We start from the raw sequence: 69,948 nt of genomic DNA, 5'->3' as shown, positions 1-69,948 counted from the left end.
AAATCAGGCAGCGTTCATACTGTTGAACAAGATGCTGCCTCTCTGCAGTCCAAGCCATGCTTCACTCCAGCTTCATGCAGATTTTGGCAAGTTTGTTTTCCCCAAACACAACTATTATTAGAAAGATTATTAGAGCTATGACTAAAGATAGAAAGTGTTCGCTCTGCAGATTTCCACTGCGATGACTCTAATACACACAACAAAAGAATCAATGCACCAGCAGCTCAAGGCTCTTTAGATAAGAGCACCCACCTAATGGTACTCCTGCATGTGCTGTTACTCATATCTAGCACACAGTCAGGAGGTGAAACCAGTGAATGAGGTTACTATGATCTGCATGTCCGCTCCGAGACGTTAATAAAGCCAAATGCTGGATCCATCAGCGCAAGAATGTGCATGATTTCTATTCACTCTCTTTATATCAGCACAGTGACACGATCCTGCTGCGGCTCGAAGCTCCTTGCACCATGACTCGTTATAAATACCCGATTTTAGAAATCAATAACTCGAATAATACACAGAAGACAGAAGGAGAGGTAAGATAAGAGATAGACCAAGATGCGCAGCTCTGTACGACACCGCAACTTGGGTGTGGTGGAGCTGCTCACAACTCGTAGACGTACGCAGCATGCAGAACAGAGTTTGTACGTCGCTTCATTTTCAAGGAATTTGGGATTTCAGTTTCCGGCACAGAGCTAGAAAGATTGATAGCACGCTCTCGTATGTGTGTCTTATCTACAGCCAGCAGCTTATTAGCTTAGCACAAAGGGCTGGGCACACAAGTGTCAATGGAACAATTAGGCTAGACTATTTCTTGCCTCTAAACAGTTGCCAGGCAACCGTCGGAGACTTCAGGAAGTTACTGCTTCCAGCTGAGAAACACCTCAGCATACAACCTTCTGAAAAACAGTGATTTGTTTTTTGATGATTACAAACAAGATATGACGTCTGATTTGAGGTGAAGAAAGTGTCAGAGAGAGCCAGGCTAGCTGTTTCCCCTGGTTTCCAGTCTTTATGCTAAGCTAAGTAGCTGCATTTACCCATACAGACACGAGAGCTATGAATCCAACTCTATGTGTCTCAAATAATGATACAAATACATTGGGATGCTCATATATATATATATATATATATATATATATAGTAAACTTGATGGAAACGTCATTTTACTGAATGTGCTGCTTCCACCATGACTACAAATTCTCCCGATAAAGCAAATGCAACTGTTGCCCTGCGTTCTGCCCCCTGTCCAGTAGCCCCTGTGCGGCCTGTGATGACCTGAAAGTGATGGACGACAGAGGCAGGTTGACACCGGTCACGTGACACCATCCTGCCTCAGCACCACGTCTGCACACCATCCACCAGCCTGGAAACTGACCCTCACTGCTGTCACCAATCCCATCACATGCATGATCCGCTCTGCTTGTGAGCGCTCATGACAAACGTCCCTGTGTTTTTTCCTCTTCTTTTTTTTTTTAACATGCATTATAGCTCATCGCCGGCCGCCTCGCACGCAGCCGCGGCGGCTCAAGGGCAAGCAGAGCCCGGGATCAACCTGCGGTACTCCGAGGGAAGGCAGCGGTTACCAGCACGGGAGGGGGGGGGGGGGGGGGGGGGGCGCATATACAATTCCTCCTAATGATTCCCAGTGACGCATGTCGGGGCTACGGGACTGCAGCATCATGGGAAATAAACCATATATTCTGCTGTGGCGGTGACATTCAAGGCAATCACAATGTGAAGGGATAAAACGCTCACATTTGACGCCATGTTTCCCCTCATCTCCCCCCCGCCACACACAAACACGAGGACTCCGCATGACGCTGCTCGCATAAATAACGCGGATACCGCATATGTGTCGAAATCTTACCCGGGCCGCCATCTTCACGGTTGCGGTAGATCGGGGATGAAGCTGGGGGAGTCAATGATTCACAGGACGGCAGGGACGGCGAACGGAGAGGCTCGGCAGCAGATGGGGTTTATAAGCCGCAGCGCACCTCGCTCTGATTGGCCGATCCGAGCGGAAGCGCTCCGATTAGCTCGCGTGCGGTTGAGGAGGATTCACTCCTCCGCGTCTCTGTGATGCAAAACCCCTCACGTGGCAGACCGACGGGGAAAAGAGAAAAACATTACAGTAGGTCTAAATCATCGACATGGTGCACGTGCACACATATTTGACTGGACGGTTAATGTGTAAAATAGATGGTGTTCATAAATATCAGCTGGAAAGCCAAATATAATACTATGTGTATTATACTGGCCATTTCCGCATTGTGTTTTTGTCATGTATTTCTTTTATTTGGGTAAACGTCAGGCCGCTCTCCGCTTCAGCACCATGGACAGCGCCCCCTGTCTCTCCACAGCAGGGGCTCCGCGATCCAATCCTGCAGCTGAAAGCAGGAATAAGGCTAGAAACACCACGTGGCATGTCAAGTCGTAACGGGAGCAGTGAGCAAAACACGCACAGGACGATAGACATGGACACAATGAGAAGGATGAGCTCAGCGCCGCCCACCAGGTCTGACCTTGAACACATCCAGCACCGTGACCCCAGCGCTGCCTCCCCATCACCATTCTACCTCACAATCAGTTTCTGATTAAAACAAAGAATTCAAAATGTTATTCGGTTATTGTCACTGTGGTCATATATCGCATGTGTTTGATGCACATATTTGAAATATTTCTTAAAAGTCTCATTCCTTATTCTCTTATTTCTATTATTACCTCTAGTCTCTCTCTATATTATAGCATTATGTAAACAATTTACATTCTACATAGTTCTTTATTTTCCTTATTTGTCTTTGTGCTTAAAAACAATCAAATAGACTAATTTCACATATGCTGGACTCCATTTATCAAGATGATCCACCTAATATTATCATATTCATTATTATTATATTATTGTTATTGCTGTTTTTGTTATTATCATCATCATTATTGTTACTATTATTAGAACGGATGACAAAGGTAGTATGAATATTGTCAATTCTATTGTATTAATAATGATATATATTCAAAACATGTATCATGTTATTATTATTATGATTGTTATTACTTTCATTGTTGTTATTATTAGATGAATTGATAATTATGGTAATCATAATAATATTATGTCATATAGAGCACATCTTTGATCCTGCTTTCCACTTGTCCTAGCGTCCGTAACCCAGTAAACATGAGCCTTCTCTCCCTTACTTCCTGCATGAACTCAGGACATGCTCCACTGTCTCCTTCTCTTCACACTGACTGCAGTGCCCAGTTGCATGTTTTCCTATCATAAAAAGTCTACTGTTTAGTTTGCTGTGACCAATTCTTAATCTACTAAAAATGACTTTGCTCCACTGTTTCTCACTCCTCCTGCTTTATTTTGTATTGCATGTAAGTGTCTCCCTTTTGTTGCATCATCCTAGTAATGTTGCCACTCACAGTTTAATATTAATTTCTGCATATCTGTACTGATTGCCTCCTTTGCTAGCTTATCCACTTTTTCATTTCCTGGAAATCCTGTGTGTAACATCACTTCATTTTACAGTGTTCTTATATTCTATTCACCAACCCTGTGTTTTTTAAAGATTGTAAAAGTGCCTTTCTGGTGATTCTGATCTCCCCTCCTTCTCCTTCTGTTCCCAGTGTCCCCATCAGATTCCACTCCCACACTACCTTCTCTGGGATTAGCCGTCTTTCCACCTCATACATGCAGTGCAATATGACATGTTCAGCATGTTCTTTAACCCCACAGTTTTCACACTGTTCACTGTTCCTTTTCCAGATTAAAAACAGAGTACCATCCACCAAGTGGCAGGCCGTAACATTTCCATCTATTTAATGGTCTTTTAAGTTCCAAACAACACCAACAATGGTGATTGATCATATGAACCACTAATGAAAGTCCTTGTACTTGCTGCTTTGCCCAGAAATAGTATCCCCATGTCTGTGGCGACATAGCTGATGATTTGATGACACCTTATTGAACAAATCCTACCCTGTATGATATCTGTTGGACATGGAATGTGTTCAGAGATCAGACAGCAGCCTCGCCCTATACCTGTTGTCTATTTGACTCTAAATGGAACCTTCATTTACCAAATGAACATCATGCTGTATTGAAGACTATTATTTATGAAGCACATTTAAACAACAAATGTATACATTAAAGAAGCCATTGGTCGCACTAAAGTGTTGCCATTTACTGATCTTAACAGTTTACATCAAAGCTTCAAATGCAACAGGTTGCCCTCTGTGCACTAATACTGCCATCTAGTGGGCTATATGGCGAACATATCACATCAAATTAAACGGCTAATGATAGTTCAACTTCAACAGGCCATCTGAGCACCAATACCGCCATCTAGTGGGCTATTCGGCAAACAAACCACATTACATTTGATCACAGACTTAGGCTTTGAAAGACCTTGCATATTCAAAAACTGACTCCGGCTGCTGTGTTAGACACACGATACACACATAGTTGTGTACAGTAATCCTAATTCATCCACACATATCTCCACTGGTATGTGTGCTGGTCTGGCTTTACTAGGCTTGCCTGGTTCTAGTTTATATACGATCACTCTTTTGACAGACCATCACTTTTTAAATGTTTTGTAGAAACAACACTGTGGCTTCTTTGGACTGTTTTTATACCAACTCTTCCATTTTTATTTGACTATTTTTTTTACCAACTCTACTCTGACTTTTTAACCTACTTTACCATGAATTATTTGACAGAGAACGTGTATGACCTTTTTTTTTTATATATTATGATGTGACTATAATATTCTTCATGAATTATTTCAAAATTCTATACTTTAACTTTCTTTAGACACAATACGATGACTTTATGAATTTATTTGACATACCTTAATATCACTTTTTAATGGAATAATATGTCGTGACTCTTATAAGACTTGTTTCAACATACTATATCACGACTTTGTTGTCCTGCAATAAAATTACTTTTTCACATTTCCTTCTTCATTTCTGAGCACAGATGCAAAGAGTTTGTTCAATTAAATTAAAAAAGTTTTATTTGTCCCCGACGGCAATAACAGGCACACAGAGTAGATGTACAAAAATATATGTTGACACAAAACAAAGCAATACTGAACAGATTGACATGATATACAGATTTACACAGACAGATATCTACTAGAAAGTAAATAATAATTCTATAAAATAGAAATAATCTTAAATAGCTTCCTGTGTGTGTGTGTGTGCGTGCGTGTGTGTGTGTGTGTGTGTGTGTGTGTGTGTGTGTGCGTGCGTGCGTGCGTGCGTGCGTGCGTGCGTGCGTGCGTGTGTGCGTGTGTGTGTGTGTGTGTGCGTGCGTGCGTGCGTGCGTGTGTGTGTGTGTGTGTGTGTGTGTGTGTGTGTGTGTGTGTGTGTGTGTGTGTGCGTGTGTGTGTGTGTGTGCGTGCGTGCGTGTGTGTGTGTGTGTGTGTGTGTGTGTGTGTGAGAAGAGCTTCACAAAAACAACAAAAACAACAAAAACAACAAAAACGTCCTCTGTGCTGCTCGGGAGCCGTCTCACCCTTTGGCTGGTGGGTGAGGCGGGTGGTGTCGGGGGATGGGTGGAGGGGCAGGGAGGTTGGAATGGCACACACTGGGTCTCGGGCTCACTAAGGTAGGGGAGCAGTTCAGGGTCTGCTGTGGTGCTGGGTCTTCATCGGTTGATGTGTTGGTTGACGTCCATTCTCAGCTGCCCAGGAGAGCCAAAACCATAGAGGAGTCCTGACCTATGAACCAGAACCACCAGAGATGAAAACCCATGAACTCAACTAGACAACATTTACATGGTTGCTAGCTAGAGTTGAATATGGCCACTAATTATGAAATTATATTATGAACAATGGAATACTATTCTAGAAGGCTCCTATAATAAATATAATCCACTGATGTAAAGTTAACTTCATGTCATTACTGGTACTGTAGTTTTAGGGGATTACATTAGTCTCTGTAGGAGATTACTCACTCAGCCCACTGGTCCTGTAGTCCCCCATCCTTCTCATCTGGTCCTGTAGTCCTCCATCCTTCTCATCTGGTCCTGTAGTCCTCCATCCTTCTCATCTGGTCCTGTAGTCCTCCATCCTTCTCATCTGGTCCTGTAGTCCTCCATCCTTCTCATCTGGTCCTGTAGTCCTCCATCCTTCTCATCTGGTCCTGTGGTCCTCCATCCTTCTCATCTGGTCCTGTAGTCCTCCATCCTTCTCATCTGGTCCTGTAGTCCTCCATCCTTCTCATCTGGTCCTGGGGTCGTCCATCCTTCTCATCTGGTCCTGTAGTCCTCCATCCTTCTCATCTGGTCCAGTAGTCCTCCATCCTTCCCATCTGGTCCTGGAAGCTGAGTCTAGGTCTTCCACATGGTCTCTTCTTGTTGGGAGGCTGGTGCAGTGTGTGTAATCCTGAAGGTCTGCTGCTGCCATCAATACCTAATTAAAGAGACTGGGAGACCTCTGTCAGGAACAGCCACCAACACCTAACTTCAAAGAATAAAAAGACACAGAGTGAGTAAAACAAACAATATTTGAATCACTTGTAAATTACACTTTCAGGAGACTCGTGTTACTGCTGTAATTAAATGTTAACTTACCTTTATCTTATCGCCATCTACAATTTAAACACATACAATAATAACACAATACATAAACAAACGACCACTGGGATTTAGATCAGGGAGGCTGTTCCTCCCAATCACGCTGCTGGAGCTATCAGAACTACCTCCTCTTCATCAGAATCAACATAAAGAAACATGAAGTTGTAGCCTACACCCTGACCGTCCTCCTGCTCGCTGTTCCTATCTTCAGAGAAGTCTCCAGAAACAACCCCAACCTGACCTACCTCATCCACAAGTTCATACTCACCACCACCTCGTGCAGGACGGCCGAGGTCCTGCTGAGGTCTGAAGTCGGCATCTTCCTCTTCTGGTCTCTGAGGAACCAAGGATGGATCTTCTTCAGGACGGCTCACACCAGAAGGGAGGGAGACGGAAGGACAAGAGGGAAGGTGACTGGGAAACATCTCTTCATAAAATCCCTGCCAGAAGCTGAGAGGAGGGAACTGCTGAGGTCTGAAGTCGTCATCTTCCTCTTCATCGCTGTCCTCGGAGATCCTCTGCCTCTTCACACTTACCTCTCCGTCATCTTCCCTGCTTCTCTTTGTGGACGAGCTGCAGCCTGAGGTTGAGGGAGCGGACTCTTCTGGTCTCTGAGGAACCAAGGATGGATCTTCTTCTGGACGGCTCACACCAGAAGGGAGGGAGGAAGGACAAGAGGGAAGGCGAAATCCCTGCCAGAAGCCAAGAGGAGTGAACTGCTGAGGTCTGAAGTCATCTTCTTCCTCTTCATCCTCTTCATAAGAATCCTCAAACATGAAGCCGTAGCCAGAATCTTCGCTCGTCCATCCTTCATCCTGAACGTCCGCCTGCTCGCTGTCCTCATCTTCAGAGAAGTCTCCAAAAACACCCCCAGCCTGACCTACCTCATCCACAAGTCCATACTCACCACCACCTCGTGCAGGACGGCCGATGACGTCGTTGGCACCAACTGAGGGGGAAGAAAATTCAGAGTATGAGTATGATTTTTCATTGATTTAAACAAAGCAATAATCCTGTTTAATTACCAAGAAGACAGCATATCTATATCCCAACTATGGCTGTCTCGTGTTCAACCCGGAGTGAATGTGGTGAAGAAGAGCAGATGTTTGGAGAAGAAGTGCAGCTTCAACATCCCAACAAAGACACTCCGGGTCGGATCGAGCCCGGCTCCACTGCACCTGTACGCCGCGTCCTGACGTCGTGACGTTCGGCCCCCGTTTCCATGGCGCTCAACTAATAATAATACTTTATGGGCATTTTATGAAATATGACCCCGGCGGCATCTTTTTTCACGAATCTCTATGTAAGATGTGGAAGTGTTGACGCCCTCAAACCAAAACAGTGTTTTGGAAACACCACACTTCAACTAAACCCTCCACGGTTCTCCCACCATATTTAAGACATTCTGTCCCACAAAGAATCATTTTACACGGAGAACCGTCCAGTGAGTGTCTGCTTTCACCAAATGAACTGTTCGCCTTCAAACTCCGATAGTTTCACTGATTTCTGGACTTGGGGCGATGTTTAAGGTTCTTAGGCTATGAATCAACAAGTATAACACTAAAATAAATAGAAACGTTGTCTTACCATCAAGGTCCAGGTCCAAAACAAGGCCCAGGGGATCCTCCAGGATCCATGGATCCCACTGGGCCATCGTCGTCGTCGCCGGTCTCTTCTTCCAAACAGTAGCTCGTTGACGATCCTCTACGACTGGTTTTCCGACAAGATGTGTTTTCGTTGGTTTTTCTCAAGCGCTTTGAATCTTCTCACAGTTTGGGTCAACTCTCTCAGTCTTTCCAATCCGTGTGTAGTCCAAGGGCAAAAAGAGAACTCCAGATGGTGGACAGCGCTTTTATACCTGCTCGGACGGGTCGTAGTTCGGTTTCCATGACGATTAGCCTTCTGACGCGCGTGCGTGCGTGCGTGCGTGTGCATGAGCATGTCCGAAAGAGACAGAGCATTTTTTTTTCATATTTATCAAATGTATGTTCATTTTCTTGTATTGTTTCGTCATTACTCGTTCAGGACACTGTGACAGGACATCAAGCATCTTCTGCCTCGTCATGAAATAACGTTTCTACTTCCTGTCCTCCATAACAACCATAAACTCCACGGAGTCGGTCCACAGAAACCCGAACCAGCTCAGGCTTCTGGACTCCCCTGTTAACCCCAGAAACATCTGGGTGTCCAAGAAAAGACCATAACAAGAATGTTGTTTTCTTCATGCTCAATACATTATTAGTGCTTTGAATGATGAATACTAATTCAAGCATTTGAACATTTTAAAGGCTTTTCCCCAAAGAAGGTATACTTTCACCTTTTTGACTATACTATGAATTTAATGACACACTGCACTATGGCTTCTAAATTACTTTTTTGACAGACGATATTAGACCTTCAACATAATTAAGTGTTCAACCAAGACTTTTTCATGACTTTATTTGACATCAGTTTTTATTCCTTTTTCAAGATACAATGCCGTGACCTGTTTTGTCTGGACCGTAGAGGGCCAGTCCTATAAGTGGCTCTGTGGCTGAGTAAGTAAGTGTAACCATGTAGATTATTATGTGTTTATTATTTTAATTATTTTATGTTGTTACCCTTTGCATTATTTTATTATATTAATGTGCAGTTATGATGTTGGTTCCGCGTGCTCTCGTTGTTGAACCTGACCTGTAAGTTAAGTAAAAAATAAAGTCTTCCTGTCCTGCCGTAACGATGCCTTTTCATTGGAAAAGTATTTAGCCCCTTGTAACCCCCAACACCCACGGTCCTGGCACGCTACCCATCCAGAAACATAAGTAACTGAGTGATCAAGTTGCACCATCGGTCAGTCGAGTCGAAAAATAACGTATCAGTGCCTCATTTGTGTCACTTGACATCTTTTAGTCCTAAACTGTGTCAAACATTCAAGAGCTGTTTGATGAAAATGTCTTCGAGACCAAAGTCCAGTTGTTGAAAGTTGTGTCACATGTTGTGTCTTTTTTATTGTTGTCATTCTGCTGTTTCTCCTTTATTCAGATGAACCAGCGTAAACATATATAAATAAAAAACTAAAGGAGGCCATGAAACTGAAACGGGGATCAAAATAGGAGCTAGAAACAAAACCTACAGGCAGATGAAGGAAAGGGAGGGCTAACGAGACTAATCACACACATGTGAAACCCAGGGAAACGAAAACAGGAAGTAAACAAACAACACATGATGTGTTGAAAGAGACTACAAAATAAAACAGGAAGTCAAAAACATCATCCTAACACATATACACATGAAGTATTACTCATTCTGCTCTCTCATATGCTCTTTCTAAACGAGTCTCAGTTATTGGATTTGGGGATAGCTTGTTAATCTTCTATCCTCGTTGCTGTCATAATCTGAGATGTTGTGTCGCTGTGACCATTTCAGCTCTAGCAGCCACATTTATGATTATAGTAAGGCATCTATGAAAGATCATTTCATACAGGCAGGTTTGTGAGGGCTGAAGTCGATGTCCCCACTTGGTAATAACAGGTAGACTTGCGTCGGCCCTTAATGCCTCCGTTGGGGCGTCATACCATCCGTCAACACTACACCCACTTGAGTGCTAGAGAGTCAGAAAGCAACACACCTATTATGGGTCATCTGCCCCGATGGGAACCTTCAAGAACCCCCACATACCTCTTCATCCTCTTCAGCCTCAATGCAGCTCGATGTATTCAACAACTCAGTGCTGCCTCGCAGTGGTCAGGCTAGGAACTGTCCCTGAACAACAAAAAACAACACCTTGGTTGTAAAGGTTTTTTTTATATAAAGTACCTGTAACAGTTGATCAAAGTATTCTTATTTCTCACATACATATTCATACATCCACATAGTAACAGACTGCAGCATCAGCACTCTAGTAACACTAGTAGCCTTGACGTTTGTTCAACAGATTCTTCTTTACACAACATGATTCACAAATGAAAAGGAAGGAAAACCATAATAACTTCATCATCATTATCATAAGCTTCATATGTTACACGATCGTTTTTTGTCTTGTACGTGTTGCAAGATAAAATATGGCACATAGTCGATGAGTTGATCGATGACGAGAGGCGTATAGGAGGGGTGATGTCTACCCTTACTCCTCTCTGTCATTCAAGAAAAAGCTTCATTCAGAGGACACGTCTCCTGTCCTCGCCTGCTCATTCGTCTCTTCTTCTTCTTTTTTTTTATTGTCCCCGCACAGCTGGAAGGACCGGAGCCAGCAAAAATAGTGAAAAATCTCAACGGGATGTTTTTGCTCATCAATTCTTTTGTTTCACATAGAAATACATCGCCTCTCCTTTGTGTCAAAATCTGTCACCTGACATCCACATGACATAGATTAATAAAAAAAACTATATATATACTCTGAGTGTGAGTGGGGGTGTGTGTTTTGCACGTATGGGTGTCCAATTTGAATAGAAGTGGTGCAATTGACCGTTCGCTAAATCCCTTTTTAAGAGGAGATGGTGTCTTTGAGCTCCAAGAGAGAGTGAAGGTGTAGTTTACACTCCTTAAACGTGAAACAGAAAACAGTCCGATCCTACATTTTCCCTCAACAATGTTATAGTTTTGGGACAACCTACACTGCAACAATACCAATGCCTTTCATTTTCTTCTGCATGGATCCCGGGATCGGACAGCGTTATTTAAGAGCCCTTTTATGTCAAATTAAATAGAGTTGGTGGGAAACAATAAAGAGTGATCCGAAAACATAATTTTTAACCAAGTTATTGGTCTAACCTTAGCTTAGTTAGCGATCCACAGTGGATAAAGTCTGCCAGCGACAGTTGTCTTTTTAGGGTAGCAGCCGGCAAACACTTCTTTCTGTCTGAAATTGAGGAGCTACAGTTTAATTCCCCCACAAATCTGTCCCCTCTATTGTCGTAAACATTCTACACTGTGTGGCAGCAGTAAAGGTGGGAGGGTTTAGTGAACGGTCAATTCAACCTCAAGATTTAGCGCAAGGATCCAACATCACTTCTTTGAACCAACTTCCTTACAGAACTCCCAGCAAGCCTCCGACTTGCGGTTCGGATCTTTAAGTACAACAAGTTAAGAAATAAGATGATTCTTCAACAGTCGTCATAGGAATGCTACTTGTGAACTGTTGAGGAAGGACATGTAAACGAGCTTGTTCATTCTTCGTGTGCATATTTGTCTCATGAGGTCTGACTCTGCATTTAGGCTACATTATTTTTTACAGCGTGGTACCTGCTGCAGCCCAGTCGGTTATCATCTGCACACAGAACGCAACCGCAGTTCAAAGGTCAGCTGCACCCAGTCTGGAAACAGGCATTCTGTTTTGTTCACAAGCTTTGGAAATCTTTCTTTTCAGGGTTTCTATCCAATCAGAGTGCTGGCCAAATATAATTTGTCATCATTTATAAAGTCACTCACTGTGGATGACTCCAATTTTGCAAAGTGGCACATAAACTAAACAAGTCCTCCTTTTCTGGTCAAAGTTCTCTGATACATGACGTAGCAACACTGAGAAAAAAAACAAAGTATTCCTTCATAGTCTTTCTTGTTCAGCAGTCATAGACTTGGCGTTGGCTCGTATTTCGTTCTTTTTTGTGGGTTTTTCTTGAATGAAATAATAAGTCTTTAGAATGATATGGCACAAGATCTCTGCCCTGTTTGAGGAGGCAGAGCTTTTCCAAGGTCGAACACAGTTTATTGGCTTCCAGTAAGACTCAGTGATGTGACGCCAACAAGGCAAGGAATCTCTGGAGGCACGCGGTTACATGGAGTTCAGTTGTATGATTTCTCCAGTCGCTTCGGGAAAAAACGTCCAGACGACGCCAAGGTCATCTCAGTTTGGGCTTGAGGCTTAGATTAGGTTTACTGAAATCCTATGTTACAAACTCAAAGTGTTGGGTTTGGAAAAAGATGTATTATGGGAAATCCATATACTAGGCTGAAAGTGCTGCTGCTTTTTTGATCCCCCAACTTTATTAAGCTGCAAAACAGAATTGCTGTAGAAACCCCTAAAAGTTGAGCTGAGATGAAAAATGTCTTTTTAACCCTTTTAGATCACAACACAGGTCATACTGTGCACCTATTTGGCAATATATGCAGAATAAAATAAAATTCTTGACTCAATACTGTATTTCTCTTTCTGGAAAAAACAAATACGATGCCTGTGTACGTCAGCTAGTACCAACAATAACATGACGACCTCCATCATGATCAATCTGTAACTTTTAGCGGCACAGAGCGTAAGAAGGTCGTGAGCTAATCCTTTCAACGATTAAATCAAAATCCTCCCAACGTGATGTCCCGCCTCCTATCCTGTTTCACAGAAATACGTCACCGTACGGAAGATACACACTCTGGAAATGTAGATTCAGCTCGACTTTAAATTCTGACTCAATCTGAATGACACTTGGTTTTACCTTCCTATGCTATCATTTAATATCAACCACTTAATATGGGAGGGGCTCCTTTTAGGCCCTTGACCACCACGGACCCAAGAGCAGCTGAAGTCCTGACGGAGGGTCGATGCTTGGACTTGCCTTTAGCATGTGCAGCACAAGTAAAGACCCTCTCACACGTTTCCTTCATTACAGAGTCCTTGGCGGGTCTCCTGGTCGTCACATCACCGAGTCTACCTTCAGCAGTTCAGCGTGTGACCGCTCAGTCTCTTCTGGAACATGAGGTGCAATGTGCCAACACAAAGCAGCATGCTAGGAAACCTATAGAAGCACACATGCATGTCAAATAGCTCTGTGAATAACTAAGCCACCGAGCCAGCAGACCATAGAGTCTCTAAGTATAGGACAACATGGACTGGGCCGCACCGGACGGACCAATCAGGAACGATCAGGACCGATCAGGACGATCAGGACCAATCAGGACCGATCAAGACGATCAGGGCCAATCAGGACGATCAGGACTGATTAGAACCAATCGGGACCGATCAGGACCGATCAGGACTGGTTCAAACGGGACTGGAGAAGGTGGACAGAGAGAGAGAATCTGTGTTGTGTTGTCCGGGTTGCTGTGGAGGGTCCTGGGTGGAGGAGGAGGACTTCAAACAGCAGAGGGAGGCCCTCGAGCTGAGTGGCGACGGCAACATCAAAGCGTTGTTTTGGAAGAGAAGTCACGTCGACACTTGCAGCGTCTGCTCTCACACACACCTGGAATCAGAGTCTTTCAACGTGTGTGGCTATTGGTTGAGACAGATCACATGATCTACTCTCTGATTACGTTGTCCAGCTCCACCAATCTTTCACACAGTATGAAGCATACAAGATGAGCGCAGGGATTTAGAGACAGAAATCTTCCTTTCTTTCTTTCTTTCTTTCTTTCTTTCTTTCTTTCTTTCTTTCTTTCTTTCTTTCTTTCTTTCATTCAAATATTTCCCTGTGGTCACTCGGGACAGCACCAATATGGACTGCAGGAGAAAGTGCGAGGGGAGGAACAGGAATGAATGATATCACTCCACATGTAAAATATGCCATGGAGAGGTCAGTATTGCATTTTCCCCATATCTTTTTTTGCAAATGTAAACATCTACCAGAAGGGTTTGTTTCATGATTATTAATCTGGGCCGAATGTATTAGCATTTCACACCCTTCCAAATAAATAACTGATCCCTCCAATTCATAGCAGATTTGGTATTTTAGATAAGACGCAGATGAAATCATCCACTACAGTACAATTACGCCGAATAGCGACTTCAATTTCACAGTCTGGCAAGTTTGCGGAGTAGTTGGGTTGTGGTTGGCTCTAGATCATTATTGAATGCTGTTGGAGAGTGCAATAAGCGACGGCAGGACGATAGGAATAAGGTAAAGTGGAGTTGGCAATAAGCAGGCGGTCATGTGCAAGGACATATGAAGTGACCTCATGCAAGGTGGTTCTTGAATTTACCATCACTGGGACATTTCTCTATATATGCCTGGATGCTATCAAACAATATCACCGTATCAAGATACTGTATCTTTGTATTTATAGTATTCACCCTTAATTAGTGAAGCGGTGTTGTCTGGTGTTTCTACGCTCATTTGTTTTCATCAAAATACAGAAAAAATGTTATGTCAGATTGCATTTCTCATCTTGCGGAAACAAGGTTCAAGTCGGACTGATGCATGTCTCTGAGCCCGAGGCAAGACACGCAAATAATAGATATCTCTTTCTCTCAGCTTGTTAATGTCACGTCAGCGACCCTGATGGCCATGCATTTGAGAAAACGCCTGTCTAATGATCATATCTCTGCCTCTAAGCTTGTTATTGTCTCATCCTGAGCTGAGAGATAGATATCAACAAGTAGCCTGTCAGCCGATAGAATCTAATCCGATCCAATCGTGACCAATAATGTGGCGGACTGTGTTGTGGCCTCACCGAGCAGAAACCCTGATTTGATCTGCGTTTGTTGTGGTGAAAGTGGAGGGTTGGCTTCAGGCGAGACACAGATCAGTCGCTGCCATTGTCCGCTACTGTTCATTACCCAATGCAAATAATTTAAACGTGTTCAATCCCACAAGTTCTTTGTTCTGGTTTACAAACAGGAAATTTGGTTAATGATCAACTAGTAGAGACGCCAGACAACAGCTCCAAGGTGTCACTACGCTCCATTACATTAACGTCCTCAACCTATTAACTCCATCCATCTTTCTGCCTTCCCTTCCCTCTCCCAGCTCCGTCTTATCGGTCAAGGCCTATGAGGAGTTTGGTCTTCTCCTCCTCTTTCTTGCTCTCGTTCTTCAGGTCAGCAAACACCTGGGTGAAGTAGTGTGGGTCGGTGTTGATCTGGAGCATCTTGCCGCTCATGCGGTTGATGATCTCCAGGCAGCGGTCCCAGAAGGCTTCCTTCTCTGCCTCAACCAGGAAGGGCTTCAGCGGGTAGGAGATCTCGTTGCCCATGTAGGAGTAGGACAGGTAGAGGCAGGTGAGCAGCGAGGCCTGCAGCTCGCGCTCGGAGGCCACCTCGGAGGAGACCACATCACGGCACAACATGTAGAGGAAGACCACATTGGCCGGAGTGATGAAGCCCTGATCCTGCCAGCCCTGTAGGAGGAGGGAGCGGTCGACGCTGCGCAGCCACAGCACCGGATCGGTGGGGGATAGACGCTTCAGTCTGTAGCACCGACGACACAGGAACTCACCCAGGCTGCGCATCAGCTCGCTGGTGGAGGCCTGAGTTGGAGAGAGAGAAGAAAGGGAAGGTAAGAAAGGGGATTGGGGGAGGATTGGTGGAAGAGGCCAGATAAGAAACAGTTACCTGGACAATGACACGTTTTGGCGTGCCGGTTGCAGTCGACGGCTGGATCCCGGTGAGGGAATTCTTTTTGGCGGCAACGGTAGCTACGTTAGCCAAGGTCTTGGAGATGGGCAGGTGAGAGGAGGTAGTGGTGGTAGTGGCCGAGGGGTCCTGGCTTGAAGAATAAGATGCGAGGTTAGCACACGACTGAGACTTCTTCAGTTTCAGGCTGTTGGAGGCCGAGTTCGCCGTGGCCAAGGCATGGCCATCCGGAGAGCTCCCTTTCCCACCGTCCCCGCCTTCCGCCTGCAACTTCTTGGAGCCCTTCCTCTTCGCTGATACAGCCACAATGCGTTTCCATGGCAACACACTGATGATGGAGGGGCGTTTGAGGGACTTCCCGGCCGCTGCGGCTGCGTCCTTGGCATTCTTGCTGTTCTGGACGGCGGTGTAGTGGCCTACCGTGGCCGGGCCGTCCTCAAACAGCACTGCCTTGCGGTAGCTGGGAGACAGGGACAGCACCGTACCCATGATGGCTGCAGGGTTACCAGTGGGATGGAGAAAGGGTGGAGGGCTGAGCAGTGGGGGGAAAGCTCTTTGATTGGTCTGGACAAGGACGTTTGAGAAAGTGTCTCACTTCTGGAGGAAGTTTAACCTGCGAGGGAAGAACAGGAAGGAGCGGTGATGTTTTCCATTAGTGATGTTACATTTGGTAAACAATGCAAAAATGCAACATTCAACAAGAAGAACCCCATAAATAATAACCAGATTTTTAAGATTAAGTTAGCTCAGGGTAAATATTTTATTTGGTTTACTCAAGGTCCACTTACTCGCTTTCATGAGGTTTTTGGTGCATCTCATTGTCCTCCTCAACAGATTGAGTTTGCATGTTTCATGGACTGTGCCACAGCTACCATGGCAACTAAACGGGTTGTTGTTTTTTATGTCTCGCTACTATTTTGAAGGCCAAGAATGAACATTCACACTGTGAATGCACGGTCTTCCTCAGAAGATAAGGAATTTAATTGACAAGCTCCTCAAAAAGCAAGCGATTCAATTTCACAAAAATATTAGACCATGTCCCTGTGATCAAACGTTAAATCAACTGTTTTTTAAATCCATCTCCCAAATTGACTGACCAAATGTTTTGACAATAAATTGATGGCATTTCAGTAACACAGATGACAGCAGCATCATCAGGCTCAACAGTGGTCACATGTAGGAGTCTGCTGTTTATGTCCTCGTCAAAGAAAATCCGCACAGCAGAAAGGACCTGAGCGACCATGGATTTGATTTTCCAATCCAGCCTGAAATATGCGTTTCGACGCTGTTGCTGTTATCATGCATGAAGCGGATCCAGCCTGCAGCCGCTCTAGAGCCCATCAGGATTATATAAGTACCGAGACGGAGGCTGCACGAGAAAGAAATGTGCGCAAGCATCCATCTTAGCTCCAAAATGGAAGCCCTGCAAACAGCTCAACACATCAGCTGATGGCCTGCACCCCCATACATCCGCAATCTAAACGTATTGAATGTGATGGGTTACATGTGTGCATGATCCACTTTGGAGCCACACGAATCATCTAAACATGGAGAACCGAGCGGCCACACACCTGTGCGTTTAGTGGACATGTCTATATTGTTTTACATGGTTGTTATGTTTTATTCATTGCAAAGCTGAAATAAATAAATACAAATGTTGCCGTGTGCAAGCTTTTAGGTTTCCTACCTTGGCGTTAATCGTCTCTCCCGGTGAGGTCCATGGATCACACCTTGACCCCCCTTGCTGCTCAGCAAATGCGGTCAAAATGTGAGAACGGTTCCCATCCGTCGCGCTCGGTTTCCACACCGCCGACACGAGCTGTGCGGGGTCCAGGGCGTGAAAACGGTCCGGTCCCTGGTTATATAAATCCCCCCTGCCCCCCTTTAGAGCGACAGGTCGGACTCCCGCTGGGCTGCTGCCTTTTTTTGTTGTTTTGTTTTGTTTCTTCAAATCTTCTCTTCTAGAAAACCCTTCGCTCGTCGATGGGAAGCGAATGCGAAACGTGCTTCACGCCGTCGCTCGCAGCGAGCAGGAAGACGTCTTCCCATCGAGAAGCGACGCGGCTTCAACCAGCGTCCCGCTAAGATGCTCGCTGCCTGGACGGCAACATGTCCACCACGTCAACACAAAGACGGAGAAGAAGAAGCAAAAAAATGGCCACTACGTTTCCCCAAAATAGCCTGCGGATTAAACCCTCAGCGAGGTAAAGCTGCCAGATAGATAGAGGGAGAGATGCGGGCATCTGCAGTTATTCGGGTTGGATGTGGGAAAGAAACGGAGCCTTCTCATTGGCTGCCGCCGCCACCGCTCGGCCTCGGAGGGGGTTCAGCCTATCGGAGAGGCCGCTGTCCGAGGTGCTGAAGCTGCCGACAGATGTGTGAAGCAGCCGCTGCTGTGGATGCGGAGGAGAAGGAGGAGGAGGAGGATGCTGAAGATGACCATTTTATGAATCACTTGGAGTGGGCTGAGCCCCGCCCACGTGGGAGCTAAATGAGCAGCGAGGACGTAAATATCTGACTGTCTCCTTTTAAACTTATTTTACTAGTTTGGCACCTTCATACGTCACGATCATCATCTGTTAGTTTTATCAAGTTCATCCGAACTTGTTTGTCACTTTTACTGTCAGTAGTCCCCATAGCCTATACTTGAATTATGACACAGTATCTTTTTTTTTACATTATTATTATTAATTTGTTTTACTACTATGATTGTTCCTACTTTGTATTACTAATGTGTGTGTGTTTTTCCTCGCTCTGTGTTTTCTATTTAAATAACTGCGTTGCTGATTTATTTTTATTTTTTTTAGACGCTGTAATATTACGGCATCAAACTGGTATTTTTCAGTAAAATACCCATCAGATTATAATAGCAGTGAAGATTCACAGTATTGTAATCCCACAATGCTTAGCGACTCAGATTTCTTGTGTGATAGTCCCTCTGCGCAATTCTGAGTACAGTATTGTGATGATAGTGTAATTAAATGTTAACAATTACATTGTGAGTCTTGATTGATTTGAAGGTGATACAAAGAGAAAATACATCCACCATTAAAAGGATACCTGGACGCATTGATTTGGTCATTTAAAAATGTAAAAAGAAAAAAAAGGTTAAATTTGATTTCAGAGTGAAAGTCTTATTCATATTAGAACTGTTACAACAACATTTACATATTTAAATAACATGAATCATAACTGACATCTACTTAACCTTCACATTTCAACCACATTCAGCTCATTGACTGATTGAGGATTATCATGCTGAACCGAACATGTACGTTTCATAAAACATCTTATGATTATTCTCTGAAATGATAAAGAATCCAATAGAACACAATGTGCAAGTCTTCTGGAGTTGGTCTGAAGGTCTCTTCAGGGTATTACAGCGTTCCTGGCAAATAAAGTGGTAAATAATTGTCATAGCGTGACATTACAATACATTATTATGTTAATGAGTTGTGATGATTTGATTTTGTTCCAGATGCCCTGCAGCCCTCTTTCAGAAGGTAAGCCAAACCTATTTTTGATGCATTTTTGGAGGTTTTTCCAAACCTGGCAACTCAAAAGATATTCTCATTAATGGCTTTTAAATGATCCATGATTAGTAAATTAGTACGTGGTTTAGTAGTAGATTAGTACGTCATGTTTTTTGAGGGATTTGACTGTCTTGTCGCTCACTGCAAAACACAAATGCGACACTAGGTGCCTTTACAGTCAGCCTATAGGTTTGGGGTTTAGGACTAGTGGATGGAAAACATCCTACAATACACATTCAGGCATTCATTTCAGTACTTTGTCTATTTTGCATGTGTAGATATCTCCTAAATTAACCAAAAGTTACATAATGCCTCATTAGCATATATAAACATGACATTTCAGGAAAAAAAATGTTAATGTCAGTGATGAGCTGGGGATTTGTCCTGGTGGCATCTTTTAGTTGCAATCTTCACCTGGTGTCTCCCCTTCAAGCAGCTCTCACTGCGAGTGCTTTAAGTCTTTAGATCATTTAAAATGATATAACAAGTGATGATTGGAGTGAAAGTAGGACACTTACCAAGTGTCAAAGAACTGTGGTGACAACATGTTCATGTGCTCACAGCTGACCTCCACCCTGCACTGTGTGACAAGTCACGTTATTCTTTTCCCGTTTGTCCCTCCTGACGTTTTTAAATGTGCTATATAAATAAAGCTTCATTTTATTTGAGTGCATTAAAATGTTCCATCCGACACTCCATGAACTACCATGAGTCGGCCGCCATGTTGCAACAGGAGCCCAGAGTGAACAAACACTGGCTCCAGATAAATCTACAGGCTTGCCTCACAACAACATCAGTTACTTGCATTCTGCAACCTCACCGCTAGATGTCGCCAGATCCGACACGTTTCTGCATTTCTTTGCGAATTCAGTTCTCAAGGGAAAAATCGCCCAGAAGAAAACGGGACTATGCACCGAGAGCTTTCTTCCTTTCATATTAGTGACAATAAACTGGGCATGAACTCATTACCTGCACCTTCTAGGTCAAAGTGAACAGAGTGCACAAACAGGGTCCAGCTCAAAATGTTTATTCAGATTAGGCAGAGAGCAGAAACAGTCACAACCGTTGTTTTTAATGTCGTGGGGAGGAGGCTTACAGGGAATCCTTCCACGACATTAAAAACACCACCGGAACATACAAGAGCTCGTCAACTTTAGTTTTAGCAGATATGATATCCAATCATGTGCGGTGAATGAACAGCTGGAGCAGAAGGGTGATCAACAGGCTCGACTCAGACCCGTTTAGCTCTTGCCCCCCAGGGAGTGCTTGTCAAACAAGTACTCCGCCATCTTGTTGGTGTTGGCGTCCATGCGGGAGAGGTTAGAAATGTAGTCGCCCAGCTTCTTGATGGCCTCCACCTGCTCGTTCAGGTAGTGGGTCTCCAGGAAGTCACACAGCTGAGGACAGGAAGAGAGGAGGCTTACTACATGGACTAATGAATCTTGGAGCACATGAAGGACTCCTTTGAAAACCTCTCAACACTTACAGGTCATTCACACTTACATGAGGGTCGACGTGATCTGAGGCCAGTTTGTGCAAGTCCAGCAGAGCCTGGTTGACGTTCTTCTCCAGCTGCAGAGCACACTGCATGGCCTCCAGCCCGCTCCCCCACTCAGCACGCTCTGGTTTCTACAGACAGAAAACATTCAATTAGAGCAGCCGGACAGCAATTACATTAACACACACACACGGGACCAGTCTTCCAGCGTGTACAGACCTTGATGTCCTGGAGGAGGATGCGTCCTCCTCTCTTGTTCTGGAAGGACAGCAGCTTCTCAGCGTGCTCCCGCTCCTCCTCACTGTTCTCCTTGAAGAAATGTGCAAAGCCGTCCAGGGCCACGTCGTCACGGGAGAAGTAGAAGGCCTGGAGGGACAGAAACAGCCGTTAGCAGACGTCAGCCATTTAAACAGCAGTTACGCAGTAGTGGTCAGGCACGTGAGTCATGGCTGGTGGAGTTTGAAGATTACGAGGGTGAGGTAGAGAAAAGAAACACCACAAGCATGACACGGCAATTTTGAGGTGGGAGGGGCTAAACGCTCCTTGTGCGGCGCTCCTCAGATAAACAGAAAACACAAACCGCAGTTGAAAAGCTGTAATACTACACGGAAATACACAATTAGCTAGTGAATATAACACGAGCATTTCCCATTTCAACACGAATGCTCCAAGTCAGCCGCTGTAAGTGCAGAATAAACCACAGGACAGACGGAGACGTCTCATATGCTCCGAGATATCGAGCCATTAGAAATACAATGGAGGGCTTGTCTTTCCTCACCATGGAAGTGTAGGTGTAACCGGCGAACAGCTCCATGTTCACCATCCGGTTGATGGCGGCCTCGCAGTCGCGGTGGTAGTTCTGGCGGACCTGAGACTCCATTTTGGCTGGCGATTCTGAGTTTGTTTTTCTTAACAAAAGAACGGTACAAAAATAGAGCTTTGAGTCGTCGTTGTCGGGTGATAATTCGTGTCCGAGATGCAGACGAGTAGAAGGTAAGGCGGAGGAGGAAGGAGAAGTTCCGTTCAAACACTGTTGAAGCAAGAACTCCTTGTTGTGAGATGGCAGCAGCGCCGCTCCTTGTATTTATACACCAAGACGGAGCTCGTGACAGACGTGACGTCGCTTCACGCGTTTCCGCCAATCACTGAGCTCAGACGGCGCATGACAGTAGCGAAGTCATGAGACAAGGGATGACGGTGCATTTTTTTTACCACCTTCTCGCGAACTGAAATCCGTGTAGCAATGACGAAGCACTTTTTCTAGCTGAAAACACAATATAGACTACATTACATTCCAGTTGAAACTCGAATACAGAATAGGTTTAGTGTGTAAAGATTGGTTGAGAAGTAATTTACCTTTCATAAAATACTTTAAAAACTGCATTTTCTGGCCTTCTTTCTATAAACTTGACCTTGCACTTGATTGTTGGCCTCAAACGCATTTAGTTAATTTGTGGTCCTTATTGAGGTTAGTATTTTGTCCTTTGACCCTAAGCAGCTGGACTTGTTTTACCTGCAAGAAGCCAGAATGTCTAAACAGTTGATGATAGGGTTTACAACCAGGTAGTCTTTTTATTGCGTTACTCAATAACAGAGCAATGTTGCAGGACGCTCCAGAGTCTCATTGTTGCTTTAACAACATGGGGACCAAGAATATGCCGTATTGCATTTTGTTTGTGAACAACAAAAAATAAAATGTAAAAAAAGAATGAGTCTAAAAGAGCAAGATGAGTGACATTTAGTTAGGTTTGGATGATGGTGCTAATTGATCTGTAAATTGGAAATCAGTGTGTGGAACCGATTTAAGCCTCATGGACACTTGAACATAATGCTAGTACGAGTCGAGAGCGTCATTTTTCACCCTTATCTCTCAAATAAGGACTAATTAATAAACTGATAAATGGTAATAATAATAAACTGATACAGTGCTGTGAGCCAGCATTTTCCACCAGTGGAAGTCCACATGGGCTTGGCACCGTCCACGTGACACCATTCTCTGCACCCTGCCACTCCTTGTTACCTCATTTTGTTAATTTTCTCTCTTACTATGAAAATGTAGTAGTTATGTATTAGCTAAAGCTATAATTATTTATTATAGTATTTGCAGGTCTCAGGTCTTAAAGTGGTTTCCTTTAGGACTAAGTCTTTATTAAACTCAGGCAGCAGCCTCCGATTCTGAAAAGTGAGGACGTTTCTACCTAAAGTTACACCACGAGTCGTTTTTTTGGTCTTAATTTTCAGAATAATGTCATACTGATGAAATACATCGTATACATATAGATTTTGGAGTATAGCTTTAGAAAGAAGGATTTCTGTTACACCTACACTATATTGCCAAAATATTCACTCCCCCAAATAATTGAAATCAGGTGTTCCAATCACTTCCATGGCCACAGGTGTATAAAAGCAGCACCCATGCAGACTGTTTCTACAAACATGTGAAAGAATGGGTCGCTCTCAGGAGCTCAGTGAATTCCAGCGTGGTACTGTGATAGGATGTGTATATATATATATAGATATATAGATATATCCTGGTACTGTGATAGGATGTATATATATATATATAGATATATATATCTCCTGGTACTGTGATAGGATGTGTATATATATATATATATATATATATATATATATATATATATATATATATATATATATATATATATATCCTGGTACTGTGATAGGATGTGTGTATATATATATATATATATATATATATCCTGGTACTGTGATAGGATGTGTATATATATATATAGATATCTATATATATATATACACATCCTATCACAGTACCAGGATATATATATATATATATATATCTCCTGGTACTGTGATAGGATGTGTATATATATATATAGATATATATATATCCTGGTACTGTGATAGGATGTGTATATATATATATATATATATACACATCCTATCACAGTACCAGGATATATATATATAGATATATATATATCCTGGTACTGTGATAGGATGCCACCTGTGCAACAAGTCCAGTCGTGAAATGTCCTCACTCCTAAATATTCCAGTCAACTGTCAGTGGGATTAGAACAAAGTGGAAGAGATTGGGAACGACAGCAACTCAGCCAAGAAGTGGTCGACCACGTAAAATGACGGAGCGGGGTCAGTGGATGCTGAGGCACATAGGTCACAGAGGTCACCAACTTTCTGCAGAGTCAATCGCTACAGACCTCCTAACTTCATGTGGCCTTCAGATTAGCTCAAGAACAGCATAGAGAGCTTCATGGAATGGGTTTCCATGGCGATCAGCTGCATCTAAGCCATACATCAGCAAGTGCAATGCAAAGCGTTGGATGCAGTGGTATAAAGCACGCCGCCACTGGACTCTAGAGCAGTGGAGACGTTCTCTGGAGTGACCAATCACGCTTCTCTATCTGGCAATCTGATGGATGCGTCTGGGTTTGGCGGTTGCCAGGACAACAGTACTTGTCCCATTGCATTGTGCCAGCTGGCCTCAACCTCTGAAAGCTCGGGTACTCAACACCGTAGATTATTTGACTCGGGGCCCAAGGCTGATAAACATCATTATAAACTATTGGTACGGGATTGTGTCCCTTTATCTGCTCGGGATGCAATAAAGTAACAACACAGTAACACCGGTAGACCTACTCGTCTGCATGCTGGGTTGATACGGATGTTGGTTAAGTATGTAGTTTGGCATTAATGGTCAAATATTGACCCAATCGGTCTAACTTCTGGTCTTCATTGTGACTCTGCTGAAAGCTCCAGCAGGAGGAGGGAGGCCTCTGGTGCAGACATGCTGGGCTCGCTGCCTCTTAGCAGAGGCTTGTTGTCATGTGTTGTATTCCACGTTATTATATCCTGTGGATTTGATTGTTTTAAACAGTGTCTTTTTGGAATTGATTGGGGTCAGTGATGGAGTGTTGTCCAAGATTTATACAATAAAAGATTGATAGTTGATGTCGGTATTTCAATATAATATTGACAAATAGATTGCAATACTATGATGCATCGATATTTTCCCCTGCCGCAGTTTCACACAATTAAGATCCAAACCTTTAACAATTTCTTCCTGACATGTTTTGTCCTCAAACTTCTTCTGCAGACTTTCAACTCCATAAACAATTCAGTAATTAAATATTCTGCTTTTTAAGGACATCTCTCTGAACATATTTCCTTCTTTTTATACTTTAAAAAAATATTGGGCCTTTTCGCATTCTTTATAATGTAGCTCACTGGAGAGAATCTTCAAGTCGGCTTCAACCTACTCCACATAGAACTTCAACGCCTTCTGCATAATTACAGACACCATTTAACCCTTAAATATGTTACCAGACTTTGAACTATTAAACTTGACTTCTTCTTTTTAAATAGTTTTGACTGTTATGAATGATCAGGGTTTATGGTAAATGCCCTTTTCAGACCTTTTCTGAATTTATAATGGTTGTGTATTGCACTGCTTGAGTGGGTGACACTCAAAAAATGGAGACCTGTGATTTGATAGTTCTGTCATCTCATAGGTAAGAGTCTGGAAGACGTTGCAATCAGGCATAAGTCAAATAAAACCCCACAATTGTAGATAAAATGATAAGTCGTCATGAAGTACTGTCCCATTTGTATTTCTACCATTTCAAGCCATTGAAGCCTCTCTCACAGTCATGCAGGACGTCATTTCCCCAGATCAACGCCTACTCAAATGCACCACCTACTGGTGGAAAGAGTGCAACACACTCACAAAGGGAAAAATGCATGAAGGATAGGGGTGTGAATCTTTGGCTTCATAGCGATTCGATTCAATTAATGATACAGTTGGAGATTCGATTCAAGGACGTTTTTTTGTTGGAACGATTCGATTTGATTCTATAAACCACGATTCAAATCAGTAACTTGTAACAAAAATTCTATATCCATGAAATAAACATGCAATGATGCGAGACTATAGATAGTGAGACTATCGGTATTCTTCTGAAAGGTGAACAAATAAACAGACTACAGAATTACTTATTTAACATATTTATTCTATTAAAAAGTGGATATTGGAACAAACAATGGAAATGGAACATTTTTCAGTAGACTACATGCTGGCAGGGGAGAGAGTGTCTTAAAAGTCTTAAAACATTAATCATAAGTAAGAATCACGATTCATCCGATGAAACGCATTTATATCGATTATTGGCCAAAACAATTAATTCTATTTATTTATTTTAGCAGATCGATTTAGTAGAATCTATAGGACTGACAATCGATTCTTAGTTCTAATACAGTACTACAAAGATGCTTCTCCTGGGGGCTAAGCCCCCCGTCTATAAATCTGAGTGACGTCCCTGCTGCTACTTACTAATTACTGCTACTAGTTAACTGGCGGGTTGTCTAGTAGCAGTAACACAACACATTCCTGGCACTAGTTTTATCAGGGTGTCCATCTGGAAGACAATGCAGTGTGGTCGTTAGGAAGCAGACCAGACAGAAACAGTGTACACACCGGTTATGAAGAGAGGTTGCTGAAAAGAGGAAGACGTGCAGGGGTTAAAGGGATCTGATCCAAAGTCAGTACACTTGGTTCCCAAGCCTAATAAAAAGCACAATAAAACAGAAGTTGAGAAGATGACCACTTGTCATTACAGCAGGACGTCTGCGGTTCTTCTCTTTACATCCCACATTCAGCAGTTTAGACACCTATCCTTATTTTGTGCTGCGTCATGTAGCACGATGAGTCAGTCTTGTGCAATAGTGGCCTAAGGTTCAACTCTGTATTGTGTCATTGCTGACTCAGCATGTCGCAGGAGGAAGGAGACATGGGAGCATCGGAGTTTACCTCAATGCTCCGCTGACCGGAATCAGTGTGTGTGTGTGGGGGGGTGGGGACAAGACAGTGAAAACAGGAAGCAGGACTGGGCAGGACTTACTGAGGAATTCATGCATTAACAGACACGTCACTGGACTGGACTGGACCAGCCTCTGCTGGGTCTGACATTAAACTCAATAAACTATAGGTTGGGTAGATAACTCAGACAGACAGATGTACTTTGTTGATCTCAAATTATTTATTTAATATTGAATTTTCATTCTCTGGTCACACACATACAGCGTTGGAAAACGTTTTTTTTTTTTTTGGACAATGTGAAAGTGGCCATGGAAACAAACTAGATTTCACTGGGAATGTTTCATGGTGAGAAGGTTACAGTGTTATTATACAGTAATAAGACATATACAGTACAGCACATTTGCATATTTAGATGGTAAGATTGTCGGTGTTTGCCACTTTGGTCATCGGCAGAACTCGAAGGCAGATGAGGGTTCAGGTTGTCGACTAAAACTAAACAAGTTGTGGTAAAAAGTTAAAGCCACTTTTACGACAACTGGGATATTTTATTAATATGACAGTAGACTCTAATATTTAATGTCACTTCCTGATAAATCTGTATCGTCCTCTGAACGGCTCTGCTATCTATGGACGCTCTGATAGACAAGTGAGAATCTTTGCTTCTCAGCATGCATGTTTTCCCAAACGGTGGATTAGGGCTGATTAAAATACATTTGTCTTTTAGTCCAAGTGAGAAGACGGGGTATGTGTGCATGGTGCATGTCAGCTTCTTGTGGCCAAAATCGTTATTTATTTAACTTATTAAGGCACTGAAAAATTGGCAAAACATTTCATTTAATTCTCACTTGCCTCTCGAGTCTACCTGGATTAAACGAATGCTGATTTAAGAGGAACGATACTTGTAAGAACCAAAGCAGGGCTGTAATGAAAAAGAAATGGCAAAAATGAAAGTAGGAGGAAAGCAGAAGGAAGAGGTAGAGTCACGAGGTCCTGTGATTGCAGAAATAACATCTCTCTCTTTAAGAAGAGTCTATAGCTCGACTTAATTAATGTTTATTCATTTTGTTGTGGCGTTTCATCAGACCTGCACTTTAAGGAGAGTTGGCATGTTTGCCATTTAAAAAGGATAAGGCTCTCATTATCATTTAATTATCCATAAACAAGCTGCTTTCATCATCTTCATGTGCATTTAAGTAACGCTCTTTTAAGGACGCAGCAAGTTTTTTCTGTTGGATATATAGCTCATATCCAAAACTTGGATAATGACTATTTCACACAGATATAGGAGCTATATGGAAATTTAAATTATATGTAAATGATATGAGATAATTTAATGAAGGGGCAGGACATGACAAGCAAAGCTTCCTCCTGTCCCTCCTCTAGGCTGAAAGATTTCATTGATTTATTCTTTTTGTATGTTTCATAGTTGTACGATGCATTTCATGTACTTTGTATTCAAGGAAAACAAAGATCAAATCAAATGCAATTTATTATGAATCAAATGTAATATGAAACATTTCATAATAAATAACATTTGTTTCATAGGAAAATACAAGTCAAGTGTAATTTATTATGAAATATTTAATAAATTACAAATCAAATGTATTTTGTTATGAAACATTTCTGCTGCAGCGTCTCTAAATAGATGCGTTTACCGCCTCTAGTTTTATTATTATATATTTAGTCTTATTCTATATTAATACATCAGAAATGCTGCCAGCATGCGATGGTCAAGTATTGTTAAAAGTTTTTGATTAAGTATTTTCAAATCCTGTGTTTTTAAGTGCTTTATGTTTATTTCAAAACTGAATCTGTTAATATGTTGATATATTTAATGTGTGTATTTATGTTCCTAATCTGATAAATACATGTAATGGCATTTTGTTTAAATACATTTCAAACAAAGCGGTAGCAGCAAAGAGTTTTGTATTTCATATGATCTTGAGGCTGACGAAACCCTGAAGCTATTAAAAATACCTGAAAACACACGGCTGTACTGTATATTATTATATTAATATCTCTCTGGTTATAACGTTTGTGCGGATTTAATATCCTGTTTTCTTGACGTCAGGTTGACTTCCCCCGTCTGCGCTGGCTGCTTTGTGCCACATTCTTCAGGCTGGACAAAGTCATACTTTGGCTTCCACAAATATATGAATGATAAATGTGGAAAGCAGAGAAAACAAAAAGGTGGACTCCAAATTGACAAACCCCCTTAACTAGCTAGCTGGACAGTCGTCTGGTAGAAAACACAATCTGTCTACTCGTCTGAAATGAAGGAAACACTGTTTAATCGTTTCTTCCACCTTCATCATTGTAAATATGTGCCGTGCACAGGAAGAGCAGTAGAGGAGGTTTCTGGGGCTATTTGGTTCATTTTCGATACTTCCTTCTGAATCTACCTCCCACATACAGGCTGGTGTTTAAACAGTGGACATCTGCCTCTCTCTCTCTTTATGCAGTAGGAATCCAGATGCTCTTCCACTGGACGCCATTTCTCCACATCTCTTCCAGCAGAGAAGGAGGAGCCCAGTCCTGCTGGTCGCCTCCCTTTAGGCAGAAGAGGCGGAGGGTCTTGGGAGGGCTGCTGCAGGTGTGCTGGAGGTACTGACGGCCCTACGGCACACAGAGCGGGAGTGAAGGTGATAACATCATAGTAATAGTAACATCATAGTCCTGTCTGCTTCAGCCTGAAGAAGTAAGTCCTCACCTCAGCGCTGCCCCAGTACCAGATGGCCTTGATGACTCTGTGGTTGGCCAGAGCCGCCGTCAGCTGGTCTCTATTTCCTGAGATGACGTTTACCAATCCTGCCGGCAGGTCTGAAGACTGGAGCACCTGAGGAGCAGCAGGGAAACCCGTATTTACAGAGCGATGCACACAGGTGTCGAAGGGTGCGAAACTTCGCTCATTACGTTGACACTTTTATTCTGAAAATCATCGCTTCTTTCTTTTTGCACGTCCACTGATTCAGTATGACAGAAATGTGAAGAGGAGATAATGTTGTTGATACCAGTTACAAACCATCAACTGTGGAATAATTCACCTCTCACTCTAAAATCCTCCATTTTTCTTTTTAATAAAAAATCCCTCAAGTAATACTCTCTTACATTCTCTAAACTCTGTCTAGCTGCTCTCGTGTTTCATATTTTTGTGCTTCATCTCGACACTTGCCTGAATGAATGCCATTGCTGGCAGTGGATTCGTCTGACTGGGGACCATGACAACAGCGTTGCCGGTAGCGATGGCTGCGCCGAGAAGTGTAACCATAGCAAGGAGGGGATTGTTGTCGGGGAGGACGACCCCCACGACTCCCAGGGCTTCGGGGATGGAGAGAGCCATGCCGGACTGTGGCAGAGGCTGAAGGAGACAGACGAGATGTTAATGCAACAGACCGTCCTGACGATCATCGATGAATCATCATTAGAGAAAAAATAAATAATAAATAAAAAAGCCTCACAAGAGTTGCTCCTTGGATTTTGTCACAGTAAGCTGCCCAAACCCCGAGCCTGGCGATGCTGAGCTCCACCTCCTCATCAGCCTCGTCCATTGAGAGGCCGGTCTGAAGGGTGATTGACGCAGCTATGTCCCGCCTCTTTGCCTCCAGGCCTTTGGCCAGAGAGTAGAGCGACTGAGCGCGTGCAGACGGACTCTTTTTCATCCAGCTGGAAGAGGAGAGGCACGTTACAAGGAAGTAAAAAGACATTTTGACGTCTGTCATTATTGTGCTTAACGGCTCTAAACTGGGAACGATGGTTGAAACTGTCCTGCAGGAAACGCACTGATCAAGCACTGTGCTCGTGTCAAAGTGGAATCAAACTTATTGCAAACATGAGTAACTCCATGGCAAAGGATAACCATAACTTAAATACTGCATTTATCAATCAACGCCCGAGTTGTTTGCTGGAGCCAATCACTTACTTAGTAAACTTATTGATCCAAACAAATAGGTTCCCAGAAAGCTGGAAAACTGCAATAATGACTCCAGTTTATAAATCAGGACAAAGGGACTTTGCAGGTTACTACAGGCATATCGCCATCCTCCAGTAGTCTCAAAAGTTCTAGAGAAAAATTGTAGCTGAGCAATTAATGGAGCACTTAGAGTCTAACCAACTGCTTTATCCACAGCAGTTTGGTTTCAGACAAAAATACTCCACGGAATCAGCAAAGTGTTATCTGCTTGAGAAGACCAAAACTTCCCTGTATAAAGGAAATGTTGTTGGGGCAGTGTTCTTGGATTTAAAAAAGGCCTTTGACACTGTTAACCATAGTGTCCTACTCAATTAATTAAAGCAATTCAAATTGCCACCTGAAGCTCTTAAATGGCTTAAATCATATCTGGAGGGTAGACAACAGTGTGTTAGGGTCAATGGGGTGAAGTCCAGTATGTTAGTAAACAGCATGGGTGTACCACAAGGATCCGTGCTTGATCCATTGCTGTTCACTATATGTACATTAATGACCTATTGAACTGCTGCCCAAGTGTCAACTGCCAGATGTATGCTGATCTATGCCTGGCAGGCGAGCAACTGCCACAGGCTTTATTAAACATCTCGGCATGGCTCGAGTTATCCCACCTAACTCTCAATGTAAAAAAACTGTGTCCATTTGCTTCTCCATACGTTAACAGGCCTGATCATGAAGTATTTCAGGTCAGAATTAAGGAGGAAACCACTGAAGTTAATGTTAATGTACAGTGAACAGAAATGGACCAAGCACGGATCCTTGTGGTACACCCATGCCGTTTACTAACACACTGCATATGAAACCTATAGTCTCCATTAGGGCTGCACAAAAAATCGTTAAAAAAAATCGCGATCTCGATTCACACATACACGTGATCTCATTTCTACACACAGCGATTCTGAAGCATTTTATATCTCGAACTGCATCACAAAGCGCCACATTTTTGAAGCGCCCCCAAACGCAGCACTGCCGCTGCCTCCTCCCTCAACCTATGGTAAAACGTCTTTACAACACGTGATTCAGTGGAGGAAGCCGCCGGCAGTTGAGTGTTTGGAAAGAGAGAAGGTACGTCTCCACAGGCAGCGGTGTTTCCCCGCGTCCCATTCATTGCGCCGGGCTCGACTCGCCGCCTCGGGAACGCTCGGGAACGCTCGGGAACGCTCCCGAAAATCTTCTAAACTGAATGTTGTCGATCTAAAATAAAGACAGATTCAGCAACTGCATATCTTATTTCTCGCTTAAAATGTTTTCAGAAACACCTTCCGGTGAACTATTTTCGTAAAATAAGAGAAAGTTTCCAAACGAGCCGCCATGTTGGTCTGCGTGAACTCCGGAGCAGAGAGAACAGCTGTGAAAGCGATCGTCCAATCAGGTGCAGCCATGAAGTGTGCGCGTGATTGTATGAAGGAGAGCGCCTGTCAATCATCCTCTAGTGGCAGCGTGCCAAGCGTGCAATACTGGGAAGCGGCGCGTCCACTCGCGTTCAAAATTGTACGTGTCCACAGAGAATTTTTTTTTTTTTTTACTTTTGTAAAAATGACTTATCTTCCAATGATAGAACTACTACTATGCCTCTGCCAAAGCAACAAACGCTTTTTTGTTTTCATCAGTGCAATAAACATTTTGTGGAAAAAAATCGTGCAAGAGAATCGTGATCTCAATTCTAAGCAAAAAAATCGTGATTCACATTTTTTCCAGAATCGTGCAGCCCTAGTCTCCATATACAAGCAAGCAATAAAAATCATGGACCAAAAACCAATGAAATGGCCTCACTGCCGCATCTTAAGGAAACACAAACTTCTCACTTTTGAACATTTTATTAACCTCAGTATTTTATTAAGATTCTTTTTTAAATGTTTAAATAATCATGTGTCAACACTGTTTTGTGAAGTGGCCATCAGGCATCAGAGCGACCACAGAGCGACCACACGAGCATCCACTTGTGGTGATTGTCTCATCCCACAATGCAAGACTTCTTTCTGCCAGTCTGCTCTCTCTATAAAAAGGGGGCCAGACTTTGAGTTCTCTACCTAATTAATGCTACTGTATTTGTTATTTTCCCAGTTTTACTGTGCAGCGTCATTGCTGTGATATGAGACAGTAAGTGGTTTTATAGTACTGATTAGCTAATCAAATCAAAATGATCGATCTCCTCGCTAGAACTGTGTAGTATGTTGTAACGTAACGCCCACGAAACGGCGACCCTCTGTAAACATTATGGATTGAAACATGACAGGTTTTAATATTTTGTATGAAGCTGTTTTTGTCTTTACTAAAACCAAAACTAATCAAAGGGCAACATGCTCTCACAAATCACGAGCGAGCGATTTTACGTTGTGGCTAAATAACGCACACTGTTATTGCCGATGCTGAAACACCTTTAGCATACATGACATTCATTACAAATGTTACTTTAGGTTAAATTGGCCTATTAAAACTTCAGCAGGGGAAACTACCTTCACCTTCAGATGCTCGGGGGCAGCGCAGTCGCTCCACTCTTTCCACCGCAGCAGACTCGCTGTGTGAGCCGGACTGCGAACGCCGCTCCGCACATTTGATGCAGGGCCGTAGCTATGTGGGGCAGGAGCCTAAGATTATATTTACAATTATTCACTTTTGGCCAATTTATTGTTTGTTTCAATGCTTTGAAAAGCTTGTGGACATAGTGGCGGTTTGTTTTTACAAGTACAGTTTTAAGAACCCAAAAGTTAGGGGGGCAGCTGGGGGGGCAAGGCTCTACAGCAGGGCCCCCCCTTGCCCCCCTGTAGATCCGCCCCTGGTTAAAATCAATAGTAAAGCTTTTAACAAAGGACTCAAACAGTGGCTAAAATCTAATCAACAGTGCACACATGAATAGTTCTTAACTGCTTTACTGCTTGCTCATATTGCCCTTGCTCTGTTGCTTTTTTATGTTCCTTATCAAATAACATTAAAATAAAATAATAAATAAACTTTGTTTAAGCTCGTGTACTTTGATATGCTGCGCATGACTCGGCACATTTGTCGAGTTGCACTTTAACTGGTGATAAACGCACAAGGCCCGCTGGATTGTGAAAGACCTTGCTGCCTAGTTGGATCATGAAGTCATGGGTCATGTCTGAATAAAATGTAATTTCCAAAGAGGTCAAGTTTCAGCTCTAAACGTTTGATTCTGGGGGGAAACGGAGGTTTAAAACTCCCTTTAGCCTGAAAAATAGACTTTAAACTAATTAGGAAAAGTAGGGTTTATTTAATTTGGTGAGCAAATGTTGCTTTTGTATCATTACTAACAGTGTATCATTCGTCAGTTTATTATTACCATATGTTGCAACTGCTGTGCATCACCTGTTCTCCATTAGACGTGTAAACGTGTTCACTGAAAACACAAGGATCTATTTGAAATAGGTGATTTGTTAATTTTTAACCGGTGGCTACAGAGGTTTCAGAGCCAAAGACTCTTATCTACAAACCTCAGTCGGAGTATGCAAACATATAAACATCCCCTCTGCTTCAAAGGGAGGGGGGGGGGGGGGGTCATGTCACCTACTGCCTGTTTGGGTTTTCTGGCTGGACTTGAAAGCGTGTGGATCTTTGTCAAGCATAATCCTCACCCCGGCTGGACTTTGACAGCAGCCTCCACGGCATTACGGACGTCTTTCCGGCCTCCGTCTGGACAATAGGCCAACACACTGCCGCCCCCTGCTGTCTGCACAGCCACACTGCAGCCGGACACTGATTTACACGGCTTGCCGCCGACAAACTGCAGGTAGGACTTTGGAGCACTTTGGGTGGAGAGAAAGACAAAGATCAGGCTACATTAATATGATTCATATTTCTGACTCGTGTGATGCAATCGATGCTCAAATGTAAAAAATCAAATGACATTAAAAACAGCCGTTACACATTACTAATGTGCTTTTTATGCAGCTATGATACCTTCTAAACATGACAAACGTAGAAAAAGCCTCACAAACCCACCTGGCAGGGTCCGAGTCATCAGGAATGATGACTGGGGAAGCCGCTGCTCCAAACTTTGAGTAATCCATAGACACGGGGGAGGAGCGAGGTAGAGGAGAGGAGGATGGACGTAGAAACTGGTACAGGCCCTGGCAGAGAGCAGAGAGGTCAGCATACAGTACTAGACTCCGCTGCATATTGGTGAGGCAGATCTGTGAGTACCTCCTGGCCTCCGTCAGTGCAGGTGCCGCTGTCTTTGTGGCCGGAGGTCGGCAGACAGGGGTCGGACACAGAGTGGGAATTCACCCACACCGAGCCAACGGACAGACTGCAGAGAGAGGAGGGAGAAGAACGCATGAGCAGGGACGGAGAAGACATGTTGGCAGCTGTCCGGACAAAACGGGAGATGGAGATATAGAAAGTAATATACAATAGAAAAAGGAGAGGCAAAGAGACGAGAGCGGACAGAAGAAGTGTGTTCATGTACCTCTTAGCCGTCTCCAAAGCCAGCGTGAGGTCTTCAGTCCAGATGGAGGCTGCATGCCCGTGAGGACTGTGGTTTCCTGTGTACAACGAAACACTCACTGTGGTACAATGTAGATGCAGTGTAGAGGCCACTACAAACTCATATAACAGACTGTTGTTTCATTGCTAACACTAATTCATTGATGATCATAAAATGCTTTTTTAACTTGCGGTTCGACTTTAAATCATTTCGCACCAAACTTTTAAACTAAATTCAACTCAACAAAGATTCAATTTCAACATCAGTTTCATTTTTACTTGAAACCTCAAGTTCATTTCATTGGTTGTACCAAAACTAAAAATGCGCTTTACAGTTTTAATCAAATTGCTGGAAGAAGGTGAAGTGTCTCAACCCAGTCGGATTTGGTGAATTTCTTTCGAGATACCAGTTCAACAAGGAAAGTTGTTGTGGAGCAGACGTGATCCATTCTTCTAAAAGGCTCTTTTTTTCTGAAATTAAAGCTCATCTGCAGAGCCATCATGACTTCCCTCGTACATCTATGTCCAGTGAGGCTTCCTTACCGAGGGTCACTGCCTCCGTGTTGCTCCTGAAGGTCATGAGAGGCAGCAGCGGTCCAGGAGCGGGGCTGACCACGAACGGAGAGGAGGGGGCCGCCCCGCAGAGCACCGTGGGCAGGTACTGAGCAGCTGACGGGGGGGCAGCACACGACTGAACCAACTGGGGGCCAGAGGGAGAAGGGTCGGAGCCCGTTATCATCGTCACCTCCCCTCTCTAATCTGCAGCTCATCACAGCTTTTCTTTGCGTTTCTGACTCACCCAGGCCCCCTGCTGCTGAGCGTCCAGTACTGCGGCGTCCACCAGGACCCTGTCCCCGTCGCTGTGCAGGGCCACGCACTTCATCCCTGCCATGCGGAGCTTGAGACGGGACACGACGCGGTCCAGCACACTCTCCTGCACGCACAACACCCAGTGGACCTGAGCGGAGAGTCAGAAAAGATACGTTTTTATTGAAGCTGGTTTCCACAGCAGTACATTACTTTGCTCCTGAGCTGGTACTTCACACCTTCATCTACTGTACTATCTCATACATCCACATTTACAAAAATCTGAACTATCCCTTTAAAAGACAAGTGGTCATATGACATGGCGTGGGGATGATATACGGGCGTATTAGTGTAAACCACCTCTCTTCTCTTCTTGAAGGCCGCCTCGATCACGGCGTCCACTGCGCTGTCGATGTCGGCCGACTCGAAGATGATGAAGGGACAACTAGTGCCGATGTAGGGGGAGACGGACACGGGAACGCCCATCCCTGCCGTGGCTTTACACAGCAGCTCTCCGTCCTGAAAGAGAGAGAGAGAAACACAGGAAACACTGGTGACGTCAGCGCTGTCTTTCCACAAAGAGTGGAACACCAGCCTCCTCACACGGACCTGCTTGTTGCCGCTGTAGGTGACGTAGCTGATGCTGCGGTTCTGGGCCACTCTGGCACCCAGCGACACGTCACTTCCTGTTAAAACATTAAGAGCCCCCGCGGGGAATCCTGCTCCAATAAAAAGCTGTGCCAATAGGAGCGCTGGAGGGGCGCTGCGACACCCAGGGACCACGATGACGGAGTTACCTAGAAGGATAAGGATCAATTAGATATTCTATCTACTTATTACGTGTGTGTGTGTGTGTGTGTGTGTGTGTGTGTGTTACCCATGGCCAGTGCTGGGAGGACTTTGAGCATCAGGGAGTAGAGAGAGCAGTCATCAGAGGCAACTACAGCCACCACACCTGCACACAGGAAAAACAAATTATTTTGTTTTTTAAAAAACTAAATCACTGTACACCAAATGTTTCTTTGCAACCAAAAGCGTGTGCATCTCACCCAGGGGTGTCCAGCCGTTGATGAGAGTGTCTCTGAGCTGAGCCCAGGTGGAGTAGTACTGCAGCAGCCTGACGAGGGCGGAGGGCGAGCAGGACGCCTCACACAGCTCACACAGCTCCGACAAACACTGCGTGTTCTGGCCGAGAACGCCCACCACCCTGTTAGTGGAGGGCGGGACCGTTAGTGGAGGGCGGGACCGTTAGTGGAGGGCGGGACCGTTAGTGTGGCGGGCGGCGGTGAGGTTCCCGAGATGTCGACAGGTGCGTTTCTTACCTGAGCAGCACTTTGGCCCTCTGGCAGCAGCTCAGGCCGCCCCACGCCTCGTAGCCGCTCACAGCGGAGGAGGCGCATTGGGAAACGTCGTCCTCCGTGGCGCACACTGTGCTGCACACATTACCACCTAAAAAAACGTTTCACCATCAGCTTTTCATCACAAAATCGGACAAAAAAGATGATGAAAGTGAAAAAGAAGGTGGTGCAAGCTTTCCGCTGCGAGTTTGAGCTGCTCTTACCTTGAGAATCAGACAGGGAGCGAGTCCGTCTGTCTGCCGGACGGACAAACTTGCCATCGATGAACAGACCCAGAGAACGGGAATGGTGGTCCAGCCAGGCCTGGCAGAGAAGAAAGGGACGGTCAATGATCAAACTGTGGAGAAGGCCTTAAACAGGTGGAGACGAAAACCACCTCCGAGGATGAAACCTGGCTGGGAGAAGCTCCATGTGCACCCATACTTTTAAATTCACTAATTTATTGAAAACTGCTTCAAACTGTCAAGTATTTAACACCACTGTGCTTTAAGATCTTTTTGCACAGAATTTAAATTGCAGTACCAGCTGCCAACAGACCTATAGCCATCCAGTATAAAAACAAACAATACTGTGCTTATAAATATGGTCATAAATAACAATAGTCAACTATTTTACATTAAAAAAAGAACAGCAGTGGCCTATAGCCAGGTTTGACGTGCTTCCTCCTTTGGTCTGAAAACTTCTGAGGCACTTTTTGCATGTCGGCTTGTTTGAATCAAGAATTGCTCCGGATTCATCCGCCTCGAATGCAAAATATTTCCACACATGACTCTTCGCACCTGTCATGTCGACGAGCCGACGTGTTGTGCTTTCGCTCCCACCTGCTGAAGCCATTTTTTTCGAAGACGGCAAGTTTTCTTCTTCAGCGCCGCTTACTGCTCTGTGCTGCTCACACGCGTATACTGCCCCCGTCAGTTCCGCCAAGAATCGACACGGCTCGCCGAGTGAAAAGTTGTATATTCGGTTCTGACGTTACCAGAAAAAAGCAAGTATCAAATTATTTTTTTCGTGTCGGCATCGAATTGGTACCGAAGTATCGGTTCTTGTGACGACCCTACTCAACACTGATGTCAGTCACAGATTTGACTTCAAGCTTATGTTTTATTAGAGCAGTGGTTCCCAAACTTTATCTGCAGGCCAATTTTTGTCAATCAAAAACGTTCACGCCCCCCCATCAGTTTTTTTTTGTGTTTTCCGTTGACATTTTTCATAATTCTGTTTTAGAATTAAAGATCCCATATTATACTGATTTCCATCAATTCCACGCAGCTGTCAGGAGGTCCAACAACACTGAATTTGATATGCATTGCCCCAAACCCATCCATGGTCCTGAATTTCAGTTGTCTAAAAGTTGTTCGAATTAGCTCTCCTGAGAACAGGCTGTTTCTGTGTCTGCACCTTTAAATGCTAATGAGCTCCGCCTGTCATCGCCTACTCGGAGAGCTACGGAGACGATGCCGCTTGCGCTACGCGGCAGCATGTGCCAATGTTTACGGTGGATGTATCACTATGGCTCCTATGTGGCTCAGGTGAAGTTGCTGGGTCCCGTATGGTTGGGACAGATCCTTTTACGAGGGTCAGTGTCGAGGCAAAGCCAGCTTTGTACTGACCCTCGTTACTGAAGCAGTCCGATGTGAAGTGGTTAGCACACACATAGAAGCTAACACGGACCGTAGCCGTAAAAATGAAAAGCAAGAGACCAGACCCGGACCGTCATCCACGGTGCTCTGTTGAACACGTACCCCCGGGTTCCGTCCGACCGGAGGCAGCAGTGAAGACGCACCAGAGCATGTCAGACAGAGGGAGGATCGTCTCCAGCTTCACCCGCAATGGGATTTATTCACGGAGCACCAGCCGGATCACCCAGCGCCATGACCGGTAAGTCGGGCTGCACTCTCCCCGCTGTGTTGCCAAACGCCCCCTCTCGGATATCTCCTATCATCACCTATCCTACCTTTGTTACGCAACAACAGGAGCTGAATCTGAACAGCCTGTAGGAGCACCGTTGTACCAGTGGATGGGCTGCAGAGACCATGCAGGAGTCGCTTGTTTTCCTCATCCTGGGAGTTGACAGGCTCAGGGAGGACCAGTTTATAGGTGTAGAGACCAGAGAAAACCTGTTTTTCCATAATATGTGACCTTTAAAGAGAATTTTGTCTTGCTGATGGCAAAACAAGGCAAATGTGCCCTAAATAAAAGGTTTATTTGAAATGCACATGATGTCTGAAGTGCATGGGTCAAGGTACTCATGTTGACATTTTGAAAGAAAAAGTTTTTCGAAAACTTTCGTTACAGGAGAGCAGGAAAGCATAACATCCGACTTCGGCAGGAATGCATTCAAATCACAGCGAAGAGAACAGTCCATGCTTTCAAATCCAATTCCACTCTGTAATAAGTTAATGCAATGAACGGCAACAATCAAACCCTCTTGCTATGGTCGACACTAAACCTACGCTTGCATGTGATTGGTCAGGAGGACGCCACCTCTGCAGGACAGTGACTGATAAAAGACGAGGACCCCGGGGCGGAGTGTGTCAACTATTTACAGACCGAAGACCAAAGTACAGAGGCGACCTTCTCTCTGAACCACGAGCTCATCTTCAGCCGGTGTGGGGCCAAAAAGTGATCCTCAACCAGAAACTTTATATCCGTCTACAGCTGATTTCATCCCGATCAAACACTCATAACTACACATACAAATAACTTAATGTCTGTGGTAATAGCAAAGGGATGTCTGTGTGAAACTTTAACGTTTCAGGTAATCGAATAATCTTAATTGTGGCCAAAGTGTTGTCAGTTTATATCGGAATCAGGGCATGACATTTACGTGATCACAGGCAATAGTATAGCATTGTTATTGTAAGTGTTAATATGCATTTGTAGGTCTAGTATCCTTGATTATGCCTGTATTTGGAAACTAGACTGTTATTAACATAATTTATGGATGAGTCATGTAAAAAATAAAGAATTGGTCTCAATTGCAATTATCCTTATGACTCTCCATTATTGTGCCTGCTCGGTGCCGTAGATTATAACCAATCCAGTCCTTTTTACTTGTTGAAATACAACTCATATAAGGCAGTATTTCACCTTCCAAATCAGTTTCTGGCAGACGATCACTTTTTGGCATAAACTCTGACGTCACAGCTACATTTCTACTACTATCTTCCAGGACACTATGGCAACACATCTACAGTACTGTGGAGTGGGAAACACGTTCAACAACATGGACCAGCAAACATCACCAGTTTGTACATGCAAAATAAAACAACGTGAATAGGCTCAGATAAATACAAATCTGACTAAACCTACCTGCTTACGTCAGGATGTCCACATGGTCTGATTTGAGTGAACTCAATTATCAACACAAATAAAAAGTCAGTGTGAAATATTCCATTACTGTCCAAATATTTGTCTTCACGCTTGAATGTCATAACTTCTGTCCTGTCTCAGTCACATGTTTGTCTTGTGAGCTCCAGGCAGCTAACACTTAATTGACTTCACATGGTGAAGCGGCTTCACCGCTAGCCCGGTTAGCAGGAGAAGAGAAGATAGTTTCATGCCGAACCAGCCGTTCGGGTAGCCGTTAGCTCGGTAACTTTACCTGTGCGGTGGCGGTGCTGGGGGCTGCTGCCGGTCCGTACTCCATACTTTGAAAGATATCGTGCACCGTCTTGCTTGCGCTACCGGCCATAATAGTCACGGGAAGAGAATCCCTCTCGCGTAGTTTTCGCTTTTTGGTGGCGTCCAGGGGAAAAGTGTGTTTAGAAGCTCGTTATTCGTGCTGGTCCTCTGACACCCGAGGCTCCGACACATGCGCGGTAGCTCGTGAAGCAATTAGGCTCGTTGGAGATGACAGGCATGCGCAGAAGCGATGGCCGCTTTTGATGCCGAATCGCTCCGACGTCATGAACACGCGGGAAACGATAGTCTCACGAGATTAAGGCGCCCGCAGTTTTTGGAACCAGGCGCCGACTGCAAGCCCCGGGGCATGATGGGAAACGCCTGTCCTAAGAGCTGATAGTTTTGACAACAAACAGTTTAGTAGAAAATGCTAATTTCCTGTGTGAGTCTAATATTTAACGCTGGTGGGCTGTTAGTCTCATGTTGTGCAATAAAAGTTCAGTACATACCTTGTTTGTTGATAATAATCATGACAATAATAATAAAGGTTATTTATTTAGCCCTTATAAAAACGAACAATTACCCTACAGTGTCCATTCAGAGGCAGACATAAAAAAAAACATGTCAGTTACACACATATGTCAAAATTTTGTATAAATGTCAAACATCACTTATGTGCACTAGATTCTGTGATACCTCAACAGCAGATACACTACTGTATAGTGTTTTCATATAGGCCTACATACATTATGTTCATACATTAGGCTACATATATTTAGTGGCATTATTTTATATTTTCATACTTATTTGACTCTTTCTTTCCTGACTCTTAGGGAGAAACTGCAGCTGTATAACTTCCCGAGGGATTACTAAATCATTCTGATTCTGATTCTGACTGGAGCGCAACTTTTATTCTCCGCCTCCTGCTGCTGCCGCCTGCTCTCGTCTACTTTCCAGGTGAAGCGCAGTTGATCTCGAACGAGCCTTATGTATCAAACCACTGTGCCGAGGCGTGTTATTTATTGTCTATGTTGTCTTTTTTGATCATCAATTAAATAGTTGAAATGAGATCAAATTTTACATCTAGCTTACTGAACACTCACTATTCAACATCTTTTAAGCTATGGGCTATTTTATGGAGCTAGAACAGTCTCATAATTCACAAATGCACACAGAAATTCATAAATGCACAAAAAAGATTTACAAATGTATTTGGGGATTTGTATATACATGTGACTCAAAACACAAATACATTTTCAATGCACACACAAATATGTTTCATTTCATATGTAAGTAAAAAATATTCACATGTAAAAAACAAGATTCATAAACATATTTCCAATGCACACACAAATCTAAAAAAAAAATCACAAATACATGAATGTTAAAGTATTTGCAATCTTCATCAAATACGCATTTGGGGCTTGTTACATTCATATATGAACTGTTGGACCTGTATTTACAAAGTGCTTTTAATTTGTAAACCTCCCTGCATTTGTGTGTGAAACTTTTGAGACTCCCCTGACGTGACTCCGATCCACAAATGCGTTTTTTCTAAGAGGAGGTTGTCTGTAGCCAATCAGATGTCTCCCTCCTTTACAGCCAATCACGTGAGTGTCTCCCCCAAAAGTCTAAAACACAACCAAAAGTCTAAAACACGGTTCATCTTCCCCAGAATGAGGGAATAAATTACTTCCATAAAATGCTTCTTTATAAAAGAAAAATAGATATTTATATAACTGTACACCTAATCTATACAGCATAAAGACAGGGAGCACAGGAAGAAGGGAAATTATCTCCAGAAATAAGGTCGATTCTGGCTCTAGCACCCATATCCCTCCAACGCAACGCACTCACGTGATTGGCTGTAAAGGAGGGAGACATCTGATTGGCTACAGACAACCTCCTCTTAGAAAAAACGCATTTGTGGATCAGAGTCACGTCAGGGGAGTCTCAAAAGTTTCACACACAAATGCAGGGAGGTTTACAAATTAAAAGCACTTTGTAAATACAGGTCCAACAGTTCATATATGAATGTAACAAGCCCCAAATGCGTATTTGATGAAGATTGCAAATACTTTAACATTCATGTATTTGTGATTTTTTTTTAGATTTGTGTGTGCATTGGAAATATGTTTATGAATCTTGTTTTTTATATGTGAATATTTTTTACTTACATATGAAATGAAACATATTTGTGTGTGCATTGAAAATGTATTTGTGTTTTGAGTCACATGTATATACAAATCCCCAAATACATTTGTAAATCTTTTTTGTGCATTTATGAATTTCTGTGTGCATTTGTGAATTATGAGACTGTTCTAGCTCCATACTATTTAGACTTCTTTTATGATAGATATGATTTATACAAAATGTCAAGCTAAGTATAGAGCTATAGCATACTACAATCAGACGTGCGAAAATAGTGAATCAAATCCCAAACAATCCATGAACCAAAAAATCCACGTCTCGGCTGCACTTCATTGTATTGACCACTAGATGTCCTACTCGAGCACTGTGTCATCGTAGCCCCGAGTAATGTTTTGAATCAAGTGTCGAAGCAAAGCCTACACTACTTGTAATGTTGTACCAGGAAGATATTAAAGAGAAGGGCTACAATGGAGGAGACTCAACTCCACGTCAAACGTAACGTGCTGCGCTAGCTTCCCTCCCACCAAAAAACACTGGCGCGCTGTCAAGTGAACGTGCAGAGCTAAGCTTGACAGACGCGGAGCGAGAGGTTTCCCTCATGCTTACTTCCGGTGTTGTTTTTGGTTCATCGGGCTTCATTGTTTGACTTTCTAAGCAAACAACTTAGCGTTTATATTTTGTGTACGGTATTGGTATAAATTTAAGATACATATTATACGTTTGTTAAAGACGAATTGGGTTTTAGCAGGTGGTTCCGCTCTGTGTTACGTGACACCTGTTTGATTCGCTTTATGAACGTTGTTATTGCTGTTAACAGCTCATTTGATGTTTTCAGTAGCTAAATATGAATTCGGTTTCAAAGTTGACATGATTTACTGACATAACCATTATTCGCTCGAGCGCATTGCAAGATTGTTCATTGTATTGTATCAACGGACCGCCATGGCCGTGTTTCACACGGAAGCATTTTGCCCACGGACCCCCACAAAACGAACGCGTCTGCGCCGTACTCTCGAGGAAGTGCGGAAAAATTGGTGCGCCTTTTTCAGCTGAGTTGGCTCATATCAAAAGCTGGTGATTTCTTGGTCTTATCATTTGCACAACCCGAGGTGAATTGCCCGCAAAGTAGGGAGTAATCATCCGCAATAGGCGACACACATCGCACCTTTGAAAATGCCCCGGAGAAAGGTAAGACAGATGTTTTGCAAGCAGACTCAGCCGTTGGACTGCAGCTCGGATACACAACAACATAACGTCATAGCTAATGTTAGCCCCCAAAAAACCCAACTGTGTGGAAATACATTGGACCGCCTGTGGTGCGAACTGTAACCCTACAAGATGCCGCTAATACGTTGTGAATGTGTGTTGAATATCGACGTTAGTAGAGTCACTCAAACTGAGCTGTCGTTTTGTTGTTGCTAAAAGCTACGCTAGCGAATGTTTGTTGCCGAGTTGCCAGAATGTGTTGTTGTTGTTGATTAAGTGTCGCTACCTCTGGTTGTACTGAGAAGAGCTTTGCAAATGTGGACTTTGCGAATTTTGGTGAGGTGTCCATGTGGAGCGCAAAGAGACGCTGACGTCCGCTAACGTCGATAACGGCAGTTTGAACTGTTGTTGAAATGGAACAGGCTGTTCTTTGAGTGCGGGGATAGAGCGAAACGTACGCACCAAAACAACGCTATGATTGGACGGGACCCGGGAAAGCCACGCGTTGGTTGGCCCGACTCTTTCAGACCCCGCCTCCTCTCTGATGTCATTGGTCGTATGTAAATGAGGCACTCCGCTTCTTCTGAAGTTGTCAAAAGCGTTGAACGTCGAACCTACGCTGTGGTCCATGCTGACATATTTCTCATATTTCAGTTTATTTTACTTGCATATTGTTTGTTACCGTCGCCTGATGCTGTTCAAATGTATTTCTTTTCTATTTTCAATTTAAAACAAGTTATCACCATTATTCTGCACATTATGCTACATTAATTCTCATAAAGCACTCTACACTGGCATATTCAATCGCATAAAGCATGTTTTTATTGGATGTGATTGTATGTAGATTTGTATAGCTTTGATGTTATTGTTTTTATTAATGGTGTCATTTAAAAAGAACATATTTTTACCCAAGAGAAGACATTTGAAAAAAAAAAAAAAAAAAAAAAAAAAAAAAAAAATATATATATATATATATATATATATATATATATATATATATATATATATATATATTATATATATATATATATATATATATATATATATATATATATATATATATGTGTGTGTGTGTGTGTATATATATATATAGCTGTATTTGAGCGATATGTTGTTGTTTTTTTAAATGCAAATGACATGTTATCTATTTCTCGAGTGCCCCTCGCCCAACCCCCACCCAGCGCATTTTGGTCTCTAGTGGGGGTGAGGTGAGCATCACCCATTCATTCCGTGTGGCAGGCAGCTAGGCAGTCTTTTGACAGATCACGCAGTAAACCAAGTTCATGGGACCTTTTGTTTTTTTTTAGTTCACCTGTCTTTACTGATTCGTTAGGCGGTCTCGCAAACGAGTCTCCTAGTCGACTTAATCGACTACGCACTGGAAATTGACGCGCAAGGTGCACTCGGGCGTCGTGGCAAATTGGGGTCGGTACAATAGGGGCAGTCGGCGTTATTGAGGTTACACTCGCAGTGACGCCTATTTGGCCTATTTCGGGTGTTTATTGACAAGTCCATCGTGGGATTGTGGGGGTGGTGCGGTGCCGGAGGAGATGTGTAGGGGAGATCCTCCTCCCCCAGCATGGGATCTTTGTTGAATTACCCGCTGGTAAAACACACACACACACACACACACACATCCACACACAGCATCATCTCTCTGACCGATAAGACGCTATTTCACTGACAGTCGCACGATGTAGTTGAATCACGCGCGGTGTCTTTAAACTGTTATTGTTGTGCTTTCCAGAGGACCGCCGGCAGCAGCTCGGACGGGACGGAGGACTCGGATTTTTCCGCCGACCTCGAGCACGCCGAACCCACCGAGAGCGCGCACAGGCGCAGCAGCGCGCGCCTGACTCGCGCTTCGTTGCGCCTCAGTCGGAGCTCGCAAGGTAAACACTTCCACGTTTTTACTAATGCATCATGGGAAGAGCAAAACCACGAACTCAAACGAAGTTGCGCCCACGCGACAGCAACTGGAAGATGAGAAACGGCGGACTAAGAAACAATATGAGGCCCTTTTGGAGCACAGACAGTAATTACATACAGTACATGTAGTATGAAGGTTAGCATTGTGCTAACGTCCCAGTTGTCAATATAGCTTGGTCGTTCATGTACATGTAGTGTAGTAGTGGCTTGGTCAATGTATGGGTACACTTATATATATACACACAAACACAGTGTATACTCTGTATACTATATATACATACATATACCATACCTCATTAGCATAAGCAGCACTTTTAGTTAGTTTTAATCATGTGTTGACTAGCTTAGCGTAGCATTCTTTAACTTCATTAGCATGACCTTTGACTCTGGTTTCCCTGCTACACTGCAACACAGGTTAAACCTCACATTGTGACTTCACAGTGACGCCCATGGGGTGCTGTTGTATCAACCTTTTACTGGTTTAAGGTGTTACATACCTTCAGAATAACCCCCGTGTAATTACACCAGCGTGTTATCCCATTAAACCTTGACTCTTTGACCTCTTAGCTGACGATGGACCTTGGAAAGTTAGAAGCACTGTTTTCTTGCCATTTTCTTCCTTCTTGGTGTAATAAACCCTGTTCATTAACACAGTTTTGTTTTCTGCAATTTGTCCAGAGTGGATTTTAGTGGGCATGCATATAGTATTTCATACATATTTTATCATACATATATATTGTCAAGACATTTTCAGTGTAATTTAACTTCTATTTCGTTTGAATGAGGAGGGTTGCTTTCATTCAGGGCCCACAGCGAGACCCCACTCACTTCGATGGTTCAGCTGTAGCTATTATATGTGGGCAGCCTTAAAGCATGAATGGGTTGAGACAGCCTGACCTCACCCCCACCATCACAGAAACACAAACACTACCCACACCCCCTTTGTGACCCCTCTCTTCGGTGGCTGCCAGAGGGGATTTACAACAGAGAGATAAAAGGCGACTCTGTTTCTTCTGCTTTTTGTTACTGGGAGAAGTTGGCTATGCTGCGCCAGTCCCCATAGAGGCTTAGGAACAGCACAGAGGCTAGCTATCTCCAAAAACGGCAGACTCCCAGTCTTCCTTTCTGCAGCAGTGTTAATCTCTACATAACCGCTGAGGCCATTCCCAACAAGTGGCTATCTTCTTCTTCCCATTTTTGCCAACAAGTTGCTCAGGTGTAACTAGAATTTGGCAAACGTTTAATGTTGTTCAGCAGATTAAGGTTTATATAAATTAAGGTTTTTGCAGACAGTCATAGTGGAAGATTATTATTTTCATTATCATTTAATCTGCTGATCATTTTCTTGATTTTCCTTTGCTGAGTATTATTTGAGACAAAGAGTAGCAAAATCCCAATCCAGGGAAAACAAACTGGTAATGGTTTAGTAAAAACTATGTATATTTTAGTATATAGTATATAATAATATAGTATGTTTTACGATTAAAGTTTTAGAAGTTGTAGGAGCAAATCCTCATATTTTAAGGAGCTGGAACTAGGGCAAATATCGTACAATATAACATTTTCTCTCAGTGTATTAATCTTTAATCAGCCTGTTGTGGTAATATCTAAAACCATAAAATAATTCACTAAGCATCCCCTCTCTCCTAGATAACTGCAGCTCAATAAGGAGCAGTTCTCCTGCAGCCGCAGGTCCTGATGAAGGCCTGGATTCAGCGGCAGAGTCGGCAGCAGCAGCAGTGGCAGCGTCCGTCTTCTCCTCCGGGCGCAGGATCACACGCAGCCAGCAGGGGGCGACAATCACCACAGCCAAAAAATACCCACTGCGTCAGAGCAGGTCGTCTGGCTCAGATACCGAGGCCATTGGTGAGGCCAGCACTATTTCTGCTACGTCTTTTAAATTACATCTATACATCACTTTAAGGATTGTTTTCAACATTCCTTTTTTTTTATATTATTAAAAGTGGATAGTGTTTGGGGCGTTCATGCACATCTTCTTGACAGCAGGAAAAGAGAAATCATAAGCAAATAATTGTTTTTGTAAGAGAGTAGAAACAGAAGCTTAGAAGAAGAAAGAGGCGATGAAAAGAGTGCGGGGAGAAAAGTTGAGCAGTAAAGTCAGAGAGGAGTGCGTGTGAAAGGAAAGACTAATGAGAGAAGAAGGAGTTTAAAGGAAGCTGGAAGGGAAGAGAAAAGAAGGAACACATGATGAGGAGGAGGAAGAAGAGCGTCTATCTGCGTGTTTCATTCATTCATTGGAACGCCATTCAGCTAATGTCATGAGGCCCGTCTGTGATCACAGCGTGTTCCTGATTACAAAGAAGACAAATGTGTCTCCATGCATATCCTCGACTTGTGTTTAGTCACTGGGATGAATGAATTACCTCGCGGAGAGACCGGGATCTGTTGTCGGAGGTGCTGATCTGCATCCATTTAAGCAGACATATAAATGTGCCTCAGAATCCTTGGCTGTACAGTTTTATCAGCAAGCGCCTTAACATTGAGTCATATTGTGAAACAGCATTAAGAGTGATGTCATGATACACCGTGATACATCATTTACAAATTTGATTTTCAACATGTCTGTGTCGCACAAACCTAGTTTGTTTGTTTGCACAGCACAAAATGGAAAGATGAAATGTGAAAGGTCAAAGCAAGATCTGAACTAATTTAAACAAAAAAAAAATGGTCATACAGCAGCATCAGATGTGCAGGTGAAGCCAAAATGCAGAGAGGTTTATGACTATCCTTTACATATGATGTTTACGTGTGTTTCTGAATAAGTGAATGTTGACATGAGAAGTCCATTTACCATGTTGCCAAATTAGAAACATCATGGGGGCTGAAATTGACCCCTGTAGAACACCAGATTTAATTTAACAAGAGCTAATTATTTGGTAGGTTACAAATTGAGCTGGGCCATGAAGTTACCTGGAGTGATTCTAGGGGGTTCCTTTATAAAGCGTTGTGAGTCCTGAAACCCGGAAACAAGTTAGGATTTTTTCACTTCCTGTTCCCTCGTCTTGAAATCTCTGGGGTTTTCTGGAATGTGTTTTTGGTTAGATGCCTGAAATAAGGTCAGTGGTTAACACAAGCTTCAGAGATGTTAAGGTTTTGTTCTACGACATAAAATCTGCCGTGAATTTTGAAGTTCTTTAAAAGGCGGTTGCTAACAAGTGGCTCAATGAGACTGCAAAACATCATCACGTTGACTCATCAGACTTTACAGATTCACTTATATGCGTAACGTTAGCTTTTTACTTCTGGCGATTGCATTCATGCTTCAAAAGACCAAAAACTGATTAGTTATTGGGATGACAATATTTAGCAAAAACTGGGTTAGTCATAGGTGCGTCTTTGTGTCTTTGTTTGCTTGACTACCTGCAGGGATTCTGTGGAAAGACTTTTAATGCATGTGGTATTAGGAAAGATCGTAACGCAATGTTAAAGACATATTTTCAGCGTTTGCAGAGGTTAAAGATCTCAGAGTTAAAAGAAATTGCCCGACATCTTTGAGAAACCACTATGACTGGAAAACTGGGACTGTACTGAACACTGGTCTTCTGCTGCAGTAACATCAGTCATTGCTATTGGATTTCTCTGCTGGCAGCCACTGCTGGACAGAGTTGACTGCATCTGTGTGTGGTCACAGTTACAGCCTACAGAGGATTCAGAGATAGTGGCAATAGTAATGGAAACATTATACTATATACTGATTTTGTAGTGTGCTGTACTGCTACCTACGCTAGTTGTATTTAGTCCACCACTTGCTACGCTGCATGAAACCCATTATATTATTGAACTGTCTGTGTTGTTTGTGCTGGGAAAGGATACAGTGGGGGATAGTTTGGGTGTTTGGAAGTGTGGTTGCATGAAATATAGTGAATATAGCGTACATTTAAGCTGATAATTAAGTTTTCTCGAAGGTGTTTAAATTGATTTGTCCCATGCTGGTACTACTGCTTCTCCATACTGCACTCTACTGCAGAAAATAAAAAACATATCAAAAGCATATCACTCAACCCCTCTCTAAAATATCTGAACTATCTCGTTGTTAATTTATGTAAACATGAAATGGGTGCCCTTTTGACTTGCCATTTTCAGTTCAAATCCACTGATTTATACAGAGGTTGTAAGGTCATTCCCAGTGTCTGCTGTCATTCCCACTCATTCCCTTTGTCCTTGGGTCAGCAGACCTGAAGCAGGGGGCGGACCGGGACGAGACCCCTCCTCGGACCCCGACAGGCAACGCACCGTCCTCGGAGTCAGACATCGATGTCTCCAGCCCCGGCAACGACCTGGTGTCTTCTAGCAACGACATTGTCGTTTCACAAGAGGAGGACGAGAGATTGGCCAAAGAGCTGTCACTCAAAGAGGCCGCCGCCCACGACCTTTCCCACCGGCCCAAACGACGGCGCTTCCACGAGAGCTACAACTTCAACATGAAGTGTCCCACACCTGGGTGCAACTCATTGGGTGAGGGCACAAAGACGGCAGTATTGTCATTGGACCAGATGTTCTGCTCCTCTGCACAAATCCTTAGCTCTCCCTCTCGTTTCTCCTTCTCTTCTTCCTCACAGGTCATCTAACAGGGAGGCATGAGAGACATTTCTCCATATCGGGATGCCCTCTCTACCACAACCTCTCTGCCGATGAATGCAAGGTACGCACACAAACACACAAAGACATGTCAGCGGGGATTCCAGGGTAAGAAGTGAGTGTGAGACCATGGCACTGAATCCTATTTTAAAACTGAAACACTCCTACTGGAAGCTCTGACCATTTTATGTGTTGTTTTACTTTTTCCCCATTTATTTTTTTATGTGTTTTTCGAACAAATTCTGCAACATCGTTGACGCAATATGTAAAAAAAGACAAAAAACTACTTTGACGCTTTTATGATATTACTCATCAGTCAAACCAAGTTTCCACTGTGGGAATATTTCAGCCATCACACTGTGACCAAGTGTCCAGAGTCGTTGGTGGTAGACACAGTGTTGATGTTTTGTTAGGGCAAGGCATCGACGCGCGACAAACAGGCTGAGGAAAGGACGCTGTCACACCGCCAGGACGAGAACAGACACTCCACGAGAAACCAGGTAACACACTAGCACACACATAGAGATGTAAACGGCAAGGGCATCAGACAAGCGTGACACGTGGTGACACACGTTCACAACTCAAACAGAGAGATACATGTACACATATATACTGTCTGTCTGTAAGAGCACCGGGCATCACGAACATTTACTCTTTTTATCAACCGATCTGAGCAAGTGAATCCAGGTGAAAGCTCCTTCCTCAGTAACACCTGTCTGATTCACTTCATGAGCGGACGGTGTGTTTGTGTGTTCCCTCACGCTGCTGCATTACTCTTAAAGCAGGAATACCTCAGGTCAGAGATCTCACTGTGACTCCTCAGTGTAGCAGGGTTAGAGGCAAAGTAATGAAGGGCTGCTGTTGGTTGGTCTGATGTAAGGAGATTTGTTTATTTTGGGTCGGACTAAAAGGTTGTGCTTTTTATTTGTTGTCCCTGAACCCTAAAACAGAATAAAATTGCATAACTTATTCAATTTAAAATTTGCAGGGTAAAAGTAATGCCACAATGGGAAGCTGCAAGCTATACTTATATATACTTAATAAGTCAGGAGAAAAGAAAAGATGACATATATGAATAACAGAGGACTGAGGAGGATTGTCTCTAAAGCATTAACATATTCAACACATGATTTTTCCAGCTCAGGATAATAAAATCATTTAAAATGTGACTTCTGAAGGATGTTTGGTTTCTGGTCCAAAACATAATGAGTGTATTCGTGTATTTTTTGTTATGCACAGCTCGTTAGACAATTTAGTGAAATATGAGATGATAGATTGTTGATGATAGATTTTCATATAGAAAATCAGTTTAAAAACAAACAAACACATTTATTACTAGAGATGTAGGTACATATACAGTATCCAAAAGTAAAAAATACCTCCATGTTTAATATATTCAAGAAAAACAAAACAACGCAAACAACAAGAAGAAAATAATACAGTTTTAAAAATGTAAATAAAACATAAAAATTAATAAAAAAGTAAAGTGAATTCAATACTATGTCTCAGTCTGATCTGGTCAAGGTAAGTTTACTAGAGCAAAGCTGTTTTGAAGATTCTTACAAATGTAACGTTATTCAAATCAAACACAGCTCTTTGGCTTATTTTGTACATGAGATCTACCATATAGATTTAAAATGATCCAGACAGATTTATTTCATTATAACTGGTTCAGGAGTGGTACCAGGAGTGGTACTTTTTGAGAAGCACATACTCACAGAGTTTGTGACATTGAACTTGTGATGGTTTTAGCCATGCTGTAATATGACCTATTTTTGTCAGCAGGTTTCTGAATGTGCAACCATGACTATAGATCACTGTATCATCAACAAATGGTTGGATCTCTGCAGACAGAAAGCAAATGATTTATAAACAGCCTGCATAAAAGTGGCACGAGTATAGATCCCTGTGGGATGCCAGTATAGGTGTTAAAAATGGCAGATTTACAATTATCAACCTTCACAATGTGTTCATTTTCCATTACACTTAGCAGTGTTAAGTTATCAACACTTGTATTACTGGGAATTGATATAATGCAGCAACTTATTTTTTTTGTCAGGCCCCGTCAGACCGCCAGCTGCGCTACAAGGAGAAGGTGACGGAGTTGAGGAGGAAAAGGAATTCTAGCCTCAATAAGGAGGAGAAGGACAAATACATGGTAAGTGGGTGGCAAATGAATGCATGTGCAATACTTCATCATATACCTCCACATCCTTTCCCAGACCTTCACACGATGTGTGTGTTCGCCCAGAATTATAGTTTTATAGTTTTTTACTGTTTACTTATTTATCATATCTTTACTGTTGCTTACTTATCTGTTTTTGTTCCATTTTCCCTCTTGTTTTTGTAATGCTGTACATCTTCCTGCCATGGGACTAATAAAGATTCTATGTTTTGAAAGTCTTTCTCTTCCCTCCACGTACAGGATCACCGTCAGAGCCACGGAGCGAGCAGGGAGCCGCTGCTGGAGAACATCACCAGCGACTACGACCTCGAGCTGTTCAGGAAAGCGCAGGCACGTGCCTCGGAGGACCTTGTAAGAGAGAAAACTCATCATCACCTCCCCCCCTTACTCTTTCCTCTTTCCCCATTGTTTTTTTGTCCTCCCCCCCTCCCCTTTTCTCCATTATTCCTGTTCTTCTCTGTTTCAGTCAGCAAACTCTCCTCTGCAGCCACAGGAGGAGTCTGACATATTTTTGGTAGTTTGGACAATCACTTCTTGTTATTCTGTGTCTTCTTTCTTCTGCTCTGTTATTTTGTGACCCATTCAGATGACGAGGCATTGTTATTTTCCACCAGGCTTACTTTAAACAGTCACACAGGTGGTTTTGTATGATTTAGTTAGTAAACTACACTACACTACTTTATTGACACTTTATTTTTCAAAGCCATCATTGCACAGTAATGCAGCTCCCCTTAAATTATCTAAATTCAGTTTCAGAGAATTTGAAAATTGTACATGTAAACTTGTACATTAGTATCAGACCTTCATGTAATGCTTTTTCCTATTTATTCCTCCTTCAAACTATCTCTTTGCACCCTGTTCTATCTTTTTTTATGGCTGGTTGCCTCCACTGAGGTTTTCCCATTATGATCTTTGGTTCACTTGATCCTCTTCCCTGAATAATTGCAATCTTTTCCTCTTTCTCCTCTCTCCCCTCTGCCTGCTCGTCTGCCCTCTCTTCTTGTCCTCTTCCTCTTTTCACTTTTACCTCCTTCCCCCATCACCCTCTCCCTCATTCTCCCGGCCCGTACAGGAGAAGCTTCGTCTGGCCGGCCAGGTGTCAGAGGGCAGCAACATGATAAAGACCATCGTGTTTGGCCGCTACGAGCTGGACACGTGGTACCATTCTCCCTACCCGGAGGAGTACGCCCGCCTCGGGAGGCTCTACATGTGCGAGTTCTGCCTTAAGTATATGAAGAGCCAGACCATTCTGCGCAGGCACATGGTGAGGCAGCTTTTCCTATGAGGCCCCTGCAGGTCTTTAGCCTTAATCCAACACCAGTTGCCACTATGACAGTTGTATAAATCTTAGATTTTGTGAGATTATTTACTACTACATATTTGTTTCCATTCTGGCGGCTACAGAGCTGTGTTTGTGTTGTTATCTCTGATAAATGTATTAACGCTCCGCCAACAAAGTGTAGATTTGCTGCACAATTACTGTGATCAGAGGATACCGATATTTACGTGCACCAGAAGGGCTATCTATTACAAAGTTTCACCACCACCTACTGGCCTGGAAGGCATACTGCAGCGCGTTAGGCTAGTTTTTGCGGATCCATGTCGTCCGAATACGAATCTTTTTAAAACGCAAAGCAAAACCGTTGCAGTGTTTAGCAAGGCCGTTGTCGTGTAAACGTAGCCTTAGGGTTAGGGCTGGGGTGGAAAAAAATAGATTTTCTGATTCCAGAATTCCGAATCCAGAGGTTGATCTTTTAAAAAATGACTTTTCCAGCGGATGTGTGAAGCTCTAAACCGACTTAGAGAACCTCAGTTGAATCAACACATACACCACTGAAGGCACCGCCAAGCAGCCGCGCCAGATTCTTTTTAGTCGGATCTTTCCTTTGTTGATAGTAAAAGACAACTAAAACGATTGACTAGAGCCGTGACACTGTTTCTGTTATAAACTTGGTCAACTTTTCAAGTAAAGGCGTGCCTTCTCATCCACCTCAAGGTGTAACTAAGTCTTGGTAGCTTGAGCACTTGGTGTGGAAGTCAGAATGCACACAGACTATTCTCAGTGTGGTACAGTGCATGTCCCTTTTCTTCATGAGGAAATATACCAAAAGAATATCAAAATAAAAGAAAAAAGAGGGAATGACAGCATTACACAATAACTTTTGAATAAAAGTGGAGGATGACTAAGTGCTGAGAGGGAGAGATAACTGTGAGGGAGGTTCTTTGAAGGTCCAACCGTATTTATATTGAGGGAAATAAGCAAGTTTCTATTTCAAAATGCATTTTTCTCTTTCAGTATTTCCAGTTTGCTTGTTCTCTCAGCCATCCCACATTTCCATTCTTCCAGCTGGGGTTAGAGAGCTGGGTTTAATCTCAGCTGAGATGTCTGATCAATAACCAAAAAGATGAATGCTTCCAGTTTGTGACCTTGAAGCATCAAAGTGAAAATGGGCACAAAATGAGTCTGGGCCTTCGTTCTGACTCTAACCTTACTATCTCAATGCCTGAGGCCATCCATAATGTTATTCCTAGACCATGCAGACTGTATTGAGATAGACGGTAGAACTCATGAAGCAGTTCACACTATATTGTATATTCTTGTGATAGAAGAGAAAAGATTTTACCGGAGCAGGGGCTCTGCTGAACTTACTGTAACAAACGAACAACAAATACACAGTCGACTGAAGTAGTAATGTGGCAAATCTATACAATGAGAATTTAAATTTCTAACGTCAATAAGAGCAGTCCACTGGAATTAAAAACTTGTGTGCTTGTAGGGCAAAATATTCTGATCAGCATGTGGAGCGACATATAAAAAGAAATCTGTAGTTTATAGTAAATAAAAAACACTAATATGCACCTTCCGTCCTCATTTGCCATTCCGTTGGTTCAGCAGTAACGCCCGAGTCTTGCTTGATTTGATTGGCTGCCTGGGCCAAGTGTCATATTGACAAATGAACACAAACCCTAACATATGGGAAAATAGTTTTGCAGGTGACACATCTCAGTGTGATCAGCCTCTAACAAGGTTTAAAGGGACACTCCACTGATGTTACACTTAAAGGTATGTTAAAAATAAGGGTGTTTTATCAAGCAGGGGGGATCCAGTGTTTATTGGTTTGTAGTTTGAATCTCTCTGCCTCTGTTCCTCTGGTTTTGACCATTCTTCTCTTTTGTCTCAGTCCCTCATCTTGCTTTGGACACAGCCTAGAGATGTGAATTGAATCTTTTAAATCCAGAATGACTACGTGTGAAACTAAAAGGGAACTTGCGAACGTGACTATGAACTAACGCTGCGCTGCCTGCTGTCATCTCTGTTGCATAAAGGCCAAGTGTGTGTGGAAGCACCCTCCGGGTGACGAGATCTACAGGAAGGGCAACATCTCTGTCTTCGAGGTGGACGGCAAGAAGAACAAGGTAAGGGATCATTAGGCCTCATGCAAGAGCATTTTAAACTCCCATCATCATCTCTTTTTCCCTCGAGGTTTCCTCGAGCGAGTCACACTCAGAAATGACCCGTTTCTGCTTGATGAATGCCACCTGTTCATGGGAAAGTGTGCGTTTGTCATGTAGCCATGTCCCTGCTCTTATGAGGGGACTATAAACAATGAGATACCGATGCAGATCGTTGCTAAAGCAAAGCGGTTGATGAATTAGACGGGAGACAATCAAGAAAGGGACGACAATTATGGAGATGGATGAGATGGAAGGAGATTTCCCTGAACAGAGATTTGCATGAGGCAGCTGTCGGGAGTGGGAAAACTTTCCCAACAAATGCTGAACTTTTTGGGCCAAAGTGAGAAACTGGCGAGCCATGATGATATTATGAAGGGAACACAGGAGCTGCTGGTCCACGGCTGCCTTATAGCTAGTGAAACACGATCTGTCGGTGTGAGATTAGCCAGCTGTGTTTCCTGTAAACGTTGAGAAATGATTTCCACCTACGGTGCTCTTCCTTCCAGATTTACTGTCAGAACTTGTGTCTGCTGGCGAAGCTCTTCCTGGACCACAAGACTCTGTATTACGACGTCGAGCCTTTCCTCTTCTACGTCATGACCGAGGCCGACAACACGGGCTGCCATCTAGTCGGATACTTCTCAAAGGTAACCTGGGGGCGGCGACGGTCCTCTGGCCTTTCAGATGGATTACTTGATTTGCCATGCTATATATCCTCTGCCTGCGTAAATATCAGCTCAAAATATCAGTAACCTCAAATGCCAAAATATTAGTACTCAGGGCTTAAAGTATTCACCGTGCCAGATCTCTGGCATGAAAGAAAAAAAAGAAAAATAAATACAGGTGGGAATTAGTTGTGGCTGCAGTTCATCATGTTTGAGTCAATGAGGTTCACCGACAAATGGTATGCAGGTAAGGTAGCTCTCCCTCCCACCCTAACCAATGTTGCTAGCCAATCAGAAGCAGAGAAGGGCGGGTCTCAGTAACACTGGAACTGTGGGATCCAGGACGTCGTGTTAGCATGTTGTGCTAATAGTTGACAAAGGACAAATGGCGCTGGGCACGGGGAGAAGAGGAGCCGGCTCAGGAGGCCCTGAGTCCTGATGTCCAGGCAGAAAAGCCCGCTCCAGTGAAACCATGTTGACCGGTTTATTCTCCCTCTGCAGGAGAAGAACTCCTTCCTGAACTACAACGTGTCCTGCATCCTCACCATGCCACAGTACATGAGGCAGGGCTACGGCAAGATGCTCATAGACTTCAGTGAGTGGAGACGCCCTGTGTGTGTGTGTGTGTGTGTGTGTCCAGATTTAGGGAGGCCGTCTCAAGCACTCGCCCCTCCGAGGGAACGCCTGCACACTCTTGTTTTTGGATATTAGAGCCATCATTTTTTTCTGTATCTGTATCCTATCAAACGTTCTCAGTGGGTGAAGGAGATGCTTCAGATGCTTTACAATAAGCTGGGTCTGATCTGCCCTTTAAGGTTACCTGCTGTCCAAGGTGGAGGAGAAGGTGGGTTCACCTGAGCGCCCCCTGTCTGACCTGGGCCTCATCAGCTACCGGAGTTACTGGAAGGAGGTGCTGCTGCGCTACCTGAACAACTTCCAGGGCAAAGAGATCTCCATCAAAGGTGAGAGCTGCGTCACACTCTCCAAACATGTTGGCGAGGGATTGAATTTACTTGATTGTTTGCATTTTTTTAACATATATTGTTAAATAGGTGCAAGATGTGATCTAAAAAGGGTTAAAAGACATTTTTCATATCAACTTTAAATTACGCACTTAAAATTAAAAAAACACTGCCATAAAAAATGCTATGAATATTATTGTATTCAGTCCTCATCATCAATGCCAAACATTAATTCATTTTCAGAATTGTAACCCTGTTAATTCAATTTCTAGATGGAGTCAGCACTAAGCTTGCCAAAGTGTGAGTGAACTGCTGATGTCAGCATGCTAACATGCTCTCAGCTGTAATAGCGATGACTTAGTCGAGCGTGTTAGCATGCTAACATTAATAGAATCATATGAATTGATGAATTACTGATCATTCCAATCCCAGCTGACACAACGCCGGCTTGGTTCCAGATGACTTCTTGCACAAATGACGTATTCAAAGCAATTCACAAATCGTTTTTGCCACATTTTTCAATCAGACCGTGTTCGTGGCAGGAGTCGTAATAGTTCAGTGATAACACCCTGTTCCCTCCCGTCCAAACCTCTTTTTGTCCTCTCCTTTTTTTCATTATTTCTGCATGCTATTTTGAATTTGGGAAGGTCTTTTCAACTCAGCACAAATAACTCTCCCCAGTCATTCAGGTCTACATTAAGAAAACATCCTCTCTGTGCCGCGGCGATGCGACCGCTCGGCCTCCGCGCCCGAGGGCATCTGACAACATTGTACCAAGTGTGTTGTGTCATTATCCAGGAGCCTTTTGATTAGCTCCAACTCCACCGCAGTGTTTGCACGGCTCACCAAGAGCTCTGAATGTGGTCGTCCTTTAGCCAAAGTTTTTCCGTTGCTTAGAAACGGTTTATCATGAGCAAAACAAAACTCTCAATGTGATTTGTGATTTTTTTTTTTAAATCCCAGCTCAAAGGGAAGCAACCAGTGTTTACAATACAATAACTAAGGCAGTTTATGAAGACAAAAAGTCAAGCAACATGAGGGAGACAGCAACTCTGGATCTGCAGGCTGAGAGAGTGTGGGGAGGAGAAGGAGCTTTTCAGCTTTCCCACCCGAGGCCTGTACTACTCCCAAACATGGATCAGTCTACGGCAGCGGAGCGGCATATTAAGCGTACGAGGAGCGAACCATAATCTAACAGAAATACGAACAAGTTAAACATATAATACAGGCAAAAGGCAACAGTTTCATCTGCCAAATGCAGGAAGGACAGCTGGCAAAAACTCGCCGACTGTGTGAATGCGGAAGTCGTATTAATAGTATTAGTAGTAGTATAACGACTGCCCGATCATAAGGACACTAGTGGATCTGACTGATTAAATCAACATGTTAACTACACTGATAGCTTAGAGGTAGCGTTACCGCTCCATGTACCGAGGCTCTCTGCAGCGTTCCCGGGTTCGAATCCACTCTGCGTCCGTCTTTTAGATCATGTCGTCGCTCTCTCTCGTCCCTTTAACTCTCACGATGTCCTTCAGCAATAAAAGGCCAAAAATATAACTTTAAAATAATTTGTTGCTTGGATGTATTCTTATAACGTGGTGTTGGACAATATCAGCCTAATTCTTTCAGCTGCAATCCCGGCGGTGTAAAACGGACTTGGGAGCAAATCAAATAGATATAAAAACATAATTCAAAGTGGTCAGTAGGCTGTACGCTGACACAGAAAAGTCATTCCTGACTTTCATACCTGACAGCTGATTGGTCAGTCGGCGGTGTGTTTCTCCACGTTGATCTCTTATCAGGAACATAACCTGCTCCGGAGCAGGTTAGCTCTGCAGTGTTAGTTACCATGGCGATCTACCCCGGTAAGAAGTGAACCAGCGCCGTAGGACGGAAAACCCAGAGTTAACTCTGAAGTTACCTCACTAAGCCTGCTTCGTAGTACAGGCCTCTGGTGCCGCTCAATTAGGGAATCAGCCAGTCTACCTGCAAGACGGGACAAACATGCACACCAATACAACTCCCCACAACACATAACAGTTCACATTAACTGACCTTAATAACTCAAGAAGTTGTCATCGGTGAAAACAATACTCATTTTTGCATAAAGCATATAAAACTTTCAGAAGGTCAAACTGGTGTGTAATTTTGATTGCAATTTCATTATTTTACTGCCCAGTGCTTTTTTATTGGCACCCCATGCTAGTTTTTAGCCATGCTAAAGGCTAAAGGCTAATGGCGATCTCATTGGAGTTGGTTGGTCAGTCGACCTAACCAGAAGTGAAAGAATAGTTTCCTGGTTTTACTCCTCATTTGTTCTCTATTTGCATTTGAGATGCATCACTTAAAATTTTCTTGGTCAAATACCAAGTGACAATAACCTCCAAAGTCGGATTTTTGCCAATTCTGTTTTCTTTCCTGGCCAAGAATTACAAATGACGGCACACGCAAAAACCTAAATTTTTTTATTTTGTATGTTTGCTGTTAGCATGGCTGCAGACAGAATTTAAGTTCCCCTGGTAAGCAGTGATGATTTGTACATGCCTAGGACTTTTATTGTGAAAGGTAAGAACAGGAGGAGCAGTTGCCTTTGTCAATGCGAAGGCAATAAACCTATTTTCCCCGATTAATAAATAAATGCAACATACTTTGTGATGTTGGTGTATTCACATTAAATATATATCTATCTCAACAGACAGACACACTACAACATAGCGAGTACCGGTAGTGGACACGTATGGTACGTGTCCACAGGCAGCGGTGTTTCCCCGCGTCCCATTCATTGTGAAAATTCATGTGAAAAGCCGTGCAATGCATTCTGGTAGCGTTGCGGCGAATGACGAGAGACAGCGCGCGAGTTGGCCGCTCCTCATTTGCATAAAGTTGAAGTTGAATGTACTTTATGCTAATCAGAGGCGCCGGGCTCGACTCGCCGCCTCGGGAACGCTCGCGAAAAATCTTCTAAACTGAATGTTGTTGATCTGAAATAAAGACAGATTCAGCAACTGCATAGCTTATTTCTCGCTTAAAATGTTTTCAGAAACACATTTCGGTGAACTATTTTCGTAAAATAAGAGAAGGTTTCCAAACGAGCCGCCATGTTGGTCTGCGTGAACTCCGGAGCAGACAGGACAGCTGTGAAAGCGTTCGTCCAATCAGGTGCAGCCATGAAGTGGTTGTAGCAAGGAGAGCGCCCACCAAGCATGCAATACTGGGAAGCGGCGTGTCCACTCGTGTTTAAAATCGCCCCTGTGGACACGTAGCATCAGTCTTCTGGATCCCATCCCTCTCTGACTTCCTGTTGTCCCACGCTTGTGTTCACAGAGATCAGCCAGGAGACGGCAGTGAACCCGGTGGATATCGTCAGCACACTGCAGTCCCTCCAGATGCTCAAGTACTGGAAGGGAAAGCACCTGGTTTTAAAGAGACAGGTAGGAAACCAAACGTTGGCCCAGCTGGAAGCTGATTGGTTAGTTTTCAAAATCCCATTACCAGCATACTTGGTACACACACAGCTTCATTCACAGCTCTACATGGGCACCTTTTTTCTTCTTTTCAGGACCTCATCGACGACTGGAAGGCCAAGGAGACCAAACGCGGCAATGGCAAGACCATTGACCCCAAAGCCTTAAAATGGACACCGCCTAAAGGGACGTAGAGGAGCTTCTTTTCACACTCCAAAGCCAGAAACCACACACTCACAGGCAGATCCTCCACCTCACACTGGCATGCTCACAGACCTCCGAGCCCCGATCCCTCACACGCTCACCTCTTGTCCAAAACGCTCGCGGCAGCTACACCACAGTCCGCCACTCTGGGTTCAGCAGTCACTGTCGGGGGGGGGGGATTTCACTCCAGTGCAACAAATGTAACGTAAGCTCGCCGATTCGGTTCCCCGTCTTGAGGATTCTCTCGGATGTTACACAAAATTCCAAGAGAATGAGGCGAATGTGCATGAATCTTCACCGAATGCATGAACGAACGGTCAGAAATGTATTCAGCACTGGAGAAAATTGGCCCCGAGCCGTGGTTGAGTTGTCATCGAGGGATCATTTGTAATAAACACCTAAACATGTTCACGCACGATAAGAAGTCGACATTATCACTGATACTGCTTTCGTGCCCGTGTCTTCATCATTCATTGTTAGATCTTCTATTTTTGGTTCCCACTCAGCTTGTAGTCCAGTGTGACTAAACAGCGTCTGTAATGCGGAGTAATGAGCCACGCTGCAGCCGGCCATGTCCGTCTACGTAAGTTCCCCCGCTGATGTCTCCCCGACCTCATTAGTTCTCCCAACAGTGGAAGTAATCGTGGGTCGTTAGTACACCTCCTCCCAGACACTCGATTAGCACGGCGCGCCAGGCACACCCGCTAATCCAATCTGCGGCAGGCGGGTATTGAACCTGTGCTGCTTTTCATTCCGTCCTCGAGGCGGTGGACACAACGCAGGCCGGCAGACACAGACCAGCTGGCTGTGATTAAACAGGTCACGACCCGGACATGCACGAAGTCTCGACTAGGAGCCCTGAAACTGAAGCAACCATTCAGGTCACATGACTCGAGAGTTCCCAAACAGACTTCTTGCTTTGAGGGTCAGTAAACGAAGTTAGAGCAATTAATACGGAAGCCCTGAGAGGCAAGAAAAATTATTCTGCTGATTTATTTGGAAAAATCCGATCTAAATAGTTTTCTCGTCTGTGTTTATGACCTAAGAGCAGGAGGGGAAAACGTTTTTATGAGTTATTTTTTCAACTGTAAAAACAGGTGGTTTATTTAGTTATTTTTTAATGCATGTTTTTCTATCATGGAGAAATTAGAACTCATCTGGACTACAAACTACAAATGCCTTTATTCCGGGTTAGAATACCGGGAAGTGGTGAACTTCCACCTCTTGTGGCCCAAATTAGTATTACAACAACAAACACTTTTAGGGGCTTAGAAAGAATATCATTTTCTTCGGACAAACACAGGAGAGAAAACATTTTAGATCAGACTTAGACATCTTTCTTGCCTCTTGGGACTTCCATAAAATATTATTTTCCCTCGTCGTTGCCCATATCGTGGTATGAAATGGTGAGAATGATTGGACTTTAGCTGCAGAGTGATGCCTCTCCCACTACAATCCGACAGATCGGAGTGTACAAACATATTCCTGACACTAACGGCGACTACTGAACCCAGAGCCAATCAGCATCTCTCACGTAACCAACACACCCGATGTCACAGTAGTCAGCCGGTTAGTCAGGAAGCTATAGCTGCCATTGGCTGTCCCCGGGACGGGACCACACCCCCTCCTCTGAACCTTTAATCTTAGCGACGGCTGTGTTGTTTTACGATGTCTACGGTTATATAGTGAGCAGTAAAGGTACGCGGGGAATCTCAGCCGCCCTCCGCGTTGGCGTTCCCCAACATGTCGCTGTCCTTCCTGTGTCCGTTGTGGTGGTTTTTGTCAAAGTTCTCAATGATATTTTATACTTTTTCTACCTCTAAGGTTTACCACTGTATAAAAGCGGCCATTTTCTTTTGCTTCTTTTTTTTACCCTCTGTGTTAACATGTGAAACTATATAGCTGTGTTCAGCGAGCAAGTTTTTTATTTTACTAGATTTTAAAAAAAATGGTATGCTATTTATATTCTTAAATCAAATATGCTAACTGTGTAGAACGTCAAAAGAGAACGTGTGGTAGGGGAATGTCTCTATAGAACCGTCTGCCTTGTGAATATGAATATTTATCTCAAAAATTGTATGTAGGTTTGATTATATGTAAAAGCTTTTGAAAGGTAGAGGAGGGAGAATCCAAGGCCCCCCCAGCAAAGACGCCGGCAGAAGTCACTTACATTTCAGAGCTTCCTCACATGTGACGTGTGATCGAATCACAACACGTCACTTTTTAGGGCATTGCCGTTATTTTACCGCCACAATTGCTGCAGTTAGGAAAACATGAGCACAGTCTGTTTGTGTGAGGCCAATATGGTCGGCAGCATTTTGTTTTATTTTCTTTGCTCTTTCCAGCCCACTGTGTGTGATTAAAACCTTTTATTTGTAGAGAAACTTCCTATTTATTGGTTTGGATCAACACGTTGTTGTGCAAGCAGCTTTCTTGAAGGAGTAGTTTCACCACTTTGGGAAGTATTTAATGTTGCCTTTTGTGCCGAGAGTGAGCTGTGAAGGTTGATACCGCTCTCGTGCCCGTATGCTCAATATGAAGCCAGTTAGCTTAGCTTAGCATAAAGACTAAAACACGGGGATTGCTAAGCTCATGCTAAGCTAACAGGCTGTTGGTGGTAACGTCATATCATCATCGTATGTAATACAAATATAAACTGTGTCCCGAAGGCCAAACCGAGTGGTGTTTGAGACACTTTTGCCGCTCCCGTCGCCTAGCAACCAGCTGCGGTTGACAAGAAACCGCAAAGAAGAGGTAGCTAACGTTATGTGAATTAATTGGCGCCAGAGTTCACTTTTTCCTTATTTTATATTCTGATGGATTGATATTCTTCACCACCGGTGGCATCGGCTTGTATTCTTCTGCAAATTTCCCAAATAGGTTGAACTATTCCTTTAAACTTTGTTTATAAGCTCAGACAGCAGTTGGCTGTGAAATTGGAGGTGTGTAGCCAAAAATGTCGGATTGAATCATCTTTTCTTTTTTTCCCAGAATGTTTTTTTTCTTTTTATAGCTTTTGTGTCACAATTTCATATCGGGAGGATGCTTCCCTTCACACGCTGACTTCCACCTGTCGCCCTCTCGTAGCTGCCTTTGAACTCTATCCGGTTGAAGATGTATTTTTTGTGTCTTGTTTGTTTTTTTTTTGTTTTTTTACACTGATGTTTTCTTTCTGCTGTCTGTGGATTTATTTATGTATTTTCTTGAATTCTGTGGTGGTGTTGCATGAGGGGGGGTCAGGCGTCACCGACCGGAAGACTTCAAATCAACACAAACTGGCGGCGCATTTCAAGGGACTCCATTCATCCTTTTAGCGCCTGTTCTCAATGAACCTCTCTGGCCACTGAAACTACTCATGACTGTTGTGGCTGAAGGGTTTTCTTGCCAATGATCTTAAGTGCATTTACAGCAAAGTGCACTTTCAAAGGAAAAACCCACCCTAAACCCACCTGGATGACGACTGGGTCGATTCTGTTCTTCTTTTTGGTCTTGGTCCCTCAGAATAATATTTAACATACAATCCATCATAAGCAGAGACGGTAGCAAGAAAGGGACCTGAATGTATCCATTAAACCATAAATTACAACACTACAACAATTAATCACATTTAACCGTGAAAGTTTGCCCTTAAAGCTGAGGCTCTTTTTTTCCCCTTGGAACCTGTCAGTCCGTGTTCCTCCGTGCCGGTGGCAGCTATAGACTTCGGAGCTGGTTGTCAACACATCTGAACACATAGATAGAGCACCCAGAGGCGTTCCGTCACCTTCCACAGGCCACCAGTGAGCTGTTGTACTCGTGGTACTCGAACGCACCCTGCTACCAATTTAAACTACGCACTCGACAGTCGCGTGGCATGGAAATGTAGCTCAGTTGTGCTTTTGTACTCGCTTCTCCCCCTCCCCTCCTCAATAAATGCAAATGGTGAAACAAAGGCTGAGTTTGGTCATGTGTGTTTGCCGTTTCCCCTGGCAACGGTATAAGTGGGTGAAGGAATGTTCGGACCCGGCCGGTTTATAGTCAACAAGCAATGTATGGTCGTGTCATTCTGCCTCTCCTTGATGTGTCGACTATGAGAAGACCTCCACTCCAACTCCTGAACGGCTTCAAACGCCTCAATTCAAATCTTGCCTTTTCTTCTGTAAAGTGATGATATCACAAAGTCATACATTTGCATAACATCCGCCCGACTACTAGTTAGTCCCGCCCTCAAACAAAGCTAGTAAAGTTGGATCTGAGCGTGGAGATACATGTTGAGAAGACAAGCGTAAACGTCCTTCGTCTTCTAGAGTTTTATCACTCTTCCTCAGCACAAGAACTCCTGTTATCTGGTTATGGTAAGGGGGCGGTACATTTCTGACAAACACGCTAAGCTGTTGACCAATCAGAGCAGACTGGGCTTTTTGGGAGGGAGGGGCAGGAGCTCAAGTAGAGCTGGATGTATCTCCGGTTGAGACATTTAGCAGCAGTCGAGGTCTTCCTTTTACTGCTGCGATGTCTTATTAAAGGAGCGGTGTGTAGGATTTAGAGACATCTAGTAGTGAGGCTTCATATTGCAACCAACTGAATAGTCCCTTCTCCACCATCATCACTTGTTTTATGTCTCTCCCCACCACAGAAGACCATATCGTCATTTTGAATAATATCTCCAAAACCATTTGAGACAGTATTGCACCGGTGAGAGACAAAACGTCTAAACCGAGGAAGACGAGTGAATTTCACGTCAACTTGCAGATCTTACACCAACACATGTCCATCGTTTCTCAGATCTCATCTCTCAGAACCGCCATTAGAGTCCTATTTAATGCCATTAAGCGTCACGAGTCTCCCTGCCAACCACAAGATTCAGTTCCCCCTGAGAAATGTGAAGCATTTTACAACATTATTGCTAACATTTCTCCCATCAGACTTGTAGTTTATAGCCAACTTGACGAGGTATTCTCTTTAAAAGGCCACTCCATCACTTTTACACATAGAGGTCAGTTTATTCACCGCTCTAGAGGAGTTTTACCAAACCTGAAACCGGACCCAGTGTTTGGGGAGTTCTACCCATTAACTTAATGTCAGGATATCGCTCCATCTGCTTGATTGTTCCTTTTTATGAATTATGAGAGCCGGACTTCCTTCCACAATCACTTTAATGATTCTTTTCAGTGGCGACACAGAATGAAGATACAGTTGGTTAATGTTATCAACTTTAATGGATTTGGCGTGAAAGAGGCAAACGTAAAAGACAAACGGCTTACATGTAGATAGATTTCAATATGATAGAATACAGATTATAGTGATGGATAGGTGATGATTTCAGGGATTTGCAGCAGTTCTACATTAATTTCAGTTAACTGGTGCGTAGACCATCTGTCCTGGTCACAACGTGTGATGCTTTGTCCCGTTGATCAACAACGTACGACTGATAGTTTCATTTTTCATCTTTAGTAAGAGTCGGATTTCCATTCCTCTTCTATATCTGGAAAATAGGGGAGAAAAAGAGCAAAGATAAAACGAGGCATTTCCTCCAGCAGGAATGCTTTTCACAAGAGTTTCAGACACAAACTGAATAATATCATACAAACTTACAGGTGAAAACTTAAAACAGATTCGCTTTCCTGCTAGTTCTCAGTAGTATTTTAAAATTAGTTTAAAAAGTATTTTTTTGAATTACCTCCAGCTAAACTTCTTCTGCCCATGAGTCCAACAAACATCTCCCCTTTATTTCCTGATGAAGACAGACAGACAGACAGACAGACAGACAGACAGACAGACAGACAGAGGGAAAATGAGATCCTGAGACCGATCATGATGAAAAAAGACAAATAGAAAGGCAGCAGTGTGTTTGTGATGGTAGAATTAAACTCACGTTTCTTGCTCGGTCTCACAGGTTGTGATGCGCCTGAAATGAAGGAGGAACATATGTGGTCATGTTTATACATCAAAGCAGCAATATCACACAGACATGACTGGAGATGAGAACAATATATATACAGTATGGCTACTTCATAAATGCCTCAGCTTTATTCCCACAAAGTGCAATTCTGCATGTGTTTGTTTACCAGAGCTCCTCCCCATCAGGCCGTGGAACTGCTGCGATTTGGACCGCTTAATGAGGTCTGCCAGCCGGATGGTTATTCCTCTCTCTAGCGGGTAACCCTGCACACACACACACACACACACACACACACACACACACACACACACACACACACACACACGAAGTTATTCCTCCTGTAAAAAGCTGCTGTGAGTTGGCGCTGTCCGTGGTGCTGAAACCATCGACTCTAGGGCTGAATCCCCGCTGGAGGTCTATGTGAACACGTTTCTTTACGTTTTGCTCCGGGTTTTGTCTCACGTGCTGCACACATCCGACCGTCCATCAGTGGAGGTTTGTACCTGAAGCCACGAAGATCAATCAACTATTTTTTTTCATGAAAAATAAATAAAAAGTTTTTTTTGACTAGATATTTGGGACTTCTTCAAAAACTCTTCTGTAACGCGGTTCTTCGACAGTGAAGACACGTGGGACGAAATAAGAATAAAAAATAAGCTTATTATCAGGATCAATGTTTGGATTATGACACCATAGGCGTTTTTGAGTCTATTTTCTACAATTACTGCAAACACACTCCGCCGTTTATCCACATAAAACATTTAGCATCTCTGTTGCCGTTTCCCTTTACCTGCCAGTCCTCCACCGTCCAGATCTCCCCGTCTTCTTCGTCGCTGGAGAGCGGGGACCCGAGCGCGCCGAAAACCTGCACGAACACGACCGCCAGCAGCACAAGCGCAAACTTCAGAGCCTCCATTGTCATCTAAGGCTGCCAGAGTCAAAGTGTCTGCGGGGTTGAACGCATGCACGAAATAAATAACTCCAAAGCAAAGAAAAACAAGAAGAAGAAGAAGTAGAAGAAGAAGTGTATTTTGTTCTGTGCGCGTTGGTCCCGAGTGAAGGTCTCCGGTTGCGCTTATAAAGTCCCTCCGCTCGCTCCTCCCCACTTTCTCCAACTCCATATTAAAGTAAAGACTATCCCCCCCCCCCATTGTGTGACTCAGACGTGATGTGCATAGACAGTGAATAAACTTCACCTTATCGAAAGCTAACTGGTCACAAACTTTGAAGGATGGATGTCTGGATTTGTTGATTTTACTTTTGGCTCCATGATTGAAGAGCTCATTAAGCAGCAAAATGTGATATGAATGAACAGAGTGGAAGCTGATGTTTGACACTCTGGTGTGTGTGTGTGTGTGTGTGTGTGTGTGTGTGTGTGTGTGTGTGTGTGTGTGTGTGTGTGTGTGTGTGTGTGTGTGTGTATGTGTGTGTGTGTGTGTGTGTGAGTTATCAGGTCATTAACCACAAAGGAAGAAGGAGGAAATAAAACTGGGCCCCAGGCAAAGACAGGATGATATGCCAAACCAGATCACAAATAAGACCGACACGGTTCTATTTTTTACGTTACATTACATTTGACATTTTTTCATGCCCGCCTTCAAACCTGAGCCGGGTCACAATGGCGTTTTGTGTCCTCTTTATGGCTCTTGTCACCTTCTCCAGGTGCAATTTGATTTCCAGCTGTGATGTATTCATGCTTTGTTTGTGTGCAGGTGGGTGACCAAGTATAGCGTGATGAATGTATGCTTTAAATGCAGAATTCATCTCTCGCTCCCCCAGCTTGCAGCACTCACAGTCGGGTTCTGGGTCGTCAATGCTGCTGTGACTTTATTTGTTTGTGCATGATGGTGTCGCCCCCTGACTCATTAGACATATGACAACGTCTAGTGTTGAGGGTCGGGGCCCGAAATGGGTCCCAGGATAGATCTGAGGGGTCGCAAGATGGATAAAGGGGTACAAATCAGACGGCAACCTCCCAGTCTGAAAAGTGAAGCCAAGATAAAGTGCCTTACACTTGCATTCTCTCTGCTGGCCATCAGGGGGCGACTCCTCTCTGTTTATATAGAAGTCTATGAGAAAATGGTCCTACGTCTCTCTTGATGTATTATCTCAGTAAACATCGTAAACATGAGTTTATTGTCTCAATCTCTAGTTTCAAGTCTTCTTCAATCCAGCATGATGTTCATTTAGTACATTATGGTCCATTTAGAGTCCACCAGACCAGAAAGCAGGGGATGCTTTAGGGGGCGGGGCTACCTGCTGATTGACAGGTCGCTACCAATGCTAGTTAGCTACTAAGATGACTTTAACACTTAGCTATAAAGTTGACCTTGAATTATGAAGCTAACTTTGTTACAGCTTCACA

The 69,948-nt window shown here is 43.4% G+C and overlaps 6 protein-coding genes across 11 annotated transcripts in view; 1 reads left to right on the top strand and 5 right to left on the bottom strand.

Annotated features, from left to right (window-relative positions):
• The window catches only part of LOC311031387 (vesicle-fusing ATPase), a 46,751-nt gene extending 44,745 nt beyond the window's left edge, over nucleotides 1-2,006 (bottom strand). For 2 of the 3 annotated variants that reach the window (XM_084037691.1, XM_084037692.1), the window contains exon 1: nucleotides 1,871-1,897. In XM_084037691.1, the coding sequence (XP_083893817.1) occupies nucleotides 1,871-1,882 (12 nt within the window). In that variant the 5' untranslated portion in view covers nucleotides 1,883-1,897. Of the gene's footprint in view, nucleotides 1-1,870 lie in introns of all 3 variants that reach the window. The other variant, XM_084037693.1, reaches the window with a different exon arrangement.
• Nucleotides 2,007-13,442: 11,436 nt separating this feature from the next.
• On the bottom strand, nucleotides 13,443-18,439 carry LOC311030713 (cyclin-dependent kinase 5 activator 1-like). The gene is made up of 3 exons (XM_084036651.1): nucleotides 17,533-18,439; nucleotides 15,825-16,458; nucleotides 13,443-15,739 (listed from the first exon to the last, which is right to left on the bottom strand). The coding sequence occupies exons 2-3, from the start codon at nucleotides 16,332-16,334 to the stop codon at nucleotides 15,248-15,250; spliced, it is 1,002 nt and encodes a 333-aa protein (XP_083892777.1). The 5' UTR covers nucleotides 16,335-16,458; nucleotides 17,533-18,439; the 3' UTR covers nucleotides 13,443-15,247.
• Nucleotides 18,440-20,389: 1,950 nt separating this feature from the next.
• On the bottom strand, nucleotides 20,390-21,941 carry LOC311031753 (ferritin, middle subunit). The gene is made up of 4 exons (XM_084038214.1): nucleotides 21,655-21,941; nucleotides 21,096-21,242; nucleotides 20,882-21,007; nucleotides 20,390-20,775 (listed from the first exon to the last, which is right to left on the bottom strand). Exons 1-4 carry the CDS (start codon nucleotides 21,754-21,756, stop codon nucleotides 20,620-20,622), a joined length of 531 nt encoding a protein of 176 aa, XP_083894340.1. The 5' UTR covers nucleotides 21,757-21,941; the 3' UTR covers nucleotides 20,390-20,619.
• Nucleotides 21,942-28,287: 6,346 nt separating this feature from the next.
• aldh16a1 (aldehyde dehydrogenase 16 family, member A1) lies at nucleotides 28,288-41,111 on the bottom strand. The gene is made up of 17 exons (XM_084038034.1): nucleotides 40,862-41,111; nucleotides 37,461-37,560; nucleotides 37,222-37,348; nucleotides 36,949-37,106; nucleotides 36,777-36,854; nucleotides 36,509-36,696; nucleotides 36,260-36,418; nucleotides 35,892-36,050; nucleotides 35,636-35,792; nucleotides 35,076-35,151; nucleotides 34,811-34,916; nucleotides 34,610-34,737; nucleotides 34,243-34,413; nucleotides 30,147-30,351; nucleotides 29,861-30,046; nucleotides 29,399-29,524; nucleotides 28,288-29,304 (listed from the first exon to the last, which is right to left on the bottom strand). Exons 1-17 carry the CDS (start codon nucleotides 40,949-40,951, stop codon nucleotides 29,143-29,145), a joined length of 2,376 nt encoding a protein of 791 aa, XP_083894160.1. The 5' UTR covers nucleotides 40,952-41,111; the 3' UTR covers nucleotides 28,288-29,142.
• A 2,929-nt stretch (nucleotides 41,112-44,040) lies between these two features.
• LOC311031220 (histone acetyltransferase KAT7-like) lies at nucleotides 44,041-62,680 on the top strand. 4 transcript variants are annotated; one of them, XM_084037391.1, is made up of 16 exons: nucleotides 44,041-44,220; nucleotides 45,986-46,130; nucleotides 47,818-48,033; nucleotides 50,359-50,643; nucleotides 50,748-50,830; nucleotides 51,180-51,266; nucleotides 52,826-52,924; nucleotides 53,192-53,302; nucleotides 53,418-53,465; nucleotides 54,024-54,215; nucleotides 56,279-56,368; nucleotides 56,914-57,054; nucleotides 57,574-57,667; nucleotides 57,888-58,034; nucleotides 61,359-61,465; nucleotides 61,594-62,680. In XM_084037391.1, exons 1-16 carry the CDS (start codon nucleotides 44,206-44,208, stop codon nucleotides 61,690-61,692), a joined length of 1,959 nt encoding a protein of 652 aa, XP_083893517.1. In that variant the 5' UTR covers nucleotides 44,041-44,205; the 3' UTR covers nucleotides 61,693-62,680. The 4 variants fall into 4 exon arrangements, with proteins under 4 accessions (XP_083893517.1, XP_083893518.1, XP_083893519.1 ...); XM_084037392.1 differs by having other exon boundaries at nucleotides 50,362-50,643; nucleotides 61,594-62,679; XM_084037393.1 differs by lacking the exon at nucleotides 53,418-53,465 and having other exon boundaries at nucleotides 61,594-62,675.
• A 4,227-nt stretch (nucleotides 62,681-66,907) lies between these two features.
• LOC311031765 (uncharacterized protein) lies at nucleotides 66,908-68,621 on the bottom strand. The gene is made up of 5 exons (XM_084038229.1): nucleotides 68,374-68,621; nucleotides 67,750-67,846; nucleotides 67,557-67,589; nucleotides 67,362-67,415; nucleotides 66,908-67,166 (listed from the first exon to the last, which is right to left on the bottom strand). Exons 1-5 carry the CDS (start codon nucleotides 68,503-68,505, stop codon nucleotides 67,132-67,134), a joined length of 351 nt encoding a protein of 116 aa, XP_083894355.1. The 5' UTR covers nucleotides 68,506-68,621; the 3' UTR covers nucleotides 66,908-67,131.
• Between the last annotated feature and the right edge of the window lie 1,327 nt (nucleotides 68,622-69,948).

This window comes from Eutrigla gurnardus (genome assembly GCF_963514095.1).
Source record: "Eutrigla gurnardus genome assembly, chromosome: 20".
Lineage (NCBI taxonomy): Eukaryota > Metazoa > Chordata > Actinopteri > Perciformes > Triglidae > Eutrigla > Eutrigla gurnardus.
This window is presented reverse-complemented; position numbering and strand designations above follow the sequence as displayed.

What these genes read in the sequence shown, in the direction of transcription:
- LOC311030713 (XM_084036651.1), bottom strand. Translation starts at nt 16,334, where the DNA reads ATGGGTACGGTGCTGTCCCTGTCTCCCAGCTACCGCAAGGCAGTGCTG. An exon ending in CAAAACGTGTCATTGTCCAG is followed by an intron (nt 15,740 to 15,824) that starts GTAACTGTTTCT and finishes TCTCCAACTCAG; the next exon opens with GCCTCCACCAGCGAGCTGAT.
- LOC311031753 (XM_084038214.1), bottom strand. Translation starts at nt 21,756, where the DNA reads ATGGAGTCTCAGGTCCGCCAGAACTACCACCGCGACTGCGAGGCCGCC. An exon ending in TCCTCCTCCAGGACATCAAG is followed by an intron (nt 21,008 to 21,095) that starts GTCTGTACACGC and finishes TTCTGTCTGTAG; the next exon opens with AAACCAGAGCGTGCTGAGTG. An exon ending in CAGATCACGTCGACCCTCAT is followed by an intron (nt 20,776 to 20,881) that starts GTAAGTGTGAAT and finishes TCCTGTCCTCAG; the next exon opens with CTGTGTGACTTCCTGGAGAC.
- aldh16a1 (XM_084038034.1), bottom strand. Translation starts at nt 40,951, where the DNA reads ATGGCCGGTAGCGCAAGCAAGACGGTGCACGATATCTTTCAAAGTATG. An exon ending in CCTCCCAGCACTGGCCATGG is followed by an intron (nt 36,697 to 36,776) that starts GTAACACACACA and finishes TTATCCTTCTAG; the next exon opens with GTAACTCCGTCATCGTGGTC. An exon ending in GGTACTGGGGCAGCGCTGAG is followed by an intron (nt 29,305 to 29,398) that starts GTGAGGACTTAC and finishes TGTGTGCCGTAG; the next exon opens with GGCCGTCAGTACCTCCAGCA.
- LOC311031220 (XM_084037391.1), top strand. An exon ending in GACACTCCACGAGAAACCAG is followed by an intron (nt 51,267 to 52,825) that starts GTAACACACTAG and finishes TTTTTTTGTCAG; the next exon opens with GCCCCGTCAGACCGCCAGCT. An exon ending in CAAAGAGATCTCCATCAAAG is followed by an intron (nt 58,035 to 61,358) that starts GTGAGAGCTGCG and finishes TTGTGTTCACAG; the next exon opens with AGATCAGCCAGGAGACGGCA.
- LOC311031765 (XM_084038229.1), bottom strand. Translation starts at nt 68,505, where the DNA reads ATGACAATGGAGGCTCTGAAGTTTGCGCTTGTGCTGCTGGCGGTCGTG. An exon ending in CCTGATGGGGAGGAGCTCTG is followed by an intron (nt 67,590 to 67,749) that starts GTAAACAAACAC and finishes CCTTCATTTCAG; the next exon opens with GCGCATCACAACCTGTGAGA. An exon ending in TGTGAGACCGAGCAAGAAAC is followed by an intron (nt 67,416 to 67,556) that starts GTGAGTTTAATT and finishes TGTCTTCATCAG; the next exon opens with GAAATAAAGGGGAGATGTTT.